This window comes from Lepidochelys kempii, chromosome 1 (genome assembly GCF_965140285.1).
Source record: "Lepidochelys kempii isolate rLepKem1 chromosome 1, rLepKem1.hap1, whole genome shotgun sequence".
Taxonomy (NCBI): Eukaryota; Metazoa; Chordata; order Testudines; family Cheloniidae; genus Lepidochelys; species Lepidochelys kempii.
The window spans coordinates 305,771,820-305,836,320 of NC_136380.1; the positions used below are offsets into that span (position 1 = coordinate 305,771,820).

The following is a 64,501-nucleotide window of genomic DNA, read 5'->3' on the forward strand; positions in this document are numbered from 1 at the left end:
CACCAATGAAGTTGTTGGGTGTTTTGCTACTGATTTCACTGAGAGCAGGACTGGGATCAAGTTGAGTACGTTGGAACCTACATCTGTGAAATCCATTTGTTCATGCTCTGAAGCCATATAGCTCCCAGTAAGACTTTTTGTCCTTTATCCTTACCATAAAGTTTTGTTTAAGTCAACGGCCTATACTGATTTAGTGACGAGGCATGAATTGTGTACAGAACATTGAATTTTTAATAAATAAAACAGAATGAATTGTTCCCAATGAGTGATCTCTGATAAAATGTCTGCATGCTAGGGGCACTTTTATATTTGTGATTGGAAAGTATTCCTCTTTTCACAGCTGTTACCTGGCTAAAAAACAATACATTAGCACAGCCAAGAAGTGGGAGTTGAAAGGAGCTATTAATTTCCTTCGTATGAGACAAGGTGTTTTCAGGATTATGGACTATAAAGTTTCCTGTTTTTCAGACAGTTCTCAAAAGCAGACCTTGGGTGACCAAATTCAGCTTTCAGTTACACTGAACTGGGAATAACTCCCAATTAAGTTACTCCTGATTTACACCAATGTGACTCAGAGTCCTTTGTATTTTATGGATATATCTTGTTTTATGGATATATCTTCCTTAAATCTGAGCAAAAATCACTCATCTGTACTTCATCCTCTCCATGTTCTATTAATTAAATTAAATTAGTAATTATTAGTAATTATTATTTATTTATACTTCAGTAGCACTTTGGAGCCCAGTCATGGCCAGGACCCCATTGTGTTAGGCACTGTCTGAACAATTAATCAAAAGATGGTCCGTGCCCCAAAAAGTATACTGGGGCATGACACTGTATATTTCTTATTCCAGCACTCCGAATATTGAGAAAATGGAGACTCATTGCTTGCTGGAGTTGTTTACTTCATATAATAATCTAATCAAAACCTGCTGTTTTGGAAGGTAAATTTTAAATTTATATAGTGTGGGTTCTGGCCAAATATTCATTAGCTTCAGATCTTCCAAAATTCATTGGAACCACAAACAACAGCAGTGTCTTGCTACCATTTCCTACCCCTTCCACACTTTCAAAATTGCAGTAAACAGTGAAGCAGGTTAAATTAAACAATAAAAGATTAATAATGGTAAGTCAGATTCTAGTCTCATCAAAACTGGATAAGTCTCTTTCCTGTGAGCCTTACCGGTAGCTTTGTTTGGTTGTTTTGTTTGGAACATTGACAGTTGCCTTTTGTCTAAAAACCATTCAAAACAGTTTGTCTATGAAATAGATTAACATTTGCCCTGGAATGTAGATCAATTAAGGCCAAATAGAGTGCTCTATTAGTAGGTAATATTTTTAAAGAGAGAATGCAAATTAAAGATGATCAGGAAAGAAGAATGGGGTTGCTATTTTTTATTCTGGAAACCAGAAAAAATTAATTATTTGTTTCTGTATTAGATATTCAGGTTTTATCTACCCTGGAAGACCCTATGGTGACTGGAGAACTAGTAAAATTATGAGATGGCAAAAATCCAAAGAATAAAAGTAGACCAATTGACAGAAGACTAGATTTATAATCAGTCTGTTTAAAATGCTTTGGTTTTTTGCTTGTTTTTATTGATACCTGTTTAACTTCAATGTTCAATGAACATTTTGGGCAAATGATGTCTCTGTGAAAGGTTCACTTCTCCTACTTCATCAATTTAAAGAGTGGAAGTACACAATACACATCTCTGAGAACCCAATTATCAGAAGCAATGGCAGCCCAAGCTACATTCATGGCATAATGTATTTCTATAAGAAAATGGAATTATTTTAATGGAATCAGGTCAAGAGTTGTTTTATTTTCATATTACTATATCAAAGCTACAGTGAAAAATGACTCTACATTACATACACTGAGGAAATGATAGCACTTCCTGTTCTCTCACATCTGGAACATTAGCCATCTGAACCTCCAAAAAAATGAAGCTAAATAATTTACCACACTGTTTATTTCAAAGAGCTCCTTCCAGAATCAAAGGAAATCTACGTGCTTGTTTCTAAAGGCATTGTTCCTTCAGCCTGTGATGTTCATCATTATGTTTTGCTGCTTTTGTAACCTAAATATAGTTCAGTGGTTCAGAATTCCATGGTTATCCCAGTTGATTCCTTTCCTATTGTGTAAGGATGAACAATAGGAAGCAAAGAATAACTAATGACCATAAGGTGTTGGAAACAGGTAAAAATTTCTACATTCATATTTGCTTCTTTTTTGGAATCCAATAAATCCCTGTGATTAGATTGATTCTATATCTATCATGACTGGATATATATTGTGCTTTTTACATTGATCACATCCACATTTTTCTTTGTCTTGCCAATCTGTTATAGGATACCCTGTTGAAAGAATGTAAGGGAAGAAATAACCAACCAAAAATGGCAACAGAAGATTGAATGCAAAGGAAATCCCAAAAGACCCTGTGCCAAAGAATAAATTGTAATATATCACCATAATCTATTGAAATTCTGTTAAACCTGAGAGAATTCTGCAGTACACTTAGAATTTCAGTGAAATAAGCATTTAACAGATTCCATTATATAAACACTCCCTGTCAAAGGTGTCCCAGTTCAGGGCAACTGCAACAGTATTCTCCCTCTGGGGTCCACCCACTCTAAGCTTCTGGCTCTTCAGTCATCATATGTCTCTCTCCCTCTTGACTAGGGTATTTCCAAGCTCAGACTGCTCCATTCCCTTCCTATACTTTGAATTCCTCAGATTGCCTCGGCTGGCCTGTTTTGCCTTCTTAGAGGCTATAAACAATGTAACAAGTTACCACACAGCTCTTTCTAAGCCAGCAGATTTATTCTTAAGACAAAAGCATAACAGAAAAAACATATTAAAAACAATAAAAGAACATACACACATGCTAATAAACTTACCAGAGATTACCCCAATTCCAACAAGGGCTCTCGTAGGAGTCAGTCCTTCAAATCCCACCTATGCGTTCATAACAGCAGTTAGTTCCAAACAAACATCCCCATGAATGTTCAAGTCACTCCTTTATACAGTTTGGATCTCTGATCGTGTCCTCTTGTAACAGGTGACCAGCAGACAAAGCTTCAAAAAGCTGAGTCCTTGCATACCTTAAGGAGGTGCAATGGTTCAAATAGTCCTTTGAAGCTCAAAACACCAGAATTTACATAAGTCATGTTCTCCCCCTCCCTGAGACATTACATACAATCCCACAATAATACAAACACATTTGCGTTTGTACTACAATGATATTTAAACTTAATTCAAATAAGGTTTAACTTAATTGAACGAGATTTGTCCAGGATATTGCAGGAAATTGCCATATCTGTCACAAAAGGTTTATATAGCTAAAATTTAAAGTCTAGGAAGGTCTGTCTACAGGGCTTCAAAGTTGCCTCGTAGTGACCACATGGAGCTCTGGTGAAGTAATTGGTGCTCTGTGAAAAATCACATGGATCACCAGTGAGAGCTTTGCTACCAAATCCAGTGGGACCAGGTTTGCACTCTATCAGCTATTTCTAAATATATGTAACCATTGGAATTGTTTTGCCCCCAAGGGCCTCATCACCTCTGAAAATCAGATTCAGGAGATCTATAAGATCTTGACTTGTCACTGTTTTGTGCACCCTGAGAACTGCTGCCCAGAAGACAGTGTCTTTATCCAGAGACATGTGAGTGGAATCCACCTCAGAGACACATCACTCAATATTTGTCTCTAATGAGATTTTTTATTCCAATATCCCCACTCAAAATGATAGAAATGAAATGTAGTGGTCATTTGGTCTATAGTGCTCGAATAAGATGGAAATTCTGAGTTGCTGAATTATAACCTGCTCTTGATTACTGTCATGATAATAAAAAGAAAAGGAGTACTTGTGGCACCTTAGAGACTAACAAATTTATTTGAGCATAAGCTTTCATGAGCTACAGCTCACTTCGTCGGATGCTTATGCTCAAATAAATTTGTTAGTCTCTAAGGTGCCACAAGTACTCCTTTTCTTTTTGCAAATACAGACTAACATGGCTGCTACTCTGAAACCTGTCATGATAATGAAAATGAGTATATGTGTATTAGCAGGGGAGGGTGAAGATATTTAGGGAAAGTTTGGAAGATAGACGGGCAATTCTGAATTGGATTTAGGGCTGGCCAGAAGGCCAGTGAAAGTGACTGAGGATGAGAGTGGGAAGTTTCCGTTTCCTTGAGTAGGAAAGTGATTTAGCCTGTGTACTTTGGACACTTAAAAGCTGAGAGAGTAGGGCTTTAGGGGGATCATAAAAGAGGGAAATGGAACAGTCAAGATGGGATATGACCAAGTATGAACAATGTAAGGCTGGAAAGTGCTACTATATGGCACTGGGAAATAAAGATTACATTGTAAGTATCAAAGTGTCATATCTTTTTGCTACTGACTGAATTGGGCTCAGGGAAGGGTGTTCAGAAATGCACAATTACTGAAAATGAAATATTTGTCTTAACTAGTGGATAATGTTTGAGTAAGGTAATACTGCCTTATGCACCCCCTTGTGAATGCATAAGTGGTATAGGCAATCTTATGCAGCCATGCGTCAATATCACATACTTTATATAATCATATTAATTTATGCAAACAGATTTTCCCACTGCACAGTAGAGCTGTTGCCTAGGTGATGCATAAAAACCATGAGACACCACAGGGTCTTAGCAACATCACTTGAGATCAAAGAAATACATCAAAATTTTGCTAGCAGGACAGCAATACAAAATATATATATCCCAAGAGGAACTTTCTCAAGACTTTGTGCAATCCAAAACTTTGAGACACTTTTTGATTAGAGACTGAGCAATCTGTTGACCAACTGTCTTTCAAGGACATGCTGTTAGTAAATAAATCTGTACCAAAGGTACTGCAGATGTTCAGCAATGAAGCAAGTCAATTTCTGTTGCTCACTGAGGCAAAGGAGAAATTCCAGATGAAAGCAGAATTTAAGATTGGGCTTTCGAAAGAGCCTAAGGAAGTTAAACACCCAACTCCCACTGAATTTCCCAGCCTAAAACTATTTCTGACAAGCCATTACAAAAATTATCATAGATACATATTTATTAATAATGCTAAAATACTGTCAGCACTCAATAATTAATATTTTTCTAGTTAAAAGACTGAGATAAAGATATGATTGTAGGGAACATAAGTGAGGTGGTCCCTTCCACCATTCTCCAGAAGTCTGCAAAAACTTGTGTTTCACTCACCCACACAAAATTCAAAACCCCAAATAAATCACTTCCATTTTATCACAGTAACTTCATTTGGTTATGCAGCTCATCATGCTCTGGTGCCCATCAGTTCAATATTTCAACACCAAAGCCTGTCACATAACTGTATATCTTGGTTCACTCAGGGCTCTTCCAGAAGCATTGTTGGTGGCTGTATTTAGCTATTTAGTCTTCTAAAGATCTGATACAATACTCTCTCTACCAGCAAGCTCCCCATTGTGAAAATGGAGAACATGCTCAGGAAGGATGATCTTTAAATGTATTAATGTGTCTGTGCATTGACTTGTCTGTACCAAACTCCATCTTGTGAGGACATCCTGGTCTTGGCTTTAACTTTAGCTTCAGGAGTAGTATTACTTGACAGCAAATCTATCTTTCATAGAAACAGTCTCTTCCAGCTAACTCCTAAATTCAACACTGGCACTTTCTTCTCTGCTAGCGGCAGATGGGGCAAGATCAGAGTTCATGTTTCTCCAGACCTGAATAGGGCTAGACTGTACCATTTAGGCATAGCAAGCGATGCAGAGACACCCCACCCAAGCAGCCACCTCTGGTCTGCCTTTGCCTATTTTGAGGGGTCATGATGAGCGTCCAGTGAAATAGCTAGGGAGCAGTCCTTGTGCTCATCTGAGCGCGAGGAATGTAATTCAACTCAGCCATTATGCAGACTGCACAAGGTGGCAGGGGAGCCGCCTTAGTTTCTCTCCCAACTATACACACCCAGTAAGGTCCAGACTGCATCTGGCTCATAAGGAATATGGGACTGGGCTTTTCTGTTCTGCTCCTGCTGTCACTGACCTGAATGGCAAAACTCCCCATGACTTCAGTGGTGCAGGATCTGGACCACAGTGGGTGGAGGAAAAAGAAAACCTGAATCAAAACATACTTTGCCATAAATCATTAAACATTCTCACATCATGCTCATGTTTGTCTGAGTGAGAATTAAGGAGGGTCAAGTGACCTAATCACAAATAACTATATGGTTGCTTGCTACATTCATGCATTGATTTTAACTGATAGGTGCATTTTGTTCAAAGGTGAAGTTGTTAGTTTAATACTGTACTACTAACAGAACTCTTAACCTGAATAAACAGGAATTTATGTTTAGATGATACAGAGACTTGTTGCAGAGAATTCTTATATTTAGAACAGTAAACCAAATCCAGTCTTCTTGGAGCCCAGAAGCCAAAGAAAAGCAGGTTGCTATCTTATCCTAGAGGACACAGCGTGGTTTAAAAAGCACCAACATGCCAGTGGTATTATAAACAAAAAACAGGAGAATGAAATCTAGTAACAATATTTAGCAAGTTTGAGACCTGGAAAGATCCTTTTGTTTTTCCATGATGCTGTTTCAGATTAAGAACATTTAAAAGCAGGGCCAGATTCAGTTTTAAAAACTGTCCTGATTATACCTTGGGACTACAAAATCCTATCCCAAAATTGCAGGCAAATTGGAAGGAAATGTGTACTGTTTCTTTATATCTGAAGCAGGAAATGAGGCAGGGAGGGGGCTGGAGAAAGTTCTAGGCAGAAGCTCTCCAGTGAAACAGAGAGTGCAATGTTAGGCACAATATCGGTTTTTCTCATTCTAATAAAGTGTTAAAAGTGAGCAATTCTTCCTGTGATTATTTATCCTTCTCACATGGCATATGCCAAGTGTACTGGCTACAGATCTATTATACCAGATAGTAGGGAGTTTTGCCTGAATATGAGTGGCATGACTGGGCCCCTGAATTTAGAAGTCACAGTATTGCCAATCCCAGGTGTCCCAAATTTGTGTCTCAGACCCCAGGAAATCATGAGATTGGCTCACAAATAACAAGATGTTTCAAAAATTAATAAATTAGGCATTCTTTTTATCTGTGTTTTAGTTTCTGGTGTACTCAGATCATGCTTTCCAGTTTTTCTCTGCAACCATGAGTACTAGAAATCACCTTTTTTTTTAAAAAAAAGTGAAGGCTGAGATTCTCATTTAATCACAAGATTTCAGGAGTTGGGGCTTTAAGAAGAACACCAAATATCATGAGACAATAGAATTGTGAGACCTGACAACACTGGTTGTAGCACACACTGCAAAAGACTATCTTCTCACGTACACAGTGTAAGTATGGTACATTGAATAAAGATATGTCAGTCATATAATAATGGAGGTATTAGATGTTGATAAGAATTCCTTGTAATATCCTGAAATAACGGAAGATTCTGAATTATCTCATAATAGCGATCAGCAATTAATTTTAAAGGAAAGCATAAAATATGGAATATATGAAAAATAAATGTACATACAGTCAGCATCATCTCTGCATATGAATAGTTAATCATCAGCAAAAAGTGCAGGGCATTGATCAGTGTTCACGTCACGGTCCCCGCCACTACCCAGCCCAAGCCAGGGAAGCTAATGATCCAATCAGTGGACCAAATTTGGTGATGAATCCTGGTCACATGTCACCTGAGGCACGTTGCACATACGCTAAGAAGAAGATCAGAAAAAAATGGATTTCTTTTGCAATATTTTAAACTTTTTCCCCAAGAGAGCAGATTTATAAACCCAGGGGGTAATCCAATTCACATTAGGAATCCCATTGAGCTCAATGGGACTATTCACGTATATAAGGGTTACCCTGTGAGTCAGAGTTGTGGGACCGGGCCAATAGACATGTAAAGTGATTTTCAAAGGCACTGTACTGAGGTATGCCCAGTACCTTTATGAATAGCTGTGAATCACTGAATATTATGCATGTGTTATAACATTTCTTTGATTGATGATCTGTTACAGCATGTGCTGTTCTTTCACCTAAACCACTTTTTCTGCTGTTTGTAGGTTTTGGAGGCTAATCTGAGATCGTGAATGCTCTAGAAAGGATGAATGTTTGCTGGGGAAAATGTAAAATAGAACAATAGAGCTGGTTGATAAATAGGGGCAAAATGTTGGCAAAAGTGTTTGCAAAAACTGAAACTGCAGAGTAATTTTTAAATGAAAGTGTGTGAGAACATGGGAAATTAAGACAGAGCAGGCAAACTATTAAAGGCTACTACACAGACTTGTGGTAAGTTTTACATAAATATAAGTGACTGCCCCTACCTTCCATTGCCTAAAAAGAAACTTTTGCCTCTCCACTCTCTGCTTCTGATTCTAAAAGGCAAACCAAGACAAAGAAACACCATCTGGTTTTATGCAAGCTCAGAGGAAGGCAGGAGCCCATGACAGAACTATTGCTACAGACGGTCATAAAGATACAGATTACATTAAAGCACTACAGTCTTGAAGGCTAATCTGGTGGATGAGAAAGATGGCCAGATATATTAAGAGCTGGCCCCTTCAAAATGCTCTGGAATTTTATTTGTGCTGGAGACAACTGATATATTTGTCCCAGGAAAGACAGAGGAAGATGGAGGAACGAGCCTAGCAAAGAATTTTCTCCAGCTCCTAAAGTTGGTGACAGCCCCTTTATTTACACAAGAATTTAGATTCATAGATTCATAAATATTAAGGTCAGAAGGGACCATTATGATCATCTAGTCTGACCTCCTGCACAATGCAGGCCACAGAATCTCACCCACCCACTCCTGCGATAAACTTCTCACCTATGTCTGAGCTATTCAAGTCCTCAAATCATAGTTTAAAGACTTCAAGGTGCAGAGAATCCTCCAGCAAGTGACCCATGCCCCATGCTACAGAGGAAGACGAAAAACCCCGAGGGCCTCTTCCAATCTGCCCTGGAGGAAAATTCCTTCCCAACCCCAAATATGGCGATCAGCTGAACACTGAGCATATGGGCAAGATTCACTAGCCAGATACCCAGGAAAGAATTCTCTGCAGTAACTCAGATCCCACCCCATCTAACATCCCATCACAGGCCATTGGGCCTACTTACCATGAATATTTAGAAATCAATTAATTGCCAAAATCATGTTATCCCATCATACCATCTCCTCCATAAACTTATCGAGTTTAATCTTAAACCAGATAGGTCTTTTGCCCCCACTGCTTCCCTCGGAAGGCTGTTCCAGAACTTCATTTAGATATTATTGTTTAGTAGTAGTAGTAGTAGTAGTAGTATTGATCCCAATCATTGATCAGGACCCCATTGTGCTAGGCGCTGTACAAACACAGAAAAACAGTTGGACTCTGTCCCAAAGAGCTTACAATCTAAGCAGAAAGAAATTAAGACATGAAAAGTGTATTTGTCATAGGCCAGAGATGTAGATCTCTCTTAGCATGACTGGAGATGCTATTTTTTGTCATTACATTAAACTTGTCCATCTGTTTCAGTAGGTGGATTATCCACCAGTGTTGCTGAAGCAGGCAGTATCATGGGAGTACTTTTTGTTTAATTTCATTTAAAAATATTATTTATTTAGGCCTGGGCCTATGAAGGGCTGAGCAGGATTAATGTCTCCAGTGATTGAGGTGCTGCCCTTTTATTTGGAAGCTAGTAGATCTCACTGACAAGAAATGTTTTAACTATCTCAATAAGCTGCCACGTACTGTATAGTAGGCTATCCCTCTAAGTAGAAGTTATGTGTATGTGCTTGACTAACTTGTGCCTTGTTCATTAATTAAATCCCAATTGTGTCTATGACAGTGTTAATACCATCAATGCCATCAGTGTAATGGAAATCCAACAAATGGGTCATAAGGCATGGATGAATTAGGCTTTTGTACTTGGTGTTCCAAATCTTGGACTGTGCTGGCAGCTGGGAAAAGGAATCCATCCACGAGCAGAGAAGATTCCTACAGTTCCACACCTACATTCCAGCCTCAGTGCTGAAGTAGCCTTTGCAGCACTTGCTCCCCTTTCACTGAAGAACTGGTCAGTATAGCTGTCTGTCTAGGTTTTTATATTGAACCCATCACCAGGGAATCTATGGAGCAGCTGATCTACTGTCTCCATTCTTGTCCCTCCTCTGTCACATCCCCAAATCCTTGCTGCATAGTGAGATGCAGAGAGGCCCCCCAGGGCTGAGTTCTCTGAATGCTGATCTCCATGTTAAATAGAACTGCACCAGTTCAACAGCCAGGACCCTCTTGGCCCACACAATAGGTAGAATGATTTGTCACATGTGAATACTATGCCTTTTCTGTGCCCTTCCCCCAACAAACCCCAATCCAATCATGATAATAGCTATTATTTCCAGTATCCTGTTTTAAAATTAATCTAATCTGAGGATTAATCTTCATGTTCTAACCATACGTCTGAGTCATTAAACATTACTCTAAAACTTTTAGAAACTCATTTCAACTAATCCTAAAACACCCTGCTCCCAAATCATCCATTTGTTGACTCCAATGAAGATACACCAGGGATGAATCCAGACAAATGATGACGTTAAGCAGGATAACAATACAAACAAACAATTTCCAGAACAATCACATTCGGCTTGATTTAATTTTTATCATAACTTCCTTGAAAGATTAGGAATATCTGACTCTCTGGTAGATTCAGTGTGATGCTTTGCTTAACACATGGCAAATATACTTATGATGAAGGGATGAATGGCAAATAGGACATTCTGCTACTGATTTATACCCTCTAATCTTGGAAGTTTATTTATTTAGTGGAGAGGAAGTTGTGTTTAAGATTGGATGAGTGACTTTTGGAGCAGAATTAGGCCAATGCTGAGTGCTTTGGAGAATCTCACCCTGACTGTGCGATTTGAGAGATTCCTTCCCTCATTCAATACTGAGATGTTGACTCCCTCCTCCAGTCAGCCCATGATGGAAGCCTCCATTGCTCACCTGTTAAATTTTCAAACAAGGACCTTTATGCTTTCTTCCAGGCTGCCCCTGATGGTTGGGAGGAGCTCCCAATAAACATCCACAAAGCTACCTCATTATCCACCTTCAAAACCCTCTACAAAATTCTCCTTTCTCATGATGCTTGTGAATAACTTGACAATGGCTATGCTGCTGGGGCGCAGAGACCACTGTCTATACTGCTGACAAATATTGTTTCCTTGTACACCCCATCTATCTGTCTCTATCCGTGTATCATCTCGTCTTAGACTGAAAGCCCGTTGGGGCAAGGATCATCTTTTTGTTGTGTGTTTGTACAGAGGCTAGCACAATGATAACTTGGGGCTTTTGGTGGTACGGTAAAACAAATAATAATATTAATATTCATAGGTATTCCAATAGCCACTAAATATTGGCAAAAATGTTCACAAACTACAGATGTTTCACAGCTTTTAGCATGATGGAGTCTATGGGTTAAGTTTAGAGACGAGAGCAACAAGGGTGGTGTTGTGGTGGGCGTCTGCTATAGACCAACAGACCAGGAGGATGAGGTAGATGAGGCTTTCTTTGGACAGCTAAGAGAAATTTCCAGATCACAGGCCCTGGTTCTCATGGGGGACTTCAATCACCCTGACATCTGCTGGGAAAGCAATACAGCAGTGCACAGACAATCCAGGAAGCTTTTGGAGAGTGTTGGGGACAACTTCCTGGTGCAAGTGCTGGAGGAACCAACTAGGCGCCATGCTCCTCTTGACCTGCTGCTTACAAACAGGGAAGAATTGGTAGGGAAAATAGAAGTGGGTGGCACCTGGACAGCAGCGTTCATAAGATGGTCGAGTTCAGGATCCTGACAAAAGGAAGAAAGGAGAGAAGCGGAATACAGAACCTGGACTTCAGAAAAGCAGACTTTGACTCCCTCAGGGAGCTGATGGGCAGGATCCCCTGGGAGGCTAATATGAGGGGGAAAGGCATGCAGGAGAGCGGGCTGTATTTTAAAGAAGCTTTATTGAGGGCGCAGGAACAAACCATCCTGATGTGCAGAAAGAATAGCAAATATGGCAGGTGGCCAGCTTGTCTTAACAGAGAAATCTTCGTTGAGCTTAAACACATAAAGGAAGCTTACAAGAAGTGGAAACTTGGACAGATGACTAGGGAGGAGTATTAAAATATTGCTCGAGCATGCAGGGGTGTAATGCAGGAAGGCCAAAGCACAACTGGAGTTGGAGTTGCAACTAGCAAGGGATGAGAAGGGTAACATGAGGAGTTTCTACAGGTATGTTAGCAACAAGAAGAAGGTCAGGGAAAGTGTGGGACCCTTACTGAATGCGGGAAGCAACCTAGTAATAGAAGATGTGGAAAAAGCTGAAGTACTCAATGCTTTTTTTGCCTTGGTCTTCACAGACGAGGTCAGGTCCCAGACTGCTGCACTGGGCAGCACAGTATGGGGAGGAGGTGAGCAGCCCTCAGTGGTCAAATAACAGGTTAAGCACTATTTAAAAAGCTGGGCATGTTCTAGTAGCCCATGAGGCCAGATGCAATGCATCTGCGTGTGCTGAGGGAGTTGGCTGATGTGATTGCAGAGCCATTGGCCATTATCTTTGAAAACTCGTGGTGATCAGGGGATGTCCCTGATGATTGGATAAAGGCAAATATAGTGCCCATCTTTTAAAAAAGGGAAAAAGGAGAAGCCAGGGTGGGCGTCAGACCGGTCAGCCTCACTTCAGTCCCCGGAAAAATCATGGAGCAGGTCCTCAAGGAATACATTTTGAAGCACTTGGAGGAGAGGAAGATGATCAGGAACAGCCAACATGGATTCACCAAGAGCAAGTCATGCCTGACTAACCTGATTACCTTCTATGATAAGATAACTGGCTCTGTAGATACAGGGAAAGCAGTGGACATGATATACCTTGACTTTAGCAAAGCTTTTGATATGGTCTCCACAATATTCTTGCCAGCAAGTTTTAAAAGTATGGATTGGATGAATGGACTATAAGGTAGATAGAAAACTGGCTAGATCGTTGGGCTCAACCGGCAGTGATCAACGGCTCCATGTCTAGTTGGCAGCTGGTACCAGAAGGAGTGCCCCAGGGGTCAGTCCTGGGGCCAGTTTTGTTCAACATCTTCATTAATGATTTGGATGATGGGATGGATTGCACCCTCAGTAAATTTGTGGATGACACTAAGCTGGGAGGAGAGGTAGATATGCTGGAGGGTAGGGAAGAGTCCAGAGTGACCTAGACAAATTGGAAGGTTGGGCCAAAAGAAATCTGATGAGGTTCAACAAGGACAAGTGCAGAGTCCTGCACTTAGGATGGAAGAATCCCATGCACCGCTACAGACTATGGACCGAATGGCTAGGCAGCAGTCCTGTAGAAAAGGACCTGGGGATTACAGTGGACAAGCAGATGGCTACGAGTCAACAGTGTGTCCTTGTTGCCAAGAAGCCCAATGACATATTGGGCTGCATTAGTAGGAGCATTGCCAGCAGATCGAGGGAAGTGATTTTTCCCCTCTATTCGGCACTGGTGAAGCCACATCTGGAATACTGTGTCCAATTCTGGGCCTCCCACTGCAGAAAGGATGTGGACAAATTGGAGAGAGTCCAGCGGAGGGCAACGAAAATGATTAGGGGGCTGGGGCACATGACTTATGAGGAGAGGCTGAGGGAACTGGGCTTATTTAGTCTGCAGAAGAAAAGAGTGAGGGGGGATTTGATAACAGCCTTTAACTACCTGAACGGGGGTTTCAAAGAGGATGGAGCTAGGCTGTTCTCAGTGCTGGCAGATGAGAGAACAAGGAGGAATGGTCTCCAGTTGCAGTGGGGGAGGTCTAAGTTGGATATTAGGAAAAACTATTTCACTGGGAGGATGGTAAAGCACTGGAATGTGTTACCTAGGGATGTGGCGGAATCTCCATCCTTAGAGGTTTTTAAGGCCCGTCTTGACAAAGCCCTGGCTGGGATGATTCAGTTGGGGTTAGTCCTGCTTTGAGCATGGGGTTGGCCTAGATGTTCTCCAGAGGTCTCTTCCAACCCTAATCTTCTATGTTTCTGTGATTCAGTCAGGGAAAAGAAACAGTACCATTTCTCTTTTATTGGCCAGGCATACAACAGTAAAGATAAAGAGTGAAGAGTTGAATCAAATTTTCATGTAAAAAGGGCTCATCTCCAAGACAAGTATAAAGAATGTACATTTTTTCAAGTGAAAATGGCTCTGTGTAGAAAATGAAAGCAGCAGCCTTTTACACCCTGTTACAGGGTACTCCACTCATTGCTGGGCTAGCGCCTTCTCCTGTCACTCTCGGGGTTAGCTCTCAAGGCCGATGCCCCCATCTGCGGTTTGCACACCATCACTCTGACTTTTTCTGGTCTGCAGCTCCTTTCACGCCAGGACTTCTTCATGATTTAGCCTTGGAGCTAAATCACTCAGCGTTCCTCCTTCAGGGGTAGTCTATCTTCCCATTCACTGCCTCAGTTCTATACTATGCCCTTGGTGGCTGGTAGGGGAACCCGGGCCCACCCTCTTCTCCAGTTTCCAGGGACTGGAAGTTCTGGACTTTCAGCAGTTCTGGACTTTCTTCTCTCTGCCCTCACTGCTCCTTCCCACCACTCTGATTTCCCTTCTCTCTCTGGATGTACCAGCTCCAAGAACCCTCCTTCCCCTTCCCAGGAAGTGACTGCTGCCTGCCTTCCTGCAGCCTTTCCCAGCAGCCCAGTCTGTAGCCCGCTACCTGGCTTTATAGGTCCTGCCTGTTCCTGCACAGGTGAGCCTCTCTCTAATTAGCAGCCTCCCGCCTAAATAGCTGATTGGGCCCAACTCAGCTCTTCCAGGGTTAGTGTGTGGAGCACATCCAATCACACACCCCAAAATGCACAAATTGTCCTTACTGTGAAAAAAGCCATTTTGTCAAAGCTTCACAGAAAGCAAAATTTGCAGTGGGGTGGGTCAATGTCACAAAATCCTGTGCGAAAAAAAGTTTTGAAGTTCTCATGAATTCCATCAAACTAAAATGGTACTTTGTCCATTATGGAGCCTACCCCACTGGGGGAAGTTAGAATAGGCCCCTTACTACTCTAGCTTCCACCATGGCTGAGCAATTGAGGATCAGGGAGCCACAACTGGCTCCCTGTGGGTGCCACTCTTGCTTGGGCATGGTAGAGAATCAGGGTTTAAAGCCACTGAAACCAATAAAGTTAATGCAGCTTTACAGAAGTGTTACAGAGCAAAACTTGGTCTACTTTAGTCAAACAGAATCTATAGGTTTTTCATCTGGTCATAAATGTAATACTTGCTATTTTCAGGCTTCAAAAGAATCTTGGTAAATAATGTATCTAAAAGTAATTATTAGTTTGGAATAACCACACACTGTGCATTGTTAAGGGCATAAAAGTGCTTCTATTATGTCATGGAATGTGTAGTGATACACAAAGTTGGTATTTGCAGACTGGCCTTTTCGGATTGTGAATCCAGAAGTCCCCAGAGTCTGGCGCAATGAATGGAATTTAAATATTTAAACAGCCACCAGGCAGATATTAGTGTGATTGTCATCAAACAAGAACTGTTTCTGGAGCTTTTTGAAAACAACAAAAGGAGTACTTGTAGCACCTTACAGACTAACCAATTTATTTGAGCATAAGCTTTCATGATGCATCCGATGAAGTGAGCTGCAGCTCACGAAAGCTTATGCTCAAATAAATTGGTTTGTCTCTAAGGTGCCACAAGTACTCCTTTTCTTTTTGCGAATACAGACTAACACGGCTGCTACTTTGAAAACAATGTGTATTCTTTTGAACAAGAAGAATTTCCTAAAGGTGAACTGGAGTTCAATAATTTATTAAATTACAAAGTTCAGTTGTCAGAGTAACAGCCGTGTTAGTCTGTATTCGCAAAAAGAAAAGGAGGACTTGTGGCACCTTAGAGACTAACCAATTTATTTGAGCATGAGCTTTCGTGAGCTACAGCTCACTTCATCAGATGCATGCCGTGGAAACTGCAGCAGACTTTATTTATACACAGAGAATATGAAAAAATACCTCCTCCCACCCCATTGTCCTGCTGGTAATAGCTTATCTAAAGTGATCATCAGGTGGGCCATTTCCAGCACAAATCCAGGTTTTCTCACCCTCCACCCCCCCACACACAAATTCACTCTCCTGCTGGTGATAGCCCATCCAAAGTGACAACTCTTTACACAATGTGCATGATAATAAAGTTGGGCCATTTCCTGCACAAATCCAGGTTCTCTCACCCCCTCACCCCTCTCCCAAAAACCACACACACAAACTCACTATCCTGCTGGTAATAGCTCATCCAAAGTGACCATTCTCCCTACAATGTGCATGATAATCAAGGTGGGCCATTTCCAGCACAAATCCAGGTTTTCTCACATCCCCCCCACCCCCATACACACACAAACTCACTCTCCTGCTGGTAATAGCTCATCCAAACTGACCACTCTCCAAGTTTAAATCCAAGTTAAACCAGAGCATCTGGCGGGGGGGTAGGAAAAAACAAGAGGAAATAGGCTACCTTGCATAATGACTTAGCCACTCCCAGTCTCTATTTAAGCCTAAATTAATAGTATCCAATTTGCAAATGAATTCCAATTCAGCAGTTCAGTTCAGTTGCTGGATCATTAACAGAATATGGGCAGACTTCAATGAATATACTGTAGAACAAAACGACTGAAAATCATTTCTCCCTTTATTTACCTGCCAAGACCTGAGTTCAGGGTTCAATATTTCCTTTGCAACAGTTGAGAACATCACTATACGTCCTGACGCTTCAAGGTCCTGAACACCCTCAGCTCAATGGTAGTTGAGCATGTTGAGCGCCTTGCAGGATCAGGCCGTTCTGATATTGTCAGTCATTACAAGTAAAATGCAGAACTTAGAGTTCAAAGCTTGGTAGGTAGGATGTTTGCTTTTAAATGTAAAAGCCTGAGGGAGTGAAAGAGTCTCACAATCTTCCTTCCTCCCTCTAGATTTCCTTCCCCTTCTCTCTCTTCTTCCTCTTCTATAAGAACAGACATTCTGGTACGCTGAGCACTTGCTTAGGTACCATAGTGGGAACTTCAGAAACTGTAGACATGCATTTCTGTTTAACATTATAGTCCCACTTTAGCTGGTTAGTGCCACCGGCATGGTGAGTAGCACAGAACTGCTTGAAGCATCTAGTGCACGTGATCAATATATTGATTCTATTACTACCATTGCTGGCCGCCCGCTACCCTCGTTTAAGTGAAAAGGAGGCCGAGTGCATACGTCCTCCCTGCTGGCACCTAGCCTTTCCACAGGCAAGACCCTTGCAGCGCCTCCTGAGTGGTACCAACCAGTAACTGAGTCCTTGCATGCCCAGGCAAATTCTGCAAGGGCTTGCAGAGCAGCATGGGCCCCAGAGGTAAAGTGAACAGGTCCACTGGTGTGTGGAAAAACACACTGACACTCACTATCCCATACCCCTAGCAGCCAGGTCGGTAGCGAAGACCTTAACAATTTCTATGGTGGGCATGAGTGTTACATTCTACAACAGCATTGCAAGCAAATGCAGGCATAGTAGCTGCCCAGAGGCGCCAACTTCCCCAATTCCCAGAGGGGGGGGCTCGACCCCTATGCCACCCCATGCCCTGCCCCCATTCCACCTCTTCCCCCAACCCTCACCCCCACCCCACCTCTTCCTGGCTCCACCCTGCCTCTTCACACCCCTGCCCTACCCCATCCTGTCTCTTCCTGCCCCTGCTCTGCCCCACTCTGCCTCTTTCCACCCTGTTCTACCCTCTCCCCCAAACACATCCCACCCTTGCTCCGTCCCCTCCCCTCCGCGCCTCCTGAACACCACTGAACAGCTGATTGCGGCGGGCAGGAGGCGCTGGGAGGCAGGGGAAGGAGCTGACTGGGGGGGCCCTCTGGCGGGTGGAAGGACTGGAGGGGAGAGGGAGGAGCTGATCCAAGGGGCTGCCTGTGGATTGAGCACCCACTATTTTTTTCCATGGATGCTCCAGCCCCGGAGCACCCACAGAGTCTGCACCTATGCAGCTGTCTACTAGTACCCGTATACAGGGTCTACTAGTACACAGGGTGCATGGAGAGATTCCACATAGATGGCCGCAGAATGTACCTTAACACCTGCCAGTTGTTTTGTTAACGCATGCCACTGGAGCACAGGTGAATGGGCGAGCGAGTGTGGATGGCGTGATGCAAACCATCATTGCTAAAACCAATTCAGGCATGGTGTTCTGATGATGGAGGAAAATTTTACAGAGAGGGGCGAGTGGGGAAATGATGGGTGTGGTGATGCTGGTGGTCATAACTGTAGATCTGCATGTAGGTGGCTCATGACATCAATTCCAGTAATTTAGTGGAATGTTAGAACTTCATGTGTCACCCCTACCACAAGCCAACCTGAGAGGCACAGCACTTGTTGCAAAAGAACGGGCCAGGTATAGGGTTGACATGGACTCACACAGTGAAACCAGACTCACTGCTGAAAGGCAGAGATTGGTGCAGGGTATGCATTCTACTGGCAAGGTCACCCATCCCCAGAGCCATGACAGTTGGGTGTTGGCTTTGACATGAGCAACTCCACTGCTTCCAAGCTTGAAAGTCTATCTAAGGGCACAAGTGAGCCTCTTATGATTCTATGGTTGCCATTGAAACATAAGCAGTATGTTACCATCATCAGCGCTTATGCTCTTACTGTGACAAATGCTGACAACGAGAAAGAAAAGTTCTGTGGTGACTTAGACAAACTCATCGTATCTACGTCAGTGTCAGATGAACTGGTTATCATGGGGGACTTTAATGCAAAGATTGGAAGTTATGTAGTAATCTGGTGGCCTGCCATTGGGAAGCATGGGAAAGAGAATAGTAATGGAACAAGGCTACCTAGTGAGTGTGTCAAGCAGCAATTAGCAATCTTGAATACCTTTTTCCACCTACCAGACAAAAAGAAGATGTCATGGATGCACCCAAGATCCACAAGACGGTATCTTATCAACAACAGCAGTGAGAGCTGCAGTATGTAATCATGCACAGGGCAGACTGCTAGACAGACCATTGCATGATCCGCTCCAAACTGATATTGGTAAATCAACCAGTGTGTCACAAGTCATCATCTAAACCAATCAGACAACTCAATGTAAAATGATTATAAGATAAAGCCATATGAACACAGTTCTGTAATAACATTACAGCAGCTTCGTCTGACCCTGCTGGCTTGTCTACTAGTGTTAATGTAAACAGTGGGTAGGTGACTTTTCGCAACATGGTATATCAAGCTGCTCTTGCCACCTTGGGTACAGAAAAATGATGTAATCAAGATTAGTTTGACAAGAATGGTCCAGAAATTCAACAGCTACTCACTAAAAAACATGAGAGGCATTGTCAAATTCTTGTATCCCAAATGCCTCTAGGCACAGTTATAACATACAGGAATCTGTGTTGTGACATCCAATTTAAGCTTAGAGACATGTGGGATCAATGGAGGAATGTCAGGCAGATGAAATCCAGGGCTATGCCGTCCGCCCTAAGACCAAAAACTTCTATTCTGCTTTGAAAGATGTATATGGTCCCACACATACTACTACAGTGCCTTTGAAGAGTGCAGACAGCCTAACACTGATCACCGATGAAGGAGAAATCTTTCAGAGGTGAGAGTATTTCAGTAATCTTTTGAACACACCATCCAGCATCACAGATGAGGCTTTAATAAAAGTAGATCAGCCAGTATGTAATGACAACATGGATGCAGCCCCATCCCTTGACAAAGTCAGCATGGCAATCAGTGCATGAAGAACGGCAGGGCTCCTGGATCTGACGGCATTCCTGCAGACATATTCAAGTATGGAGATGAGATCCTGCTGAGGTGACTGCATAGACTGCTTCTAAATAGATGGAGTACTGAAGACTGCAGGACTTCAAAGACAAAACCATCACTGTAACCATACACAAGAGGAAAAGTGAAAAGTCCAACTGTGATAACTATCACAGTATCTCGTTACTCTCCATTGCCAGACTGACTAGAGTACTCTTTGATCAGCTGCTACACAACATCACTACTTGTGCGCTACTGGAGTTGCAATGCAGAATTAGGCTAACGCAGGGAATGGCAGACTGGATATTTGTAGCATGTCAGATGCAGGAGAAATGCAGAGAATAGCAACAGGACCTTTATACTGTCTCTACTGACCTCGCTAAAGCATTTGACACTGTCAGTAGACCTGGGCTTTGGCAATTATTATGTAAGTTTGGTTGTCCAGAAAAATTCACCAACATTCTGAGACTATTTCATGATGGACTGTTTGGACAAGTCGGAGTAGATGGCCTTCTATCTGATCCATTTCCTATTACTAATGGTATTAAGCAAGGCTGAGTAATCGGTCCATTCTTGTTTAATCTTTTCTATGCAGCCATATCAATGATGCTACAAGAGACCTGAATGATGGTATCATGATATGTTTCCAATCTTCTGGAAAATTATTTAATCTGAACAAGCTGCAATCTTCCATGAAGGTCTTTAAGGCATTTGTTCATGAGCAGCTGTATGTCACTGCCTCCTCTAGAAGCACACAGTCTAAAACATATACAACTGATTTCAGACTGATTTGCAGAGTCTGCAGAAAGGGACGGGCTGACAATCAATCTGAAAAAGACAGAGGTCATGTACCACATGCACCAGCAAAACCCTACACAAAACCAAAAGTCAACATTAGCAACACACAACTGAATGCTATTACAGACTTCTGCTATCTTGGTAGTACATTGTCAAATTATGTTACTATAGACAAGGAGTTGACAAGTCACATCAACAAGGGCAGTTCATCATTTGGCAGACTGTCAGGCAGAGTCAGCAGCAACATAGTATTAAGCTTCAAAAGTGGTCGCGCTGTCCAACTTGTTGTATAGCTGTTAGACCTGGATCTCTTACAGCATCACATTAAGCTTCTAGGTAAGTTCCATTTATGACATCTGCATGCCATACTCTTCATCAAATGGCAGGATATAGTTACCAATAATGAGGTTCTGGAACGTAGCCACTCCATGGGTATTGAAGCCATGCTTATTGCATTACAGTCATGTGGGGCTGTTCATGCGTTGAGGATGGACGACACCAGTATGGCAAACTGAACGTGGGGAACCGCATATGAGGCAGCCAGAAGAAACACTTCAAGGCACAGGTGCCGGCTTCTAATTTTCCCCAGGGGTGCTCAACTCCCCACTCCACCCCTTCCCACCCCCACCCCACCTCTTCCCGCCCTTGCCGCTTCCCCTCCTCTTTCTGCCCCCTCCCCTGAGCACACCCTATCCCCGCTCCTCCCCCAGCTGATCTGCGGTGCATGGGAGGCGCTGGGAGGGAGGGGGAGGAGTTGATCAGCAGAGGCTGCCCGTGGGCAGGAGTTGGGGGATGAGAGGGGAGGTGGGCTGTTGGTGGGTGCTAAGCATCTGCTAATTTTTTTCTGTGGGTGCTCCAGCCCTGGAACACCCATGGAGTCGGCGCCTATGCTTCAAGACCACATTGAAGCATAACTTGAAATAGTTGTGACATTGACGTTGACACATGGGAGTTGTCAGCAATGGATAGATCATGCTGGCAAGCAGTAATCAATGATGGGGTTACCCAGTTCGAGATTAACCACCATAAAGATCTTGAGGCACAGAGGCTGAGTTGTAAGCAGCAGCGGACTCAGTAGGCACCCTTCCTCTGCACTGAGCTACTGTGCACTTCACGCAGAAAGGACTGCCACACATCCATTTGTCTTTTTAGCCACAACTATAAGATGTAAAACCGTTCTCAAGGTCATGTTCGGTCACTAAGGACAACAGTAATATTCCCACAGACAGCCTTGATTCATATCCTTCTACTTTGGTCAAGCAAATTCTTTGGTCATGAATATGGCAACAAAAATAATTTTCATTATACACTCCCAGGAATTACTTAGTATGAGTTATAAATTACAGCGGTCTTATTCCAATGGGAGTCATTACAATATGAATTCCTAGTTTCCATTCCTTTCAGGCACCCATCACAGAAGAGCTCCAATTGCTATTGTTATTGCATAGCTCTTGTTCTCTGCTGGAGCCACTAACTGCAAAGTTAATAGTCTGTCTGACATAGTATACAGTGTAGGTAGGCGCTCTTGGCCTCTCAAACTCTACATGACTTTGAGGTGAATTAGTTGATACTTGGCAAACACTTAAGATGAAGGCCATTAATAACACAAATACACATTACACCCTCCACTCCACAGACTTTTTACATTTGGCGCAAGGTCCTCAGCTGGGGTAAATTGCCTTAGCGCTGTTCAAGTCAACAGAACTCCACTGATTTACACCAGCGGAGATTCTGGCTCATAAAGTTTGGTATGAGAGTAAATAAGTTCTCAGTGCTGAATCCAACTTTGCTTTGTCTGGGCTTGAGTCGGCTTAAAATATTTGGCCAAGTTCTACAGGGACTTCAAAGGCCAACCCTCTCCTCTCTTTGCCAGACATTCTTAGATAACAAACACAGATAAGATTTCTCATTCCATTAACTTGTATACTTGAAACAAAAACAAAACTTATGCACTATGCTTGCTTGCTTTGGGGACTTGCATGCTGGATTTGGTAGACACGGAACATAACATAGGGCAAAATTCACCTTTTCTGAGTCCTCCTACATGAAAGCACTTTATTCAGGCTACTAATGGAGATGAGAATAATTTCTAAAAGGACAAGTTAATTTTGCCATGCTATCTGTATCTTTGTCTTGTCCAGGCCCTTTGTTTTTTACACTGCTGATGCAGAATCTTGCTAAGTAGCTCAGGAAAGATCAGCCCTACCCAACTGTGATCCTGCAGTGGTATATAGCAGATATAAGGACACAAGTCCCCCACTCCCCTTGCTGTTGGTGTAGGTGATGTCATTACCAAAGGGACATGTGGCTTGACATGAGCACACTATGCTACGCTGTTCCTGGGTTAGTGCTTTGTGGATGTTGCAGGCCGACGTCACTCAGAGCATGCCACACAGCACATGGTTGGAACCATGAAGAGAAGCATCAGGACTAGGGCAACGTACCTGGGAGCCCTATGCCAGCTTTGCTCACTACCCAACTGAGTTCCCTTCTATGTATTTTGTGAGAGCCAGGGGACTTGGGCCATCACTTTGCTCTGAGGAATTCTTGATAACTAGAAAATGTGCTTTCTGTTAAACATACAGACAAAAGCCCTGGCCCTGCTTTTCTAATTACATTTCTACTCTTTGTCCATGTCCGAAAGCATCCATCTCTGCTCTTTGTGAATTCTGAGTAAAATGTTCACATTGCCGGCCATGAGTTTTTCTCGACACTGGTTGATTTTTGAACAATTGGCTGAACAAACATGCCTTTACTGGATGGGAACAATGATGCAGTTATGAGATGGGATAGAGTTTATATGGTACCTTCCTTCAGAAATGATTGCTGCAAGCAACGATTTGTCAGAAACACTTATTTTAATGTTTCTGTAAAGACAAGTTGTATCATGCCACAACTGCCCGTGGATAACGTTTCCTAACCATAAAACAAAAACCCAACTGGTGTTCACTCCCAGGTCTCAGCCTTTATTAAAGCACTATGTATAAACCACTAAAAGGACAGACTGAAGCATGTCCTGTGTGACTGACTTCTCATTCCAAGGTGAGTCCTGACTATCTGAATTCTACCTCCCAGTCCTCTGACACCCATTATATGGGAGGTCGGATTGCTCAGCTCATGTTTTCTGTTGCAACCACGGATTCGTTTCTTGAAAACTCAGATATCAATCTTTATTTAGAAGAACATTATCAGCAAAGCCATTGGCAGTAGGAGTGCCCAAGTTGTACGGGTCACAGCCGCGCACTCTGAAATGTATTTCTTTCTGCCTGAAGAATTCATTACACTGAGCTGCATATTTATAAAATAAACTATACGTTGGTTGGAATGCATTTCAGTGGGCACAGATATAAGGTGAGCCTGTGACTGTCCCTGTGCACTCATAACATGGGAGCAAGGGAGCATGAAATGACCCTTTACTTCCCTGCTGGCCTCCCTGTATTGGCTGGGCTCATCACAGGTTACAGCACTGAAGGGAAAACACCACTGCTCTTCCTTCCATGAGGATGGACTGGGAATGGGCAGACAAGGGAGTGGGTGGTATCTTCACTCTAACCTCACCTACATGCTGGCCAGCACAGCTGAGAATATGCAGAGGGAAAAGTAATGTGCACCACATAAAGAACTGTCACAGATTATACCCTCTCTGGAGCAAGGGTGGAGTCATGGATAAGACTCTGGTGGTGCCCCTTACTCAGGGCTAGTGGTAACTCCACAACTGAGCCCTTAGTGTATTTTCAAAGTTACTGTTGTGTACATTAACTTGCATTCTCCATTCATTTCCCCACATACAACGTGTATCTTACTCTATTTGAAACAATTTTCACATTCCTGATGTGACAATTTCCAAAACTCTGAACAGTACATTACCTTCATTACAACATATTTAAAGAATCACAGCACTGGGGTGTCATAATAGGGTGCAATTCAAGTGACTATAATGGGATTTAATGTATTGTTGCTGGAGGCCAAGGTAGCTGTACAATGGCATAAGGGAGTGTACTGGAAGATTGAGACATAAGATAAAAGTGGATTGCCACAGTATTTTCATTTTCATGACACAGCCTGATAATTACAGTAACTATACAAACCAGGATGTATTATATACAGGATAGGTTACACAAAGAGCTGTTAAACCAAGTAGGCACCAAACCGAGGCAGACGCAAAAGTACAAAAAAAATCCTAATTATGTATTGCAAGGAATGTTTGTTTAATAAAATACCATGTTTTGTTTTTCATTTAATGAATGGGGAAGCTGCAGCACAAAGAGGTCAGGTGACTTGCCCAATGTAAGGCAGAGGCAGGAATAAAATTCAGGTGTCATGAGTCCCTAGTTTAGTGCCCTGTGCACTGGCCCATTCGTACATTACTCACGTTCATGTGATGGGGTCCTCAAAGCTTGCATGCCTTCTGCCTTTTGCCTCACTTTTACTAACAAATCTGAAGCAGAACAGAAAGCTCACAATGAAGAGAGCTTTAAAATAATCTCAAAAAACTGAGTTATGGTGCCCCAGCAAAATTAAAACTGCTCTATCTAGCCAGAGTTGCCGCTGAAATGGAAAATACCATAGGTGAGAACTCAAGACACACCTCAGGATTCCACTGCCTTTTGGTATAAGATTGTATTATTAACTAATGCTCCTGTTTCAAAATGCTCATGGTCTCCAAGGTATTTTTTTTAAAAGTCATCTACATTGGAAAGCAATGTGGAATGGGAACACTAGCGTATATGCCATCGTGTGCCAGCAATGCCCCTCTGCCATGTACATTGGCCAAACTGGACAGTCTCTACGTAAAAGAATAAATGGACACAAATCAGACGTCAAGAATTATAACATTCAAAAACCAGTTGGAGAACACTTCAATCTCTTTTGTCACTTGATTACAGACCTAAAAGTAGCAATTCTTCAACAAAAAACTTCAAAAACAGACTCCAACGAGAGACTGCTGAATTGGAATAAATTTGCAAACTGGATACAATTAACTTAGGCTTGAATAAAGACTGGGAGTGGATGGGTCATTACACAAAGTAAAACTATTTCCCCTTGTTTATTTCCCCTCCTACTGTTCTTGTAAAGTGCTGAAAATGGCCCACCTTGATTATCACTACAAAAGGTCCCCCACCCCGCTCTCCTGCTGGTAATAGCTCACCTTTCCTGATCATTCTTGTTACAGTCTGTATGGTAACACCCATTTTTTCATGTTCTCTGTGTATATAAAATCCCCCCACTATATTTTCCACTGTATGCATCCAATGAAGTGAGCTATAGCTCACGAAAGTTTATGCTGTAATAAATTTGTTAGTCTCGAAGGTGCCACAAGTACTCTTTTTCTTTTTATGGATACAGACTAACACGGCTGCTACTCTGAAACCTGGATGTAATTTGTGTCTAGTGTGTCCAGTGTGTGCATCAGTGACACAGACAGAGTAGTACTGAGAACTCAACAGCCTTTCAGCCTTTGATCTTGCAACTCGTATACACTGTGCTGCACTCCAGCACAAAGGTGAGAGGAGGTACACGTGAGCACAAGCAAGGCTAAGCTATCTGCCTAGGCACTCTAAGTATTAGCCTGTTTGCACCCACTCCCTTACTCCCAAGGGTTCAGTTAGAAAAGGGGCAAGGTGTGGTGGAGAAAAAGCTTAAATCAGGACTTAAATTTGAGAGAAAGGATCTAGATTATGATCTGTGCAGTCTGGAGGGAGAAATCCAAGGAGCAACCAAGCCTGCATTCAAACTGAATTTTATGTTACTGTGTTTATTTCTGTGCTAATAAAACTAAACCCCATTGAAGGGGTGAATTGGACTCTATCTCATGTGTGTCCTGTGTTTGAGGGTAGGTTGGAAAGACACCTGTTTACACCCCATTGCTTGAAACTTTTAAATGTAAACTGAACAAAAGCATGCACAAATATATATGGCATGGAACGATCCTGCGTAAGCAGGCAACAGTGGAGACCGGTTACATCTGATAGTGAGTAGGCAGAACTGACACACAAAAATGTGATCCAAGCCAATGTACAAGAGTGAGGAGAAATTAGGTGGTATATGAATCAAAACAGGGCACGCAAAACCTCACCTGCCTATCCTGAAGAATATTCAAAGGGGGACTCAATGACCGAACAGGTTTTTTCCTTCTCTAATTCATTTGAATCCATATATTTCAGAATGGAGGGAACATTCAAGAGATCTCCAACCAATTCAGAACAATGACTACAGTTGAATTCTAACATATATACTATTCATATGCATCAACACAGCTTTGACTGGATTTTTTTCATTGCTGAGTATCATTTTCTTTTGACCATACCACTTGGCTTTTTGTACCCTGCTCCTTCATAATCTTGCAGGAGTTTTCAAACCTAGCAATTTGAGTTATATGCCCTTTAGACAATTTGCATTCTGCAATTCTACTATTTCCAAATAAAGTAGCATCCTGTTTTATCAACACGAGATTCTTTTACTGCTAATATTATTTGATGACTTGTTTATCCCAAGAACCCAAATGTCAACCAACGGCACCAGTTTTCCACATCTTCCACTCAAAAAACATAAACCAAAAATATGCATTAGTGAGTGTGATTGCTTTGAGAAGACACAGCTGTGCAAGTAACGGTTTGCAATTATTAGCACTATTATAAACTCTAAACGTATGGGCTATCCAATGCTATGAAAAGGAAAAACTGATTATTCTGTACATTGCTGCACAATAATTATTTCTGACTTTCTGGTTAAGTCAATGTAAAACTAGAATCCTGCAATACAAATGTGGATGTTCGAGAAATGTTTGTACATTTTAATGAAACGTTTTGTTGTTTCTCCTGGGTTGGGATTACTAAACTCAGAATGTCCTCAGTTCTGGGGCAGATTTCTGATTCATTAACACACTGCAAACATGCTCCAAATTTGCTGTTCAGATAAGCAAAGTTTATCAGATTGTTTAGTGTCTTTGGTGAGGCAGTAGATGTGCACAAGTGAATGACCTCATTCAGGCACAGCATGCTCAGCATTTCCCTTTCACATCCAGAGTGCGGAAGGAGCAGCAAGGTGTGGAAAGATCAGAGAAACAGACACAGGAAGTCATTAAATAGTAAATTGCAAGGATCCTTGGAAAACCTTTGTGATAATAAACCACAGAAGTGTGGATACAAAATATGGGCTAAATCCATCTCACCTAAATCACATGATTAGTTCCATTAAAGTCAGATTTCAGGGAGACAATGTGCATGAGTAGGGCAGACCAGGACTTGACCCAGTTGTTGAACAGAGTAGAAAACCCCAGCTAGTGAGTCAAAGAATGTGCTTGCAACTTGAGAGAGGAGCCAGAGCATCCATGTTTATTTAATTTACATAGCACCTATGGCTATGGCAGCTTCAGTGTTAATGACATTTTTAAAAGACTTTAATTCCATGTAAAGTAAATAACCCTCAAATGATAGCACTCATGCTGGCACTCTTCTAACCACCACCTGCCTGCCTCAGGACCCTAAGGCTAGTCCCAAAGAACCCAACATTGTTGATCAAAAGAAACATAAAATAAGCACGGAGACAGTCATAACTAATTAAAAACATACAGCAACTGCTGAAAGAATCATCAACCCCCAGCAGCCTGAGATGAAGAACACACCCCTGCCCCACAGCAGAAAGCCCCCAGTATGCTTGAAAATCCACTGCCATGCTTACATTATGCACCACTGAGGGACGTATAGCTGCCAACCACAGTTACTCCTGCTTGTGATATTTCCCATCGTAATTTATCATTTATTTCCAGGATAATCATGCACAATACCTTGGCTTTACCTGACCCTTCTCACCCACAGACCACACCCCCTACTAATGTTGTTGGCAAATGAACTGTGCAATAACATTTTTGTATTTTAATTAATGGGCCATATTCCAACTGGGAATTTTTGACCAGTGCTCAGGATTTGTGGTATATTAAACTATTACACTTTTCTTCACTCAACGGGATGACACTAAGGCTACATCTGCACTATGAGCTAGCGGTGTGTTTCCCTGGCTCACGGACACATTCTGACATTTACAACACACACTTTGCTTCTCTACAAAAGAAAAAAGACACTAAACTTTCTAAACAACTACATGCCACAAGGGGCCACAGCAATGGTTCCCTCAACCCACCCAGCAATATTGTTAACCTATCCAACTATACTCTTAGCCCAGCAGAAGCAGCTGTCCTATCTCGGGGCCTCTCCTTCTGCCCCTCCACCCCCACGAACATGATACAGTTCTGTGGTGACCTAGAATCCTATTTTTGACGTCTCTGACTCAAGGAATATTTCCAACACACCTCTGAACAACATACTAATCCACAGAGACCTACCTACCAACACTACAAAAAGAAGGATTCTAGGTGGACTCCTCCTGAAGGTCGAGACAGCAGACTGGACTTCTACATAGAGTGCTTCTGCCGACGTGCGCAGGCTGAAATTGTGGAAAAGCAACATCACTTGCCCCATAACCTCAGCCGTGCAGAACACAATGCCATCCACAGCCTCAGAAACAACTCTGATATCATAATCAAAAAGGCTGACAAAGGAGGTGCTGTTGTCATCATGAATAGGTCGGAATATGAACAAGAGGCTGCTCGGCAGCTCTCCAACACGAGTTTCTACAAGCCATTACCCTCTGATCCCACTGAGAGTTACCAAAAGAAACTACAGCATTTGCTCAAGAAACTCCCTGAAAAAGCACAAGATCAAATCCGCACAGACACACCCCTGGAACCCCGACCTGGGATATTCTATCTACTACCCAAGATCCATAAACCTGGAAATCCTGGGCGCCCCATCATCTGAGGCATTGGCACCCTGACAGCAGGATTGTCTGGCTATGTAGACTCCCTCCTCAGGCTCTACACTACCAGCACTCCCAGCTACCTTCGAGACACCACTGACTTTCTGAGGAAACTACAATCCATCGGTGATCTTCCTGATAACACCATCCTGGCCACTATGGATGTAGAAGCCCTCTACACCAACATTCCACACAAAGATGGACTACAAGCCGTCAAGAACACTATCCCCGATAATGTCACGGCTAACCTGGTGGTTGAACTTTGTGACTTTGTCCTTACCCATAACTATTTTACATTTGGGAACAACGTATACCTTCAAATCAGCGGCACTGCTATGGGTACCCATATGGCCCCACAGTATGCCAACATTTTTATGGCTGACTTAGAACAACGCTTCCTCAGCTCTCGTCCCCCAATGCCCCTACTCTACTCGCGCTATATTGATGACATCTTCATCATCTGGACCCATGGAAAAGAAGGCCTTGAGGAATTCCACCATGATTTCAACAATTTCCATCCCACCACCAACCTCAGCCTGGTCCAGTTCACACAAGAGATCCACTTCCTGGACACTACAGTGCTAATAAACAATGGTCACATAAACACCACCCTATACCGGAAACCTACTGACCGCTATTTCTACCTGCATGCCTCCAGCTTTCACCCTGACCACACCACACGATCCATCGTCTACAGTCAAGCTCTGCGATACAACCGCATTTGCTCCAACCCCTCAGACAGAGACAAACACCTACAAGATCTCTGTCAAGCTTTCTTACAACTACAATACCCACCTGCAGAAGTAAAGAAACAGATTGATAGAGCCAGAAGAGTTCCCAGAAGTTACCTACTACAGGACAGACCTAACAAAGAAAATAACAGAACGCCACTAGCCGTCACCTTCAGCCCCAACTAAAACCCCTCCAACGCATTATTAAGGATCTACAACCTATCCTAAAGGATGACCCAACACTCTCACAAATCTTGGGAGACAGGCCAGTCCTTGCCTACAGACAGCCCCGCAACCTGAAGCAAATACTCACCAACAACCACATACCACACAACAGAACCACTAACCCAGGAACTTATCCTTGCAACAAAGCCCATTGCCAATTGTGCCCACATATCTATTCAGGGGACACCATCACAGGGCCTAATAACATCAGCCACACTATCAGAGGCTCGTTCACCTGCACATCCACCAATGTGATATATGCCATCATGTGCCAGCAATGCCCCTCTGCCATGTACATTGGTCAAACTGGACAGTCTCTACGTAAAAGAATAAATGGACACAAATCAGATGTCAAGAATTATAACATTCATAAACCAGTCGGAGAACACTTCAATCTCCCTGGTCACACAATCACAGACATGAAGGTCGCTATCTTAAAACAAAAAAACTTCAAATCCAGACTCCAGCGAGAAACTGCTGAATTGGAATTCATTTGCAAATTGGATACTATTAATTTAGGCTTAAATAGAGACTGGGAGTGGCTAAGTCATTATGCAAGGTAGCCTGTTTCCTCTTGTTTTTTCCTACCCCCCCCCCTCAGATGTTCTGGTTTAACTTGGATTTAAACTTGAAGAGTGGTCAGTTTGGATGAGCTATTACCAGCAGGAGAGTGAGTTTGTGTGTGTATGGGGGTGGGGGGATGTGAGAAAACCTGGATTTGTGCAGGAAATAGCCCAAGTTGATTGTCATGCACACTGTGTAAAGAGTTGTCACTTTGGATGGGCTATCACCAGCAGGAGAGTGAATTTGTGGGGGGGGGTGGAGGGTGAGAAAACCTGGATTTGTGCTGGAAATGGCCCACCTGATGATCACTTTAGATAAGCTATTACCAGCAAGACAGTGGGGTGGGAGGAGGTATTGTTTCATATTCTCTGTGTATATATAAAGTCTGCTGCAGTTTCCACGATATGCATCTGATGAAGTGAGCTGTAGCTCACGAAAGCTTATGCTCTAATAAATTGGTTAGTCTCTAAGGTGCCACAAGTCCTCCTTTTCTTATTGTAAGGAAAGTCATCACTTTAGATAAGCTATCACCAACAGGAGAGTGAGTTTGTGTGTGTGTTGGGGGTGGGTGGGGAGAAAACCTGGATTTGTTCTGGAAATGGCCCACCTTGGTTATCATACACATTGTAAGGAGAGTGATCACTTTACATAAGCTATTACCAGCAGGAGAGTGGGGTGGGGGGAGAGAAAACCTTTTGTAGTGATAATCACCCAATTTTTTCATGGTTTGTGTGTATAAAAAGATCTTCTGTACTTTCCACAGTATGCATCCGATGAAGTGAGCTGTAGCTCACGAAAGCTTATGCTCAAATAAATTGGTTAGTCTCTAAGGTGCCACAAGTACTCCTTTTCTTTTTGCAAAGACAGACTAACACGGCTGTTACTCTGAAACCTGATTCTGACATTAGCGTTCATCCAGGAGTGGGAGTATAAATAGCAGTGTAGATGAGGCATGGCTTAGCCATGTCAAATACATACTCCCCGATTTCAGGCAGGTACTTACTCAGCACAGTTAAGCAGAGCCTGTGCTGCCAGTACGCATGCTACTGCAATTACACTGCTAGTTATACTCAATGAGAGCTAGCGTGAGTATATGTTCAAAAGCAGGGGAATCACACCTGTAACTTGTAGCCTAGATGTAGCCTTAGTTTCTTTTCTTATACTTCATAGCCTGCAGCCATCTAACTTGAACAGCATCTATCCATCCCAGCCATCCCACTTACACAGCATCTGTCCATCACAGGTTGTTATCCAGCTTCCATTACTATAGTGTCTGAGCACCCTGCAATCGTTAAAGTATTCACCCTCACAGGAAAATATGATTATCCCCATTTTACAGATGTGGAACTGAAGCGCAGATCACAGATGAAGCTGTGGAGGAACAGAGAATTGTACCCCCACCTCCTAAATCCGAGGCTAATACCCTAGCCACTGTATCATCCTTCTTCTTGTGGGTCAAATCCAAGTCCCAGTGAAGTCACTGGGAGTTTTACACCACTGAGCTATCATGCCAGGTTGATAGTAACTATGCCGATACTACCTATGTACTGCAGTTCAACATACACAATAAATAGACAAATGTGGAAACATGTTGGAAACTTTTCCCAAATTTTTACTGAAAGAAAAAAAATAACAACCTAAAAATACCTCAACCCAACCCCTTGGCTACTACCCAAGCTCTCCATGTGTTCAGTGGGAACTGGATTCCCAACGCTAGTATTTAACAGCAAACTCTCCCACCCCCACACTTGATAGATGACTTGAGTGTTGAACTGGTGGACCACCAAAATAGTAATTTAGAAGGCACCCAGAGGATTCATTCTTTCTCCCTTTCTCATCTCCGAATTCAGAGACTAAACTGAAAGCTGCTACAAATAGCTCGATTATTTTTGTCACGGTTCTGTGGAAAGGGAGCCAGACGCTCCTTAATTCTAATCCCAGCTCTGCCACTGATTTGAATCCTAGCCTTAGGCAGGTATTTAACCTCTCTGAGTCAAATTCAGCCTCCATAAATAAATGTAGTTTCCACAGAAGTCTCTCGTTCAAATCCAACAATGCCACAAATAGTGATATAAATTACACATTGAGGGCAAGCTGGTCAGAAAAGGGGTGTAAATGGGAAAGTGGAGTTGCCAGCCTTTGCATTCATAGATTCATAGATTCATATATATTAAGGTCAGAAGGGACCATTATGATCATCTAGTCTGACCTCCTGCACAACGCAGGCCACAGAATCTCACCCACCCACTCCTGTGATAAACCTCTCATAGAATCATAGAATATCAGGGTTGGAAGAGACCTCAGGAGGTCATCTAGTCCAACCCCCTGCTCAAAGCAGGACCAATCCCCAACTAAATCATCCCAGCCAGGGCTTTGTCAAGCCTGACCTTAAAAACTTCTAAGGAAGGAGATTTCACCACCTCCCTAGGTAACCCATTCCAGTGTTTCACCACCCTCCTAGTGAAAAAGTTTTTCCTAATATCCAACCTAAATCTCCCCCACTGCAACTTGAGACCATTACTCCTTGTTCTGCCATCTGCTACCACTGAGAACAGCCTAGAACCTCTTTGGAACCCCCTTTCAGGTAGTTGAAAGCAGCTATCAAACCCACCCTCATTCTTCTCTTCTGTAGACTACACATCCCCAGTTCCCTCAGCCTCTCCTCATAACTCATGTGTTTCAGTCCCCTAATCATTTTTGTTGCCCTCCGCTGGACTCTTTCCAATTTTTCCACATCCTTCTTGTAGTGTGGGGCCCAAAACTGGACACACTACTCCAGATGAGGCCTCACCAGTGTCGAATAGAGGGGAATGATCACGTCCCTCGATCTGCTGGCAATACCCCTACTTATACATCCCAAAATGCCATTGGCCTTCTTGGCAACAAGGGCACACTGTTGACTCATATCCAGCTTCTCGTTCACTGTAACCCCTAGGTCCTTTTCTGCAGAACTGCTGCCGAGCCATTCGGTCCCTAGTCTGTAGCGGTACATGGGATTTTTCCATCCTAAGTTCAGGACTCTGCACTTGTCCTTGTTGAACCTCATCAGATTTCTTTTGGCCCAATCCTCGAATTTGTCTAGGTCCCTCTGTATCCTATCCCTCACTGATCAGGTACAATAGTGTAACTTAGGCCTGGTTTTCACTTAAAATTTAGATGGATATAGTTATGTTGCTCAGAGGAGTAAAATATTCACACGCCTGAGCACCATAGCTATGCTGACCTAACCCTGAGTGTAGATGCGACTAGAATGCTTCTGTCAGCCTAATTACTGCTGCTTGGGGAGGCAGATTATCTACAGTGATGAAAACACTTCCCATCACTGTAGGAAGTGTCTACATTATGGTGATACATCAACATAGCTACAGCGTTTGAGCTGTGCCACTGTACTGCCCATAGTGTAGACGTGGCCTTACACTCAGAATGGCAGAAGGGAAGTTAGTGTAGCAGGAAAAAGCACCTGACAGGACAAGAGTGTCAGATAAAAGCAGGGCCAATCAGAGTGGGGGGCCAGGAGGGCCATTTAGCCTGGGCCTCAAGCTCAAAGGGGGCCTCAAATTTACACACTTGTTAATTTTTTGGCATTTGATAAGTTTCGCAACTAGTTTTTATGAGCATCCCTATCAGACCAAAATGTGACACACTCTTTGATCTTAGAGCTGCAATTAAGAGAAATATTCAGATTATGTCTCACTCTTTTTTGGGTGCCTTATTTTATTTTCATGTGTCGTCATTTTTTATTTTTAATATGGCTAGGGATCTCAAAAGATGGAAGTGGCCTGGGCCTCTCTGGATCTCTGAAAGGGCCTGGATAAAAGAAAGACCTAACCCCTTCACACACAAAAATAGAATGTGATTCTCCTTTTCCCTTACATTAATACAATCAGAAATCAATGGAGTTAAATTGGTGTAAAACAGGTGCACATGCTTTTTCCTATATCCTCTCATAAGTAGCTTTTCTTGCTACCACTGCAGCAAGTAAGTTACATTTGTTTATATGGATGTGGCTGAACCAAAACAATAGATCTGGGTTTGCAGCTCAAATCTGTCTGTATATATAATGTGCCAAATCTGAACTCCAAATCTAGTCACCCTGAACACTGGGAAAGTTTAGATTCAGATCCAGAACTTGACTCTCCAAATTCAGGAGTGCTCAATTCTGGAGTGATTTCCTTTTTTTGTCTTAAAATGTTTTGTATATCCATTGAATGCCATGAGGGTGAAAGTTGCACTATTTTACACCCATTTACACTTGTTTTCTTTAGTTCAACTTACACCAAATTTGTAATTACACCATCAATCACATCAACTCTGGTATTCTGTGTCTCAGTATTCCATCTGTAAAAGGGAAATAATTAAACTTACCCAGCTACACAAAGTGGGAGTATGAGGCTTCTTTCAGTAAGTGACCAAGAGTGACCTGGCCCCACTGAAATCAATGGGAGGTTTTCCCATTAACTTCCAGGAAGCAAGGATTTTACCTCAACTGCATATCTGGTGCAATTCCAATGAAGACAGTGGAGTTACACATAGAATTAATATGGCCCATTGTTTATTAAGCTGTTTGAAAATATAAAGTGCTATGCAAACAGTAAGTGTTATTATTTTAGATGTAGGATAAAAGGAGTTTTGTTTGTTTGTTTTCATTTTTAAATAATAGAAGGAAAACACTGAAAACTTTACCGAAACAGATAGATACTCACGTGGATAATAACCACGGTCCCAATGCAGAGATTGAAGAGGTCTTTCTTCTCAAAACAAAGTTTAATTTAAAAAATTGTGCCAGCAGAGATCCAACTGGCATCCTTTTCATGTTCAGGAAAGATAGCTGCTATTTGTATATAAAGTATTACAACAATCAATGTGATGCTCAAAGATTAAACAGGAACATCCTTTACTTATAGAACAAAGGACAAACTGACTTACGTTGTTTAAAGTTGGAGTGGAACTGACCTGCCCATTCTTTGCCTCTAATGAATTCCAAAATTTAATCAAAAATAACTTTAATTTTAAAAGGTACAGTAACTAACAGTATATTTACCTATTACACCATTCACAAACCTAAGAATTTAAAAGCAAGGAAAGGATTAATTAAGAACACCATAAATCTTACATATCTGGCCAGGCATACTCCCTTTTAAGTCCCCTTTACACTGATAGAGTGGCATAGAGCAACTGTAGTGCAAATAGAAATTTGGCCCATCATGCTTATCAAGTACAAATAAATTCATAGTTTTTCATCACAATATAACCTGAGCTCTCATTTAAATGGAATATTTTTGTTCTCTTGATCTCAGTATCTAAATGCTTTCTTTTAAAGGATACTGTTAAATGGAAAATATTTTCAGTTAACGTACCCGTCAAGAGTGGAAATTTCGGTAAATGATGTATATCTAGTCAGTGTGATATGTCCCAGAGATAACTACATTTATCTATCTATTGTACATAAGTTAGGCCACATGTAAGAAAAACAAATGTCTCTGTGACAAGCAATACAGATCCAGCGGGCCCCCAACATAAGGTATAGCAGTCCTGAATCTCTTGATACAACCCTTGCCCAGTTTCTCTAATAAAAGGAAGCAACATCAGCCTAGACATTAGGTCAGTAGGACTCCAGGGGAATCTAGCCACCAGAAGATTTCCTCGTGTAGCTCTGGAGAGTTGAGAAAAGGACATCTGACCCTTTATGAGCTTGATTAAATAAAGGTGAGTGTGTTGCATTCCTAACAGAGGGACTTATAAAGAGAGGAAATTCTCCAGGGAGGGTCAGCTAAAGAAACCTGCTTCCATTTCCCTCAGGAAGCTTAGGGAGTCTAGTTGTGTAGACTTGAGTATTAAGCCCTGGTTTGTTTATCTGTTGTCTATGCTTTGGTTTGTTTAAGCAGCCAGTCCAGAAGCACTGCACAGGACTTCTGAGGCTTACTGCCTTTTGTTTTTTGTATTGTCTAAACCCAATAAATGAGGCCAGTCTGAGAATGGAGTTTTCTTTCGTTTAAGCACAAGAGCCTCCAGTGGTTTGTGATGGGGCTTGGGAACAGGGTCTTGGACATAGTGCGTATTAGAGGATTTTATTAAGAAACTTAGGGGGAAAGGACACCTTTTGCAAATGCTGTTTTACTCTTGATTGACTTCGGTTTTTGTTATATCTATTGTCACTAGTAATGCAAGAGAAGGGGTAAAATAAGCTAAGAGTGGGAAGAAATATATTAGTAGATCATCAGCAAACATATAATTCATCTTTGATTTTTCAGGACAAAATCTTAAACAGATCTTATTCATCATCAGAACGTCTACATACAAGTTTAGTGAACCACAGTACGTACTTGAGATATCACTAACCAACAGCTAATCTGGGCCACATCATTTTTTCTTGATACAAATTACAACATTATTGCAGCAAAATATGCATAGATGTTTTCCCCCCTACTTCTGAATACAGAGATCTGCCCCTCTCCAAAAGTCTGTTTACTGGAACTGGTAGATGCTTTTTCTTGTGCTGCCTCTCAAGCTGGGAAGGACAGCCCCATAAACATAAGCAAAGGTGCCTCCTCCTTATCCTTCTTACAGTCCATCCTTTAAACTCTCTTTTGCTATGATTCCTACAAAAAAACAGTGCACTGAGACCACTGACTATCATGCTGACCAATATTGCCTCATTCTTTCCTTATACGTCCCCATCCATCTATCTATAACCATCTATTTTCTCTTGGCTTGTGTTTTGGGTTTGTACAGCACCTATCAGAGAGGCATAAGGCATGGGCCTACCAAGTCAAAGATCAGGACAGGAGAGAAAGCAAGTTTCTATTTAGACTCTGCCATCAGCAACTACTTTGTTCATTCATGTTCAAATTCTTTCCAAAATGACTGCCAGGATTACTCAGAATGGCATTGTCAAATGGACACATGACCATTATATCTGAAAACATGCCCTGGCTTTCATTCATTTGTATGTTGGCTTTTGATGTCAAATATCTCTTCGAAGCAAAACAAAAGCTATAAGGGAATATGATTGCATTCTACAAACACCAGGGAGGGAACTGAGTTATTTAAGCAAAAGGACAATGTGGGCACAAGAACAAATGGGAATAAACTGGCCATGAATAAATTTAGTCTGGAAATCAGAAGATATCTAACAATCATAGGAGTGAGGTTCTGGAACAGGCTTTCAACAGGTGTAGTGGGGGCAAGAAACCTAACTGATTTTAAGACGGAGCTTGATAAGTTTATGACCACTATATGGTGGGGTTGCCTGTGATAGCAGGTCTGTGCACTCAAAGAAACAGGAGGTCCCTTCCAATCCTATGTTTATAGTTGAATTACCACTCTACTGCCTATCATCCTCAAAGAAAGAGATCATAAAAGGAAATGTGGGCAAGCTCTGCATTATACATATCGCTTTCTCAACAGACATCAGAAGTTTGAAAAAAGCAAAATAAAACTAATCTGCAATTTGATATTAGTGAAGGATATTACTGGAATTATGCCTAATTCAGAAGCACATGAGTTATCAAATTGTGCTCTAACAATTTTTTTAAATTGACGGAGGTTAACATAAAAGATTATTAGAGTTTTTTGTTTACTTTATTTTATTGGACTGCATTGTGACTTGGACTACATGTCTCTACATAGGCTATCCAGAATTTAGTTCTGGGTAGGTGTGGCTACATACCCACTGTTCCTAAGGCAGAGTTGATTGGTGAGGAGAGCTGGGGAAATAGGCTTTACTCCCTCCTCTCTCACATGCCAATGAACACACACATTTTGCTGGCTAGTTCACCTGAGCCAGGCCAGCATGGAGGAAGGGAAGGAGTAGTTTAATGTTGGTACAGGCCAGCAACAAATCACAATTTCACACACTCAAGCAAGAGGAATCAGGAAGAGGAACTGTTGCTCAGAAGAGTGGCTTGAGGCACACTGTTTTCTCCAAACTCACAATCTAGCACATTGTAAACTTGTATTTGGGATCCAGTACTATATGGTAATTGATCAACAGCTAAATCACTGTATTGAAAGACATATACAAGAAAATCATCAACTTACAGCCTTTACTGCCATTATCTGAGGATGAAGAACAGCAATCAAAATCATTTGCTTTATGTGTGAAATTTCCATGAAATAACTTAGTAATGTCATACTATTCCATTATTATGTTCCATTCATTATCTCCTTTAAGACCAGAAAGGTAATATTTGACCCACCACAAAAATGAAAAATAAAAAAGCTGTATACATGGATTGGAAATAAGGGAATAAAGTGGAGGTTTTCTGCCCACCTAACCATACAACTAACATCAAACTAAAGTCATTGTTTTAGGCGACATTTTATCTAAACCCGATATTACTATGAATGTCAGAACTGTTCAAGGCTTCCAGCTATTGCTCATTCGATGCAGCTGGAAGGGGTCACCTCATGAAATTAATAGGCGGGGAGTTTAAAACAAACAAAAGGAAGTATTCACACAACACACAGCCAACCTGTGGAACTCGCTGCCAGGGGATGTTGTGCAGGCCAAAACTATAACTGGGTTCAAAAAAGAATGAGATAAATTAATGGAGAATAGGTCCAGCAATAGCTATTAGTGAGGACTGTCAAGGAATGCATCCCCATGTTCTAGGGGTCCCAAAACCGCTGACTGTCAGATGCTGTGACTGGAAGGCAAGGGATGGATCACTCAACAGTTACCCTGTTCTTCTGGCATCAGCCTCTGTCAGAAGACAGGATACTGACTAGATCAGTGGTGGGCAACCTGGATAATGCGCTGGCAGACCGCCAGACTGTTTACACTTGCACAGCCGCCTACAGCCCGCGTGGCGGCGCTTCGCTGTTCCCGGCCAATGGGAGCTTCAGGAAGCGGCGGCTGCCGCCACTTCTCGCAGCTCCCATGGGCCAGGAACGGCGAACCGCGGCCACCGGGAGCTGCGGATGTAACCGGACTGTCTGGCGGCCCACTAGTGGATTACCCTCATGGGCCAAGGGCTGCCCCCCACTGGGCTAGGCGGACTGTTGGTCTGAGCCAGGCTGGCAATTCATTTTTATGTTCTTAAATGCTGAGGCTCCAATGACGGCTCCCACGGGGATGTACACTGTATCGGCGGCGGGACCATCTCCCCCCTTCAGGCGGCACCTGCCGAGGTCGGGCGCACAAGGAGACGGGCCGCCGATCTGGCTCTGGACCGAAGCGCAGGACGCTCCTGCTGCCCCAGAAGCCTGTCCCGGCACCGAACACGTGCCGGGGCCCGGGCAGATAGCGCGGGAACCCAGCCCCGCCCGCCCCGCCTCGCCTCGCGTTCCCCTCCTTCTCCCCCGGGCTCGGCGGGGCTCGCTCGCGGGGCGGGGCGTGCGCGGGAGCGAGAGGGCAGCCCCCGGCGGGCGCGGCGCGGCGCTCTCCGGGGCGGGGCTCCACCCAAGCCCAGGCGGCGCGGAGCCCAGCCGGAGGCAGCCACCGGCGGGGCCCCGGAGGCAGCGCATCAGCGGAGCCGCCATGGGGCTGGAGAAGGAGACGGGAGACACGAAGATCTTCATGGCCGAGGACAGCTTCGGGCGCTCCGGCGGCCCCGCGCCAGCCGGCCCGGAGAAGCGGGCGGAGAACGGTCCGTGCAGAGACCCGCGCGGGCTGAACACCCACCTGAAGGTGAGGGGGGGTTGGGGCCCCATTGGCGGCCTCCTGCGCTCCGCTCTCTGCTCGCCTCCTGGCCGCTGGCTCCTTGCAAAGCAGGGGGCTGCGTTCCCCCTGAGCCGCCGCTCTGCAGCCCCCGTGGCCGGCCTCGGGCATCTCCCTCCCTCCCTACCCCAAGAGCCCGGGCCGTTCTGGGCGCCTGACCATATGTTTTAACACACGCGCTGTTGTTTGAAACTGGGCAATACAAAAATCGCGGGGTCTCTCTGCCCGATCCCCCGGCCTGCCCGGACACCTGTGCCAGTCAGGCTGAACTGAATTGTCACCGTCCGAGCTTCCCTGGTGTTCTGCAGGGGCCTCTAGCCAAAAGTCACTCTGCGCTGTAAAGCCTGGGGACAGGGGTATTTAACAAATCCGAGTGCAACGCATCAGCAGCCAAAGCTCCAGTGTAGTTCCCTCTTCATCCCCAGCGTTGTATCATTGCCATTGCCCTTGGAGACAGAAGCTGATTTGGCGGTGGGGGTGTTTTCTTTGTCATTCTAGCTGGGGTTTGAGGATGTCATAGCAGAGCCTGCATCATCTCACTCCTTTGACAAAGTTTGGATCTGCAGCCACGCTCTCTTTGAGCTCAGCAAATACGTGCTGTACAAGCTCCTGACTCTATTCCTTGCCATCCCACTGGCTCTGGTTGCAGGAATTGTCTTTGCAGTACTTAGCTGTCTGCATATCTGGTGAGTAAATTTATTGCCTTCCACTTCAGTTGTCTTCCTCCTGAAACATGAATATCCATATACAGTAAAGAAGTGCCACTATAAATTCAGTCTCTGTGCACAAGGGAGAGTGAACAATTCTTATGATGTTGCCATAGATCCTAACTAGCGATAGGCCCTTCTACAGCTAGTAAATTCAGGCCGATTTGAGTATTTGCTGTGTTTTTAAAGGGACGACAATGAGCTTTCTGTGCCTGGGTTCCTCATCTGTAAAATTTCTTCTACCCTGGATCTGTCTTGTTTATTTAGTTTGTAAGCTCCTTGGGACAGGGACTTTTTCTTACTTTGGATTTGTGCAGTGCTTAGCACAATTGGGCCCCAATCTTGGGTAGGGCCTCTAGATGCTACTGTGATATAAATAATAATGATGATGATTTAGTTTATTGGACTATGCAGATTGCTTAATCGTGTGTATTTAATATAAGGGCTTGGCAGAGGTATAGTGCCAGCTGGCTAGGAGGGCCATGTTTCCTTCCCTCCCTCCCATTGCAACTTTTTCTCATCAGTTTGACACCCAGTCCCCTACCTACTCAGTCTTCCTCAATTGAGCCAGCTACTCCTCCTTTCCCATGCCATCTTTGCTATTGCCACTAAAGCTGCTGCCTCTGCCTTTGAACGTGAGGCATGGTCATAACAATGTGCAATGCAATGTACCCTGGGCACCTCCAGGACAGGGACCCCCTGCTGAGCGCAGACTGATCCTGGCCACATGCCAAGTTCCACAGGAGGACACAGTAGCTCTAGAAGCTCACAAGGAAGCTGATGTACTTTGTTACATTTTTGGCAATGGTTTGGAGAATCTTCAGAACAGAGAGGCAGCTAGATTGTGGAGATGAATGGGGGCTGGAGATGAAAGGGCTACATAAGGGGAAGCTGGGAATCCATCTGGCTGCCAAGGTAGGTAAAAGGGGTAGGATGACCACGTGCCCAGGACCATGCCCACAAACCAAGATTTTCTTTAAGTACTAGTTTTAGACAAGATTTTCATTGTCAGAACTTGCTTTCAGGAATGGATAGCTGGAGTTTTAACAGTCAGACCTTTCGAGCTCTTTAAACATCTAAAGATGTTGCAGTCTAATTTAATAAGCCCCAATTCATTAAGACTGTTCTAGGCTTCTGTGCCACAGAAGCACCTCTTGTATAGATTTCCATGCAACAGAATGCAGACATGAATTAGGTCTCTGAAAATCAGTTACAGTGCCAAATCCAACTCATGTGAGTAATCCCCATTGACTTTAACAGGAGCTGCAGTGGCTCAGCACTTCTGAGATAGAGGTGTCCAACCATAAGCACCCAATTTTGAGGATTTTGGCCTCAGTCTGTCTCTGGGCCTAATTATTTCCCCGACTAAAAAAGTACAGAGGAGAACTTTCATTCTGATCTCCTGTGATGCCCTGAGTGAGGTGTAAAAGAGTTAGCTACCTCTGGCTCCATCCCTACCCTAGTCAGGATCCAATTCTAGTAGGTGACAAAGACCAGCGAAATCCAATTTTCCCACACTAACTTCAATGCAAAGTTAGTGAAGCTTGAGTCTTTGTTAACTTCTGTGCAGCACTGTCTGCCCATTCCACATTCCCTGGGACCATGGATTTGAACAGAGCTGTGCTTCTAGGATCTGGTAATGGGACAAGAGACCCCAGAGCTGGCATGGAGTGGAGGCATAGGGTTTCCAAACAGATAGTACTGGCTTCTTTTGGAATCCCACTGGGCTTAGGACCATACCTGCTGCTTGTTTTGTGGGTGGGAGGAGGGGAATTCCAGGAAAACTCCACTAACAGATTGTGAGTTCTCCCTCCCATGTAACTGGCAGCAGGAGGGGCTATCAGAGCCTCTGTGCCTCAGTTTCTTTATCTATGAAACTGAGCCTGTTATACTGAGAGGTCTTTTCTGAGGCTAAATTCCATGCTGTTTGCAAAACACTTTGAAGTCCTCAGATAGAAAGTACTATAAACATGCAAAGTACTGTTGTTGTAACTATATTGGCATGCTAAAAATCCACATAGGCCTGGCCTGACCTGGCATTCCTCACTCACCTAGAACTCCCCAGGATTTCAGCAGCAGTTGTGCACCCCAGATCTGAGAGCAGATTTTAGTTCTCAGTAGCTGGGATAACTTTAAAGAAAGACGCAGCATATTATACATTATGTAATGGGAGTGGGAAGGAGAAAGAAAATTAAATGAGAAAAATACCAACATTGTGATTTGATTTACACTTACTTTTTAATAGGAAAATAAATGAAACCCATTCTGGACGCACCCCCCCCCCCATCCTGGCTGCCTTAAGCCAGTCTCCATAGTTACGCTATCTGGTAAGAATGAGACAATCTGAAACTGGGCCAATGCCAGCCAACAGTTTAGTGACCTGTATAGGAGCTCCTTGGAGCAAGGTTACTTCTCTGCATTCCTTTGCCTGTAGTGATTTATTTCTCTCATGCTACAGACTGTGAATTGTGGAAAAACTTGTCACACCAACTGTTAGAAGCTCCCTGTGAATATCCTGAATAAACTTTAAAAAATATCCTTAAACTGGCGCTGGAATTTTTTATTGAAGTGGTTTGCTTTATGGTTAGGTTGTGCTGTTTCAATACCAGCGTTCCAAGTGATAAACTCAGAATTCTGACCCTTGCTGTAGATCAGGGATGAAATATTGTTCCGAGTTACATGTGTGCAACCACTTTGAAGTGTAACTCATGTGTAACTCATGGCAGAATTTGGCCCTATGCTTTTTTTCTAAAAATGTCCCGGTGTTTGTTCATTAAGGTCTTAACCCTGAGAAAAGCTGAGGACTTGCAACTCCTTTGAGGAACCTCCATGCTAGTGTAGCATGCACGGATTTCCTCTCCCAGGTTGCAAAGCAAAGTTCCCCTCTGCCCGTGTAGAGATTTCCAAGACCCAGCAAGCTTCATGCCTTGACCTCATTTGGAGCTGCAGGTGCTTGGCATTATTCTGTTTCACAGCCTCATGGCCTGAATTTCCATCCATCACTTGCTATGGTGTACAGTCAATGATCAAGATGCAAAGAAGTGGACATCTGTCACCTTTAACATTTCTCTTTTATGGCTTATAGCTGTGGTACTCAACCTTGATAACCACAAAATCATAAGCGCTGAAAAGCCACATCCTCACTGAATGAATGGAATCAGAGAGCCACTGAACAACTGTCCTGACATTGTGTTGTCTCAATGTGAGAGTTGTCTGTCCTCCCTCACGCCGTCTACCCACTTCTTGGCTGCAGGGAACGAAAAGGAAGAGATGTTGTTTCTCTTTTTGCCTTCCCCACCCCACCAACCTGTTTGTAGGGAGTGGATCGTTGAGGTTCTAGTCTGTTGGTTCACATATTACGTTCCCCATTGGGCAGCAGGGAGTATTCTTGTGACTCCCTGCTAAGTCTCATCAACACCTCTGTTATGAGTCTTCACTATCACCTTGATTATATTCTAAGCCGATGGGTTTGATTTACTGCAGGGAACTATGGCTGTGTGTTCCCACGAGGCATGTCTACACTGCATCTCGGAGCAAACTCTTACTTGCGGGGCTCATGCTAGCATTGTAAAAATAACTGGGTAGATGTTGCAGCTTTGGCTGGAGGGGGCTTGGGAGCCCAAGCTCCTCCCCAAGCCATAACATTTGATGCACCATCTGCACAGCAATTTTGAGAGCACAAGTGCAAGTCTGTGGACCCAGACTGGGAGACTTCCTCTCAGATGCAATGTGGACATATCCACTGCTCTGAGTGGAGTTTGAGGGGCTCAAACTACCTGCAGCCTACTCCACTGTAGAGCCTGGAGCAATCCTGTGTGCCCCAGAAAATAGGAGCGGTCAGCCAAGAAGAGGATTCTTCCAGAATACCTGTGGGGGGCAGTTGTAAGAAATCTCCCCAAAGGACAGATTCTGTTACTATTACTGCTGCCCTTACCAGTGGTTCTTCCCAACGATTGCAGCTTTTCCACTACCTGTCCATTAGGGGTGATTTCCTCCTCCCCCTACCCCACTCCTGATGCAGCTTCCCCCATAGGGTTTGGGGTGGAGGTTTAAATTGCACTAGATTATTCAGCAAATAATGTCATCAGATAATAATGTAGAGAAAATCATTAGCTACTCACGGAAAATTAGTGAACAGAAGAGGAGGCACAGTTTATCTATCAAATGACATGCAGCACACTATATGCTATAGTCATAATAAATTGTATACACAGTTGAACTGTACATAACCATAGCCCCACTTTTGAGTGTAGCATACCCTCTTATACTACATGCATATTATTCCAGTAGCATTCACAGTTCTATATGGTATCTACGTTACATGCTGTTTCAGCAGAGACAAAGAAAGGGAAGGTTTTAGAAGAACTATTCTTGTTCAAATCCAGCTGGGTTAGCTGAGAGTGCAACATAGACATATTAGCATACTGTTTGCATTGTTGGACTTGATTTGATAATGGCTGAGAACCCAAGCAGACAAACATTTAGTATTGCTCTATGGCACAGCCTTTTAGAAAACCACTTTAAAATCACAGGTCAACGTTACATAAATCATTTCTATGTTTGTTTTTTATCTACACTGAACACCCTTTTAAATGACTTCTCGCTTACTGAAATGCCTGGATAAATGAAGCTAGGTCACATCCCTTTTGCAGAGTGTACGCCATATGTTGCTTCACAACATAGCCAAATTCTATTTTTCTGAAGGTTTTAAATGTCTCTGAAACCTTTTTGGTTAAATAAGATTCCGTTGTCGTTAATAAACGTAACCAAGGATTGACTGGCAAATCCATTGTTCTATAGTAGTAGTAATCCTCAAATCTTCTCCTTTCTAGGATTGTGATGCCTTTTGTAAAGACCTGCCTCATGGTCTTGCCTTCAGTGGAGACTGTATGGAAGAGTGTGACGGATGTTCTTATTGCACCGTTATTTCAGAGCCTAGGTCGATGCTTTGCTACAGTCAATATACGCCTGGACCAAGAGTAAACATCAGAGATACAATTCTGCTGTAGTCTTAGATGGTGGTATACCTCTTTGCTAATGTAACTTAGATGCACTTATCATTCATTCCAAAACTGTTAGGATTAAAATAGCTGGTTTAAAGTGGGGACACATTATTTAAAAAAAAATCATTTACTTTCAGGGGATAAATTTAAGATAAACTAGACTATTTTCATATCTAACTATTTTAAACAATGTGGGGTATTTTGGCAACACTTTATTTTAATGGTACACTGATTACCAGAATGAAGAAAAATTCTTGTGGAGGTATATGTGACCACCACAATAGTATCATAGAAAATTGCTATGGCTGGTGGTGTTACTCTGAATACTAGTGAAATTAGCAGTGATGTGACACACTGGGTCAAACTCACTTCTAGAGTTTCAGAGATGGGTCTGGCCCACTATTCAGCATTATCCTTGGAAGGTTGTATGCTCAATTCTCATTGTCAGCAGGAGTTGTGCATGCAACAGTATGGGGAGGGGAATTCTTTTCTACTGATGTGTATGGGTAATATTCACTCAGCTCCCATTACTGCTTTGTAAATCTTCCATATATCAGTGGAGAAAAGTTCCCCAAACTTTACCCTTTAAAATAAGATGTTAGCTAATGGTTTGAGACAATCAGCTAATCTATATATTTTATTTAATGAGATTTTAACTTTGCTGTATATTTTGTATTTATGTAAATGTTTATCAGTTTTCCTTGAAGCATTATTTCTACAGCATTTGTATACTTGCGGAATTATTATGCTGAAGAAGTTTGACACTGCAGAAGATTAAATGAGATTGGTGAGATTTTACTGACTAGATTACACAGATCTTTGGAAATGCTGCTGTGCAATTCAAGTATACCAAGTATATATTTTTTTCATAATTGAATGTAAGAGCAGTGCACACAAATGTTTTCATACAAGATTATGCAAAAAAGTTTGAAATACATGTTTGAGAATTGTTCATTTCTTTAATTAAAAACAGGCTGTAATGAATGCAGCCTTGCCTATCTCTGTGTATTATCAGCAACATTGTGATATTTAAAATAATATACACTATTCTGGCACTTTGATTAAGTGGAAAGCATTCTCTCTTATTTCAAGCAAGTACACATATTTAATATACTTGTCCAGTTCTCTCCACACATTTAATTGACTCTGGTAAATGCTTTATTTATTACTTTTAAAGTCTAACTATAAAGGATAGTTTTCCCTCCTGCACTTAATACAGCTTTATAAACCAGAATGGCGTGTATACAAAGGTACATGAAAATTATATTGATCTTTTGATGCGGTACATGCTACTGATTTATATAAATACAGATGAACAAGTTACAACTGTAAAATGTTTATAATGTGGTGCAATATTCTGAAGCAATGTTATGCATTATTCAATTTTTGGTAGCCCAGTTTACTAAATCATCTTTTCTTGTCTTGGGTAGATAGATGACAAATATGTAAATCATTTTAAAAAACTTTTTTTTTAAATGAATGTAGGATACTTATGCAACTTTACAGTAACATATGGTAGGAAAAAGATGGTGTAAATGGACACAGCTCCACTGATCTTGGTGATGTTTCACCCATTTACAATCGTAGCGAATTTGTCTCCCTATGTAAGTTTTAGAACCACTCATAAGTTCAAACTTAGTAAGTAAGACAGAAAACTTTCATCTAAAATCATGTTAATATTCTCTAAAATAGATTCCCATTGAGGTACTTTGGCTACATGCCAAATGATTTTTGGGAAAAAAAATTAGGACACAAATTTCATAGCATATGAAACAGAGCTTTATTTTCTAATGAGCTGCAAAACATTCTCATTCGCCACCCAGTAGTAAATGAACTAGTACACATTATGTAGTCTTTGTACTTCAAAAACACACTTTTTTTTCCGTAGGTAGCAATTGGAGATGGGCTCAAACCAAAGTTCTAGAACTGCACACTTTCACATTCAAATCTGGATCTTAATACACATAGCTGGTCCCTATTGCGCTAGTCAGAAATTCCCACCCTCTCCCAATTAACAATTTCAATGAAAATATGTTTTTCAAAAATTTTCAGATTTTTGTCAAACAGAAAGTTTTGGCTTTTTGACCATCAAAAACCAAAATATTTCACCTTTTGTTTTTTCAGTGACTACCTTCACATTTTTGACATGCATGTTTTCCCCCCCAAAAAAGTTCATTTTGTAGAAAAAGCTATTTTGCATCAAAAAGGTTTTGACAGAAAATTGGTAACCGGCTGTCGCCCTTATCTCTGAAATGTGCTGAACCAGTACCCCATCAATGAATAGCACTAAGCTTTGAGGAGGTTCAGCTCTGGATCCAAACTTTATGATTGAGGCCTAGTGACAACTGATTTTCTCTTGGTCACATGCTAATGGATATGTGCATTCTTAAAAATAGCTTGCTGAAGTCAGCAGGGCTCTAAACTACCAAAGAGAATCTAGAAGACTGATCTGGGTTGTTCTTACTTAGTTTTTGGCCAGTCTGTACTTTATTCATCACTAATTGATTTTTTCACCATTACTGTAACTATAACACAAGACAAAAGCAAGTTTGTAATGAAGAACATCTCATTTAGGAAAGTATATATAGTTATAAGCTGTCTTGTTTCTTTTATATTTTAGGACCAATAACTTCCTCTGGAGCAGGTATACCTCTGCTTATAAAAGCGTTGCTTCCATCCTTAAGAAACCTGTTAATATTTTACATGACCAAAAAAAAAAAAAAACCCGAAGAGAAGTATTATGAAAAAGGAGGAAAGAATCATAGAAATGTAGGACCTAAGTTCCCTCTAAGGCGCACACCTGTGCGGCCACGCAGGAGGCTACCAAGGGCCATGCACCTAATTCCCGCAGCCCCAGGGCTGCAGCGCAGCAAGGGGAGACACCTCTCCCTCCAAGCTCCAGGGCTGTGGTGGAGAGAGACGCCTCCCCCAGCCCAGGGGCTGTGGGGGGAGAGGTGCCTTTCCCCCAGCCCTGGAACCACAGTGGCGGGGAGAGGCGCCTCATCCCCCAGCCCCAGCCCTGGAGCTGCTGTGGTGGGGAAAGGTGCCTCTCTCGCAGCCCAGGTGCTGCTGCGGCATGGAGAGACGTTCTCCCCCAGCCTAGGTGCTGCTGCACGGAAAGAGAGCTTGGGGGAGTCCTCTCTCTCCCTGCCGCAGCCCCAGGGCAGCCTGCACCCCCAGCCAGAGCTCTCATCCCCCCACACACCCCAATCCTCTGCCCCAGCCCTGAGCCCCCTCCTGCACCCTGAAACCCTCATCCCTGGCCCTACCCCAGAGCCTGCACCCGCAACCAGACCCCTCACCTCCTGCACCCCAACACTCTGCCCTAGCCCTGAACCCCCTCCCACACTCCAAACCCCTCATCCCCACCCCTGCCACGCATCACCTCCATATTGGTGCACATAGCGAAATTCATTCCACACATGGATGGGAAAAATTAGAGGGAACATTGTGTAGAACTGGAAGGGACCTCAATAGGCCATGTAGCTCAGTCCCCAACAGTGAGGCAGGACTAAGTATTATCTAGACCATCCCTGACAGGTGTTTGTCTAACCTGTTCTTAAAAACCTCCAATGACAGAGATTCCACAGCCTCCCTAATTAATTTGTTCAAGTGCTTAACTACCCTTACAGTTAGGAAGTTTTTCCTAATGTCTAACATAAATCTCCCATGCTGCAATTTAAGCCCATTACTTCTTGTCCTGTCCTCAGTGGTTAATGAGAACAATTTGTCACCTTCTTTATAGCAACCTTTTACATACCTGAAAACTGTTATCATGTCTCCTCACAGTCTTTTCTTCTCGAGACTAAACAAACACGCTTTTTTCAATCTTTCTTCATAGGTCATGTTTTCTAGAGCTTTTATCATTTTTGTTGCTCTCCTCTAGACTTTCTCCAATTTGTCCACGTCTTTCCGAAAGTGTGGCTCCCAGAACTGGACACGATACTTCAGCTGAGGGCTTATTGGTGCCGAGTAGAATGGAAGAATTATTTCTCTTACCTTGCTTACAACATTCCAACTAGTACATCCCAAAATGATCTTTGCTTTGTTTGCAACAATATTACACTGTTGACTCATATTTAATCTGTGATCCATTATAAGCCCCAAATCCTTTTCTGCAATACTCCTCCTAGGCAGTCATTTCCCATGTTGTATTTGTGCAATTGATTATCTCTTCCTAAGTGTCGTGCTGTGCAATTATCATTGAATTTCATCCTACTTATTTCATACATTTTTTCCAGTTTGTCAAGATCAAGTTCTAATCCTGTCCTGAATAAAATCAGGCCCAGGACTGATCATCGTGGGACCTCACTTGATATGCCCTTCCAAATTTGATTGCAAACTATTGGTAACTGCTCTCTGAGTATGCTTTTCCAACCAGTTGTGCACGCACCTTATAGTAGGTTCACCCAGGCTATATTTCTCTAGTTTGTTTATGATAAGGTCATATGAGACCGTATCAAAAACTTTACTAAAGTTGAGATATATCTCCTCTACTGCTTCCCCCCATTCACAAGGCTTCTTATCCTGTCAAAGAAGGATTTTAGGTCAGTTTGACATGATTTGTTCTTGATAAATCTGTGTTAACTTTTACTTACCACCTTATTTTCTTCTAGATGCTTATACATTTATTTTTTGATTATTTGCTCAATTATCTTTCCAGATATGCAAGTTAAACTGACAATCTATAATTCCCTACATTGTCCTTGTTTTCCTTTGTGTAGATAGGTACTATATTTTCCCTTTTTGCAGTCCTCTGGGATCTCTCCCATCCTCCACATGTTCTCAGTGATGATTGCAAATGACTCGAAATCTCTTCAGCCATTTCCTTACGTATTCTAGGATGTATATCAGGCCCTGCAGACTTAAAGGCATCCAACTTGTCTAAGTTGTTCGTTTCCTATTTTAGCCTCAGAGCCTACCCCATTTACATTGATGTTTGTTATGTTAGACGTCCAATTACTGCTAACTTTTTTAGCAAAAACTGAAACAATGAATGCCACTTTGGCCATTGCTGCATTTTCTGTTACTGTCTTTCCTTCCTCATTGAGTAACGGGCCTACCCTGCCCTTGGTCTTCCTCTTGCTTCTCACTTATTTGTAAAATGTTTTCTTGTTACCATTTATGTCCCTAGCTAGTTTAATCTCTTTTTTTTCTTTGCCTTGGCCTTTCTAATTTTGCCTCAACAGTGGGGTTTTTTTTTTATATTCTTCCTTTGTAATTTGACCGAGTTTCCACTTTTTTGTAGGACTCTTTTTTGGGCTTCAGATCATTGAAGATTTGCTTAAGCCAAGGTGGTCTCTTACCATACTTCCTGTCTTTCCTATGCATTGGAATAGTTTGCTCTTCTTCCCTCACTAGTGTCTCTTTAAAAAAAAACCTGCCAACTCTCCTGAATTCGTTTTTCCCTTATACTTGCTTCCCATGGATCTTACCTCCCATCTCCCTGAGTTCGCTTATGTCTGCTTTCTTTAAATCCACTCTCTTTATTCTGCTGTTTCCCCCCCATCATTCCTTAGAATCATGAACTTTTATCATTTCATGATCATTTTCACCCCAGCTGCCTTCCACCTTCAAATTCTCAACCAGTTTCTCCCTGTTTGTCAGAATTAAATCTAAAAGAGCCTCTCCCCTAGTTGATTTCTCCACCTTCTGCAATAAAAAGTTGTCTCCAGTGCATTCCAAGAACTTGCTGGATAATCTGTGCCCGGATCTATTATTTTTCCAATAGACAGCTGGGTAGTTGAAGTCCCCCATCACCACCAAATCCTGTGCTTTGGATGATTTTGTTCATTGTTTAAAAAAAGCCTCCTTCACCTCTTCTTCCTGGTTAGGCGGTCTATAGTAGACTCCTAACATGTTATCACCCTTTTTACCCCTTTTGCCCTTACCCAGAGACTTTCAACAGTTCTGGCTCCCTTTTCTATCTCCACCTCAGTGCAAGTGTACATATCGTGGATATACAAGGCAACACCTCTTCTCTTGTTTCCCTGCCTGTCCTTCCTGAACAAGCTGTATCCTTCTATACCAATATTCCAGTCATGTGAATTATCCCACCCAGTCTCTGTGATGCCAATTATGTAGTAATTGTGATTATTCACTACTATTTCTAGTTCTTCCTGTTTATTCCCCATACTTCTTGTATTAGTATTCAGACATCTAAGATCATCCCCCTCTATATTCCCACATGTCTTTCCTTTGTCCCTGCTGTGATTGCCCATGTTCTCCTCAGATTACGACCCTTTGCCCAGATCTCCATGTTTTGGACTTACCTGTGGGCTTCTGTCTCTCCTGCCCCCATCGAACCTGGTTTAAATCCCCACCTCACTAGGTTAGCCAGTCTGCATCCAGAAATACTTTTCCCCTTCCTTGATAGGTGGACCCCGTCTCTGCTCAGCAGTCTTCAGAACAGCATCCCATGGCTGAGGAAGTCAAAGCCTTCCTGGTGACACCATTCATGTAGCCAACCATGTAAACTGGTGAAAAGATAGAGACCACTCAATACCTGGTTACTGAGGTGAATCTACCCCAGGCCAGTTATTCTTCCATTATGCCTTGCACATATTAGGCCAAAATCTGCTCTCAGATACACAAGTATAAATTCAGAGAGATGTCATTGACTTCAGTGGAGTTGTTACAAATTTATAGCTATATACCTAAGAGGAAGGGTTGTCCAGTGATTAGAGAACTAGCCTGGACCTAAGAAGACCTGGATTTAAGCCTTCACAGGCTTCCTGTTTTCAGCATGTCATACCAGATCCTCAGCTGTCAATTGTTCTAGCTCTATTTGACAGATACGAAGCCAGGCAGCAAAAGTAAAAGGCTATGGATGCACATCTCAGAGAATCATAGAAGTGTCAGAAGGGACCGCAAGAAGTCATCTAGTCCAGTCCCCTGCACTCAAGGCAGGTTTCCTCCGCTAGCACAAGTATAAACAGCAGGGTAGCTGTGCTAACATGGCTAGTGGCTGCTGAGGTGCAGCTTAACGGTATCCGTGGGGTTCCGGTGGGTTTGTACTCACGCAGGCCTGTGCTGCTGTGGCTCTATGACTCTTTATACTTGTCTCGCTCCTTGAGAGCTAGCACAAGTATGTGTATGCGAGCAGGGGTGTTGTGCCCCCAGCTCATAGTGTAGACGTAGCTTAAAGGGATGGATCCTCTGCCCCGTTGACTTCAGCTGATCTGTGGCCATTTATATCCGCTGAGGGCTTCCACTTAGGTTTTCTGTGCCTCGCTTCCCATCTGTAGAATGGAGATAATAGTACTTCCCTTGCTCACAAGTGTGTTGTGAGGATAAAGACATTAAAGATTATTGAAATTACAAACAAGTACTTTAGATTTATATTTATGAACTGTCAGTTTAGCTCTGCTAGGGAAATCATTTCAAAACCATGTTTTACATGCAGAAGCTATTCTTATTTAAAAAGCATAACTAACCTTAGATTTGTCTCATTCTATATTTGTCCTTTAATATATAAAGGGCTTTAACCAACCCCCTCATATGAGTTGTTTAACACAGTCCTTTGCATCTGATTTATTGTAAAACAAATATTTTACTGTTGCATGTAGAAAGAGGTTGTTACATTTCTATCTTCCCTCCCACCCAATGTGTTCTTTAATAAAACTGAGTTTGAAAGAAATCCTAACAGGAATGTTGATTTATGACTAAATGAAAACCCCTTTCCCACCCACCTAATGAATATACTTAGGCACACACGGGTTTTTTCAGAGATAGCTGAACAGTTCAGGACACTGCTGCAGTTCTGGCACATTGGACCACACACTTTATATCTGGTAGAAGCCAAAAAATAACACCATTGTTTGTACTGGGTGTGATCTTCCCCCACTTGCAGGGATAAACTGTTGCTGTAAAGTCACATGAATGCTCTTTTTTAAAATTACATGTTGAAAAAGAACAGTCTTTAAGAAAAACAAGTAGAACAAGGTCAAACACTGGACACTTCCACCACTATTGTACATGAACAGAGTGAGCATAAGAAAGTTGGAGCTAACTGCAAGAAGCTACAGTAAATGCACTCAACCTGTAATTATAAAAGAGATGGCAAGTGAGGTGCTGTAGATGCACATTATGTTCTAGACAGCTAAATCACCACAGCAAATGCCTATGTATTGATTTCAAACCCAGCAATTGGCAGGCCACCTACTCTTCAGCTGAATGAAATGAATATGGTTATGCCACAAATGTTTTAATACAAGAATAGCTTCCCCTGGAGATGCTTGTAGTTAAATAAGTCTTAAGTGACTACTGCAAGGATTTAATTGATTATTACTCTGACCTTGAACAACACAGACTAATCACTTGGCTAGAGATACGTATAAAATACAGATTCCCTTTATGCAACATATCCTCCTCCCATTGAAGTCAATGGGACTTTTGCCACTATCTTCAGTGGAAATGGGAACTTCCCTGTCTGTATTCATTACTTTGGACCTGATGCAAGACAACATGGTATTTCTAGCTATTAAAAAAAAAAGAGAGAACTCTGCAGCAAACCTCACAAAAATATCCCTACATTTTGGCCTGCTTGTGAGAGTGCCTAGAAAATGTACATTTTTCCTTGGAGAGATTTCTCCATCAAAAACAAAAACCTTTCTGCTTACCAGAATAATTGTGTGTTCCAGTCGAGGTGATGCTGATGGTCATCAGTGAAATACAGCTTATTTTGTCACTTTGACCTCAATCTGAATACTATCAATACCAAGTATTCACTTTGTAAACCAGCAAAGGCTTGATGATATAGTGCAAGCACTGAATGAAGTGTTGAAGAAAGCTATAAGACCAATGGGGATTAGCCAGTTGCATTATATAATTCATGCTACAGCAACTGTATCATAGAATCATAGAATATCAGGGTTGGAAGGACCCCAGAAGGTCATCTAGTCCAACCCCCTGCTCAAAGCAGGACCAATCCCCAATTAAATCATCCCAGCCAGGGCTTTGTCAAGCCTGACCTTAAAAACTTCTAAGGAAGGAGATTCTACCACCTCCCTAGGTAACGCATTCCAGTGTTTCACCACCCTCCTAGTGAAAAAGTTTTTCCTAATATCCCACCTAAACCTCCCCCACTGTAGCAGCTCATCAGTTGATCATCAAGCCAGCAGAGGATGTGAACCAACAGAAAACTTGCTATATTTAAAAACCTCCATGGAAATGAAGGTTAAACAAGAAGATTAAGCTGTCACATCACAATATCAGCCTATTGGATGAACTGGGGAAAAAAACATTTAAAAATAAAACAGAAGCAAACAGCACTGGAGATGAAATATGAATGAAAGGGATGTGAGAGTTGTGAAGGAACAACATAAACAAAAACTGACCATACTGAGTCACAGACTTGAAAAATATTCAGCACGAAGCTGTCAATGTCAAGAGAACAGACACTCCATGAGATACCACAGAGATTCTTTGATCAGATCAACATTAAAAGCAGAATAGGAAAATGTAGAGAGACAATCAATAATGAGAGTTTCAGGGCTACTGGAAGGAACTCTGGTCAAAGACTGTACAACATAATCAAAAAATGTAGAAAATACACGATAAAGGAACACAGAAATATTGACGAAAGAAATAGATGAGATATTGAGAGGAATTAAAAACTGGAAAGCACCTGAACCAGATGGGGTGGATGGATTCTGGCTGAAATGCCTTCCAACTCTCCATGATTGTTTACCTGAACAACTTAACAAATGTTTGAAGAACAGATATCCAAGATGGATGGTGATGGGAAGAAATATATATATATATATATATATATATATATATATATATATATATATATATATATATGAAAGAAGGCCACAGTGATCCTATGGATTATAGACTGATCACATGTTTACCAACTATGTGGAAACTTGTAATGGCTATTCTGTCCAAGAAGATTTGAATAGTTCTAGCTCTCTATGGAATGCTGCCTCCTGAGCAAAAAGGCTGCACAGTAAATATGAAAGGTACAAAAGACGACCTCAGACTGAACAGAAGGATCACAGAAGAGGCAAAATGAAAAAATGTAGAGGTGGGGTGGATAGACTACCAAAAAGCATATGACAGCATCCCACATTCGTGGATAAGTGAGACTCTGAAAATGGACAAAGATGATTTCCTTTCTGCAGCAAGATAACTGGAACACTCAACTCATCCTGGAAAGTCCAAACTAAAAGAGGACTCTTTCAAGGGGATTATTTATCTCTAATGTTGTTCATGGCAGCAATGCTGGTGCTGCCATGGATGCTCCATGAGATAAATTGTTGTTATATCAGGTAGGAGCAACTGCCAGTTAACCATTTGTTATACACAGATGATCTGAAACTATATGCATGGTCATAAAAGGAGATAGAGATTGATGACTTGTAGAAAAGTTTGGTGAAGATATAAAGCTATGGATTGACTTGGTGAAATGTGTGTTTGCATCTGAAGAAGGATAGGCAAATAATGTGGGCGAAGTCAAGCGACAACAATTAAGATGTTTGCACACCAATGCAAGGAGTGTGGGTAACAAAATAGAGGAACTAGAACTACTGTGCAGGAAGTGAAACCAGATATTATAGGGATAAAAGAAACATGGTGAAATAGTAGTCGTGACTGACTGGAGTACAGGCATTGAAGGGTTTGTGCTGTTCAGGAAAGACAGAAATAAAGGCAAAGGTGGTTGAGTAGCATTATATATTAATGATGAGGTAGACAGTAAAGAAATTAGAAGTGATGGAATGGATAAGACAGAGTCTGTTTGGGCCAAAATCACTTTGGGGAAGGAAGCTACTAGAGGTTCCCTTGGGCTAGTGCTTAGGGCATGCTACAGACCTCCAGGATCCAATTTGGATATGGATAGAGACCACTGTAATATTTTTAATGAAATAAATACTACTGGGAATTGTGTGATTATAGGAGACTTTAACTTCCCAGATATAGATTGGAAGACAAGTGCTACTAATAATAGTAGGGCTCAGATTTTCCTGGATGTGAAAGCTGACAGAATTCTTCACCAAATAGTCACTGAACCAACAAGAGGTTGATGCCATTTTAGATTTGGTTTTGGTGAGTAGTGAGGACCTCATAGAAGAATTGGCTGTAGGGGACAACCTTGGTTTGAGTGATCATGAGCTAATTCAGTTTAAACATAATGAAAACATAAACAAAAATAGATCTACAACTAGGGTCTTTGCTTTCAAAGGGGCTAACTTTAAAAAATTAAGGGAGTTAGTTAGGGAAGTGGACTGGACCAAAGAACTCCTCTGAATGTGGAGGAGGTTTGGAATTACTTTAAGTCAAAGTTGCAGAAACTATCTGAAGCCTGTATCCCAAGCAAGGGAAAAAAATGTGTAGGGAAAGGTTGCAGACCTACCTGGATGAACAAGCATCTCAAACAGGTGATTAAGAGAAATCAGAAAGCCTACAAGGAATGGAAGATGGGATGGATCAGCAAGGAAAGCTACCTCTTGGAGATCAGAAAGTGTAAGGATAAAATGAGAACTGCCAAAAGCGAAGCAGAGTTGGACCTTGCAAAAGGAATTAAAACCAAAAGAAAAAGGTTTTATAGCTATATAAAAAAGAAAACAAGAAAAGAAGTGGGACCACTGAGGATGGGGTGGAGATTAAAGATAATCAAGGCATGGCCCAACAGCTAAACACATACTTTGCCTCCGTTTTAATAAGGATAATGAGAGCTTAGAGCTAGTAGCAGGGTGGCTAATTGGAACGAGGACATGGAGGTAGGAATTACCACATCTGAGGTGGAAGTCAAATGCCAACAGCTTAATGGGACTAAATCAGAGGGCCCAGATGATCTCTGTCCAAGAATATTAGAATAACTGGCACATAGAATTGTAAGCCGAATGTAAGGATTTTTTAAAGAATCTGTAAATTCGAGGATCATACCTTATGACTGGAGAATTGCTAATATAGTACCTATTTTTAAGAAAGGGGAAAAGTGATCTGGGAAACTACAGGCCTGTTAGTTTGACCTCAATTGTAGGCAAGGTATTGGAACAAATTTTAAAAGGGAAAGTAGTTAAGGACATAAAGATAATTGGGATAAAATACAACATGGTTTTACAAAAGGTAGATCATGCCAGTCCAACCTGATCTCCTACTTTGAGAAGATAACTGATTTTTTAGACAAAGGAAGTGCAGTAGGCCTAATCTACCTGAATTTCAGTAAGGCATTTGATACAGTTCCACATGGGAAATTATTAGTTAAATTGGAGAAGATGGGTGTTAATATGAGAATTGAGAGGTGGATAAAGAACTGGTTAAAGGGGAGACTGCAACGGGTCATACCAAAAGGTGAACTGTCAGGCTGAAGGGTGGTTACTAGTGGAGTTCCTCAGGGATCAGTCTTGGGACCTATCTTATTTAACATTTTTATTACTGGCATTGGCACAAAAAGTAGGAGTCCGCTAATAAAATTTGTGGATGACACAAAGTTGGAAGATATTGCTAGTATGGAGGAGGATCAGAATATCCTACAAGATGATCTAGACGACCTGGTAAACTGGAGTAATAGAAATGGGATGAAATTTAATAGTGTAAAGTGAAAGGTCATGCATTTAGGGACTAACAAGAAGAATTTTTGCTATAAGCTGGGGGCAAGCTATAAGCTTGGAAGAAGCAGAGGAGAAAAAAGACCTGTCTGTATTGGTTGGTCAAAGGATAACTATGAGCCGCCAATGTGATGCAGCTGTGAAAAAGGCTAATGCAGTCCTAGGATGCATCAGGCGAGGTATTTCCAACAGAGAAAGGAAAGTGTTAGTACCATTACACAAAGCACTGGTAAGACCTCATCTGGAATACTGTGTGCAATTCTGGTCTCCCGTCTTTAAAAAAGATAAATTCAAACTGGAACAGGTGCAGCAAATGGCTACTAGGATGAGCCAAGGAATGGAAAACTTACCTTATGAGAGGAGACTCAAAGAGCTTGGCTTGTTTAGCCTCACCAAAAGAAGGCTGAAGGGAGATATGATTGCTCTCTATACATATGTCAGAGGGATAAATACCAGGGAGGGAGAGGAGTTTTTTAAGTTAAGCTCCAATGTGGACACAAGAACAAATGGATATAAACTGGCCATCAACATTAGAAGGTGGGATTCACAAAAATATTTCACTCACGGGTGAGTTCGGCACCTTTGTGAATCCCACCCTAAATTACTTAAGTGATCTTCTTATGAACCCTCTCCAAAGTGTTCGACTTTTTTTAGTACTGCTGCTGCACATGCTGAGGGTTGCTTATGGATAGACACTGTTTTAGAAATAAAATAAACCGGCTGGCTTCTGTAGAAAATAAATTTAAAAGAAATGCATTGCCAGCGGTTGATTCTAATCTCAAGTACACCAGAATATATTAGGAATAGTGCAGATGATGTCATTGGAATTACACAGGTGTAAAATAGGTGTAAATGAGATCAGAATCAGTCTCCTAGTGGGCAGTTATACATTTGTAGTTAACTGTTATATCTCAGTCTCAGACATTGCTGCGTGGAGAGTATTTTACAGCTCTGATACCTATTTGGTGGAGTAGGAAATCATGCTGGGTATTAATCTGGAAGCATATAACACAAGTGCCAAAAAACCTTCAGCTTCTAAAAATGAGAAGTGCTGACAGTGCTCAGAAAGTATTTTGTTCAATTCTACACTTAACTTTCAATCTTTCGAAAAGTTCCATCATGGTTTTATATCTATATATATATATATATATATCTTCAGATAGTTTTTCAACAACAGATTGTTCCATCTGATGAACAATATAAACCATGCTGGTTTTTCTTTTGCTCAGTCATGTTGCATCTTTGGATCTACATTTGTGTTGGCTGGTTTGTTTGATTTATTGATTCTTATGAAGGTAATGGTCTTATTGGAAATGGACACATTCCTTTGACCCTACCCATCCCTACAGATATGCCTCACACTCAGAAGTTGATAGCATCAGTGTAATTTTTGCTTTGTGATTTATTTTCTCTTGGCATTTAACTTTAAGCAGTAACTTGTATTCTCACCAGATACCATAGTTCATTTCAACCCTATGAAATGTCTACACTACGAAATTAGGTCGAATTTATAGAAGACAATTTTGTAGAAAGCGTTTTTATACAGTTGATTGTGTGTGTCCCCACACAAATGCTCTAAGTGCATTTAGTCAGCGGAGTGCATCCACGGTACCGAGGCAACCATCAACTTCCGGAGCATTGCACTGTGGGTAACTATCCTACAGTTCCTGCAGTCTCCACCGCCCATTTGAATTCTGGGTAGAAATCCCAATGCCTGATGGGGCAAAAACGTTGTTGCGGGTGGTTCTGGGTACATATCATCAGGCACCCCCTTCCCTCCCTCCCTCCGTGAAAGCAACAGCAGACAATCGTTTCATGCCTTTTTTCCTGGGTTACCCGTGCAGTCACCATACCACGGCAAGCATGAAGCCCACTCAGCTCACCATCGCCGTACGTCTCCTGGGTGCTGGCAGACGCGGTACTGCATTGCTACACAGTAGCAGCTCATTGCCTTTTGGCAGCAGACAATGCAGTATGACTGGTAGCCATCGTTGCCGTATTCCAGGGTGCTCTTTTAGCCGACCTCGGTGAGGTTGGTCGGGGCACCTGGGCAAACATGGGCGTGACTCAGCCAGGTCATTTCCCTTTTAAGTTTCATCTCATGGCGATTCAGTCCTGCCAGCAGTCCTACTGCACTGTCTTCTAATTCTAGGAGACGAGAATGGCAAGCAGCCAGGAGACGACGATGGCCAGCAGTCATACTGCACTGTCTTCTGCCGAGCACCCAGGAGATGACAATGGCCAGCAGTCGTACTGCACCGTCTGCTGCCAGCAAGATGTATAAAGATAGATGAAGTGGATCAAAACAAGAAATAGACCAGATTTGTTTTTTATTCATTTTCTCCTCCCTTCCTCCCGCCCTCCATGAAATCAACAGCCTGCTAAACCCAGGGTTTTGAGTTCTATCCTTGAGGGGGCCATTCTGTTTCTCCTTGATGCAAAGCCACCCCCTTTGTTGACTTTAATTCCCTGTAAGCCAACCCTGTAAGCCATGTTGTCAGTCTCCCCTCCCTCCATCAGAGCAACAGCAGACAATCATTTTGCGCCTTTTTTCAGTGCAGACGCCATAGCACTGGGAACATGGAGCCCACTCAGATCACCACTGCAATTATAAGCACTATAAACACCATGCGTGTTATCCAGCAGGATATGCAGAACCATAACCTGCAAGAAAAGCGAAACCAGGTGACGAAGAGGCAACTGTAGTGCGGTGACGAGAGTGATGAGGACATGGACATAGACTTCTCACAAAGTACGGGCCCCTGCAATGTGCACATCATGGTGTCAATTGGGCAGGTTCATGGCGTGGAAAGCCGATTCTGGGCCCAGGAAACAAGCACAGAGTGGTGGGACTGCATAGTGTTGCAGGTCTGGGACAATTCCCAGTGGCTGTGAAACTTTCGCATGCGTAAGGGCACTTTCATGGAACTTTGTGACTTGCTTTCCCCTGCCCTGAAGCACCAGAATACCAAGATGAGAGCAGCCCTCACAATTGAGAAGCAAGTGGCGATAGCTCTGTGGAAGCTTGCAATGCCAGACAGCTACCGGTCAGTTGGGAATCAATTTGGAGTGGGCAAATCTACTGTGGGGGCTGCTGTGATGCAAGTAGCCAACGTAGTCAAAGATCTGCTGATATCAAGGGTAGTGACTCTGGGAAATGTGCAGGTCATAGTGGATGGCTTTGCTGCAATGGGATTCCCTAACTGTGGTGGGGCGATAGACGGAAACCATATCCCTATCTTGGCACCAGAGCACCAAAGCAGCGAGTACATAAACCGCAAGGGGTACTTTTCAATGGTGCTGCAAGCTCTGGTGGATCACAAGGGATGTTTCACCAACATCAACGTGGGATGGCTGGGAAAGGTACATGACGCTCACATCTTCAGGAATTCTGGTTTGTTTCAACTGCTGCAGCAAGGGACTTACTTTCCAGACCAGAAAATAACCGTTGGGGATGTTGAAATGCCTATAGTTCTCCTTGGGAACCCAGCCTACCCCTTAATGCCGTGGCTCATGAAGCCATACACAGGCACCCTGGACAGTAGTCAGGAGCTGTTCAACTACAAGCTGAGCAAGTGTAGAATGGTGGTAGAATGTGCATTTGGGTGTTTAAAGGCGCGCTGGCGCAGTTTACTGACTCGGTTAGACCTCAGCGAAATCAATATTCCCATTGTTATTACTGCTTGCTGTGCACTCCACAATATCTGTGAGAGTAAGGGTGAGACGTTTATGGCGGGGTGGGAGGTTGAGGCAAATCGCCCGGCCACTGATTACATGCAGCCAGACACCAGGGCGGTTAGAAGAGCACAGGAGTGTGTGGTGCACATCAGAGAAGCTTTGAAAACCAGTTTCAGGAATGGCCAGGCTACGGTGTGAAAGTTCTGTTTGTTTCTCCATGATGAAACCCACCGCCCCTTGGTTCACTCTACTTTCCTGTAAGCTAAGCACCCTCCCCTCCCCTCTTCGATCACCGCTTGCAGATGCAATAAAGTCATTGTTGCTTCACATTCATGCATTCTTTATTTATTCATCACACAAATAGGGGGATAACTGCCAAGGTAGCCCAGGAGGGGTGGTGGAGAAGGGAAGCACCAAGTAGGGTGGTGGAGGAGGGAAGGACAAGGACACACAGCACTTTAAAACTTATTGAATGCCAGCCTTCTGTTGCTTGGGCAATCCTCTGGGGTGGAGTGGCTGGGTGGCTGGGTGGCCGGAGGCCCCTCCACCACGTTCTTGGGCGTCTGGGTGAGGAGGCTATGGAACTTGGGGAGAAGGGCGGTTGATTACACAGGGGCTGTAGCGGTGCTCTGTGCTCCTGCTGCCTTTCCTGCAGCTCAGCCATATGCTGGAGCATATTAGTTTGATCCTCCAGCAGCCTGAGCATTGACTCCTGCCTTCTTTCAGCAAGCTGACGCCACCTACCATTTTCAGCCCACCACCTCTCCTCGTGGTCATATTGTGTTTTCCTGCTCTCTGAGATTGTCTGCCTCCACGTATTTTGCTGTGCTCTGTCAGTGTGGGAGGACAGCATGAGGTCAGAGAACATTTCATCACGAGTGCGTTTTTTTCGCCTTCTAATCTTCGCTAGCCTCTGGGAAGGAGAAACGTGCAGCTAGTGGAGAGGGAAAACAGGGAGAGTGGTAGTTAAAAAGACACATTTTATAGAACAATGGGTACACTCTTTCACGGTAAACCTTGCTGTTAACATTACATAGCACAGGCTTTGGGAGTACATCCAGGAGAGCTTTATGGAGATGTCCCTGGAGGATTTCCACTCAATCCCCAGACACGTTAACAGACTTTTCCAGTAGCTGTAAGGGCCGCGAATGCCAGGGCAAATTAATCATTAAACATGCTTGCTTTTAAACCATGTATAATATTTAAAAAGGTACTCTCATGAGAGGTCCCTTCTCTGCCTTCAGGGTCCAGGAGCCTGCCTTGGGTGGGTTCATGGGGGTACTGGCTCCAGGTCCAGGGTGATAAACAGATCCTGTCTGTTGGGGAAACCAGTTTCTCCACTTCCTTGCTGTGAGCTATCTACAACCTCCTCCTCATCATCATCTTCCTCACCCTCAAAACCCACTTCTATGTTGCCTCCCACTCCTTGGACAGAGTCAAAGCACAGGGTTGGGGTAGTGGTGGCTGCACCCCCTAGAATGGCATGTAGCTCATCATAGAAGTGGCATGTCTGGGGCTGTGAACCAGAGCAGCCATTTGCCTCTCTGGTTTTTTGGTAGGCTTGCTTGAGCTCCTTAATTTTCACACGGCACTGCTGCATGTCCCTGTTACAGCTTCTGTCCTTCATGCCACTGGAGATTTTTTCAAATATTTTGGCATTTCGTCTTTTCGAACAGAGTTCTGCCAGCACGGATTCATCTCCCCATACAGTGATGAGATCCCGTACCTCCCGTTTGGTCCATGCTGGAGCTCTTCGCCAATTCTGGGACTGCATGGTCTCCTGTGATGATGAGCTCTGCATGGTGACCTGTGCAGGTGAGCTTGTCACGCTGGCCAAACAGGAAATGAGATTCAAAAGTTCGCAGGCCTTTTCCTGTCTCCCTGGCCAGTGCATCTGAATTGAGAGCACTGTCCAGAACGGTCACAACTGAGCACTCTGGGATAGCTCCCGGAGGCCAATACCA

At 42.7% G+C, this 64,501-nt stretch overlaps 1 protein-coding gene across 1 annotated transcript; it reads left to right on the top strand.

Annotated features, from left to right (window-relative positions):
* Positions 1–40,294: 40,294 nt before the first annotated feature.
* Positions 40,295–53,947, top strand: CAV2 (caveolin 2). Its single transcript, XM_073328142.2, has 3 exons — positions 40,295–40,562; positions 41,091–41,278; positions 46,132–53,947. The coding sequence occupies exons 1-3, from the start codon at positions 40,413–40,415 to the stop codon at positions 46,280–46,282; spliced, it is 489 nt and encodes a 162-aa protein (XP_073184243.1). The 5' UTR covers positions 40,295–40,412; the 3' UTR covers positions 46,283–53,947.
* The last annotated feature ends 10,554 nt before the right edge of the window (positions 53,948–64,501 follow it).

Excerpts from the sequence above, each read along its gene's own strand:
- CAV2 (XM_073328142.2), top strand. The coding sequence starts at position 40,413 with ATGGGGCTGGAGAAGGAGACGGGAGACACGAAGATCTTCATGGCCGAG. Across the intron at positions 40,563-41,090 it reads GGCTGAACACCCACCTGAAG|CTGGGGTTTGAGGATGTCAT; the intron begins GTGAGGGGGGGT and ends TTGTCATTCTAG. Across the intron at positions 41,279-46,131 it reads CTTAGCTGTCTGCATATCTG|GATTGTGATGCCTTTTGTAA; the intron begins GTGAGTAAATTT and ends TCTCCTTTCTAG.